At 44.0% G+C, this 72089-nt stretch overlaps 1 protein-coding gene across 1 annotated transcript; it reads right to left on the bottom strand.

The window, feature by feature from the left end:
• Nucleotides 1-18372: 18372 nt before the first annotated feature.
• On the bottom strand, nucleotides 18373-62775 carry NPL (N-acetylneuraminate pyruvate lyase). Its single transcript, XM_082265599.1, has 12 exons — nucleotides 62661-62775; nucleotides 39250-39318; nucleotides 39013-39089; nucleotides 35114-35201; nucleotides 33128-33185; nucleotides 30994-31069; nucleotides 28455-28547; nucleotides 26629-26771; nucleotides 26474-26520; nucleotides 24174-24258; nucleotides 24044-24083; nucleotides 18373-18829 (listed from the first exon to the last, which is right to left on the bottom strand). Exons 1-12 carry the CDS (start codon nucleotides 62672-62674, stop codon nucleotides 18684-18686), a joined length of 936 nt encoding a protein of 311 aa, XP_082121725.1. The 5' UTR covers nucleotides 62675-62775; the 3' UTR covers nucleotides 18373-18683.
• Nucleotides 62776-72089: the final 9314 nt, after the last annotated feature.

Raw genomic sequence — 72089 nt, 5'->3', positions numbered from 1 at the left:
GCCACACGTGCTATAAGAAACCATTAATTACACCGAGCATGCCACACTTACCAGATTACCTCAGGAAAACCGGCCTTCACCGATCACAATGCCGCCACGAACAAAATGGCCACGCTGCTCTCATGCACAGCACACTGGGAACGCTAGGATTTCGCGTTGCTACAAAGACCAATCAGAGAAGCGGGGCGTGAACCGGAAGCGGATGTTGCCCTAACAGGGAAAGTGTAAACGCCATGTTGGAATAGGGCGCTGTATTTTAGGCTTGTTTAAAACACAAAGAAAAACAGGACGGAGCTGATAAATTGTTCTAAGAATGATGTTCATTGTGTACACAGCGTAGTACTAATAAAAGTATTACACGAGGGAGCTCCAACCTGGTCCACTGGTACTCCTGTGTGCAGTAGTGGGAGTCATACATTTTAGTAACCAGTTCCGACTTTCAATGCACAGTAACCAGTGTGCCCCCTTTCAATGCAGAATGACCAGCGTGCCCCCTTTCAATGCACAGTGACCAGCGTGCCCCCTTTCAATGCAGAATGACCAGCGTGCCCCCTTTCAATGCACAGTGACAAGCGGACCCCCCTTCAATGCACAGTGACCAGCGTGCCCCCTTTCATTGCACAGTGACCAGCGTGCCCCCTTTCCATGCACAGTGACCAGCGTGCCCCCTTTCAATGCACAGTGACAAGCGGACCCCCCTTCAATGCACAGTGACCAGCGTGCCCCCCTTCAATGCACAGTGACCAGCGTGCCCCCTTTCAATGCACAGTGACCAGCGTGCCCCCTTTCAATGCACAGTGACAAGCGGACCCCCCTTCAATGCACAGTGACCAGCGTGCCCCCTTTCAATGCATAGTGACCAGCGTGCCCCCTTTCCATGCACAGTGACCAGCGTGCCCCCTTTCAATGCACAGTGACAAGCGGACCCCCCTTCAATGCACAGTGACCAGCGTGCCCCCTTTCAATGCACAGTGACCAGCGTGCCCCCTTTCAATGCACAGTGACAAGCGGACCCCCCTTCAATGCACAGTGACCAGCGTGCCCGCTTTCAATGCACAGTGACCAGCGTTCAATACACAGTGACCAGCGTGCCCCCTTTCAATGCACAGTGACCAGCGTGCCCCCTTTCAATGCACAGTGACCAGCGTGCCCCCCTTCAATGCACACTGACCAGCGTGCCCCCCTTCAATGCACAGTGACCAGCGTGCCCCCCTTCAATGCACAGTGACAAGCGTGCCCCCCTTCAATGCACAGTGACCAGCGTGCCCCCCTTCAATGCACAGTGACCAGCGTGCCCCCCTTCAATGCACAGTGACAAGCATGCACCCCTTCAATGCACAGTGACCGGCGTGCCCCCTTCAATGCACAGTGACCAGCTTGCCCCTTTTCAATGCACAGTGACCAGCGTGCCCCCTCTCAATGCAGAGAGAACAGCGTGCCCCCTTTCAATGCACAGTGACCAGCGTGCCCCCTTTCAATGCACAGTGACCAGCGTGCCCCCTTTCAATGCAGAGAGACCAGCGTGCCCCCTTTCAATGCACAGTGACCAGCGTGCCCCCCCTTTCAATGCACAGTGACCAGTGTGCCCCCTTTCAATGCACAGTGACCAGCGTGCCCCCTTTCAATGCACAGAGACCAGTGTGTCTCCTTTCAATGCAGAGATCATCGTGCTTGTGCCCCCTTTCAATGCAGAGAGACCAGCGTGCCCCCTTTCAATGCACAGTGACCAGCGTGCCCCCCTTTCAATGCACAGTGACCAGCGTACCCCCTTTCAATGCACAGTGACTAGTGTGCCCCCTTTCAATGCACAGTGACCAGCGTGCCCCCTTTCAATGCACAGTGACCAGCGTGCCCCCTTTCAATGCACAGAGACCAGCGTGTCTCCTTTCAATGCAGAGATCATCGTGCCTGTGTCCCCTTTCAATGCAGAGACCAGCGTGCGGCATGCCCCCTTCAATGCAGAGATCATCATTCGTGCCCCCTTCAATGCAGAGATCATCATTTGTGCCCCCCTCAATGCAGAGATCATCATTTATGCCCCCTTTCAATGCAGAGACCAGCGTACGGCGTGCCCCCTTCAATGCAGAGAGAGACCACCCATGCTGCGTGCCCCCTTCAATGCAAAGATCATCATTCATGTCCCTTTCAATGCAGAGACCACCATGCTGCGTGCCCCCTTTCAATGCAGAGACCAGGCCTGCGTGCGTGCCCCCTTCAATGCAGACATCATCATGCCCCCTTCAATGCAGAGTGAACAGCGTGCCAACTTGCCAAGCCCCCAGACCAGGCCAGCGTGCTGCGTGCGTGCCCCCTTCAATTCAGACATCGTTCATGCCCCCTTCAATGCAGAGTGAACAGCGTGCCAACTTGCCAAGCCCCCAGACCAGTGACTTACCAATTGTAGACTTGTAGGCAGCGGCTTCTGCTCTTCAGTCCCTGCGTCTCTTTGAGTCCTCCCGCGTCCCGCCACCTCCTGGCCAATGACATTGGCCGAGGAGGAGGAGGATCCCTGTGACAATAGCAAATTTTCATTCGCTATTGTCACACAATGGGTGGGCTCGGGGCGCACACTGCTCTGCGCCCGGGGTCCACCCTTTCCTCTCCTACTAGAGCCAATAGGCGGGGAGTCAGGGACTGTCTGGGAGGCGGCGGCCTACAGGAGAAATGGGTGATGTCACTGGTTGCTAGACGCTAAGGGGCTCTAGCCTAGCAACCAGTGACTGTGTGTGGGCTCCGGCCACCTCCCTTCAGAGAGACAGCGCTGACAGGGGAGGGAGCAGCAGAGGGGTCATCAGGAGAGTGTTTTTTTTTTTACAGATCATGGTCAAACTCAAACTCACGGTTCTGCGAACTTGGAAAAAGTTAGTAACCGGTTCTATGGAACCTGTGCGAACCGGCTGAATCCCACCATTGCCTGTGTGTACAAATCACAGTGCCCATCATTGTCTCCCTGCCTTGCTGACCACAGGCTCTAGCATTCAGCCCCCATTTACACCTGAGCGTTTTGTCACATGATTCCTGGTGCACAACAGCGCTCAAGATGAACAATCCCATTATGTACCTGTTTAAACCTCAGCGTTGTGTCACCTGTATAGTTGCCAACATTTCCCAAAAAAATGTAGGGACACTTTTTGTTAGAAAGGCAATGTAGGCAAAACAGTATGGTAATTAGGAGTGGGTTCTCCATTTTTGTGGGTGTCTCCGAGGCTCTAAATAAATTGGCAGCGCAAATGTCTGTGGTTTAAATTACGTTAAATATTGGGCGTGGCTATCTAACTTCTTTTGCTGGCCCCCTGTGCTGTTCTGCCCCCCCTAGTGATCTTCAGCTCCCCCCATGCACTCCATCCCCCTGGTTTGCCCTGACCCCCCAAGTGTTCCCTGCCCTCGTGCTCTCCAACCTCCCTGCAATGCTTTCAAAACCCCCTTAATTCTCTCCCCCCCCCCCCCCCCCAGTGCCCTTCAGTTCCTTCAGCGCTCTCTGCTTCCCCTGTGCTCTTCTATTTTCTATTATGTCTGCAGACTCTGACCATCTCTTGTATCATGTCTGACGTCTCTAACCATCTCTTGTATCATGTCTGCAGTCTCTGACCATCTCTTGTATCAAATCCACAGCCTTTGACCATCTCTTGTATCACATCCACAGTCTCTGACCATCTCCTGTATCACGTCTGCAGTCTCTGGTCATCTCTTGTATTACGTTTGCAGTCTCTGACCATCTCCTGTATCACGTCTGCAGTCTCGGACCATCTCCTGTATCACGTCTGCAGTCTCTGACCATCTCTTGTATCACGTCCGCAGTCTCTGACCATCTCTTGTATCACGTCCGCAGTCTCTGACCATCTCTTGTATTACGTCCGCAGTTTCTGACCATCTCCTGTATCACGTCTGCAGTCTCTGACCATCTCTTGTATCATGTCCTCAGTCTCTGACCATCTGCTGTATCATGTCTGCAGTCTCTGACCATCTCCTGTATCATTGTATTTGCACAGAGCAGCCCAGATCCTCCCTTCTCAGGTCCCTCTTTGCAGCTCCTGGCCCCTCCCTCCTTTTGAGTGCCCCCACAGCAAGTAGCTTGCTACGGGGGCACCCGACCTGAGCCACAGCTTTGTCTGTCCATTCAGACACGGAGCTGCCGTTCGGCTCCATTCCCTCTCGCCCCCGATTGGCTGACTGACTTTGATTGACAACTGCAGGAGCCAATGGCGCTGCTGCTGTGTCTCAGCTGAGGGACTCGTGGACATCGCTAGACAGAGATCAGGTTCAGGTGAGTATTAGGGGGTGCTGGGGAGGCTGATACAAACAGGTTTTTTATCTTAATGCATAGAATGCATTAAGACAAAAAACCTTCTGACTTTACAACTCTTTTAAGTTCCAATGGCTGGCATGCGACAAGCAGTTTGTTCCCCAGTCTGTCCACTTCTTTTCGGACTCACAGGAGGGCCCTTTAATTGTCTCATTTATTGCAATCTTTACCTAAACACACAGTTTTCCCTAAAAAATTACATGCTTTCGAAGAGTTATGTCTGGGAGAAGACCCGATTCGAAGATCTCTTTCTACTTCTTACAAATACCTTCTGGAACTTCATGCTCAGTCTAACCCCTCCTTCCTTGTTAAGTGGGAAAGGCAGCTAGGGGTAACTTTCTCTGACCCTCAAAATGAGCGTATACTCTTTTTTGCACACAAATCTTCCCTGAGCAGCAGATACAAGGAGACCACCTTCAAAGTAAAGACTCGTTGGTACAGAACTCCATTGGTCCTCGCCTAGTTGTTCCCTCAACAGAGTGATCGATGCTGGAAATGTGGCTCGTCTGAAGGCACTCTCATTCAATATTGTTTAAGATTGCCCTGAGCTTAGCACTTTCTGGCAACCTGTGATACAACCTATTCATAAATTTACTGACATTTCCTTGCAGGCCCATCTTGCTTCCCATTTCCTTCCTTGACCCAGCTGTGATCCTGCTTAATCACCCGCCACTGTCAAAAAAAGCGGTACCACAAATCTTTACTTAATCACCTGTTGAACGCAGCACGAGCTTGCATCGCTGGTGTGTGGAAACAACGATCTGCCCCAACAGTTGCACAATGGCTTGCAAGGGTGAATGATATTGAGCAATTAGAGGATCTTACCTCAGCCCTTAGGACAAAACCGAGGAACATAAGACCAGGTTTTTCTATTGGAATCTCTTTAGTTTCTCTGATGAATACCTGAAATTGATTTGATCCACGCAGTGTCTTGGTGCCTGCTCTTTATTGAGTCATGGTCCTGACTTACTTTTCTCAGGCATCCCCTAGTGGTGACCTTCTTACCACCCCCCCCCCCCCCCCCACACCTCTTTATTTTTTTTCCTTCTCTTCTTTTTGCCGCTTTCTCTCTCTTTTTTCTGTCTTCTCTTTGTATTATATTAAAATACTCTTGGATGTGCGCAGAATCATTTACACAGTCATAGCTGACTTTTATAGATTCCTACAGTGCCTTGCAAAAGTATTCACCCCCTTGACTTTTTACCTATTTTGTTACATTACAGCTGTAGCACCCTACAAGGTAGGTGCTAGGCAAAGTATAGTGGGCCCTGGCTGCCTAACAGCAGGGCCAAGAATTTCAGCTGGGCTGTCATGTCTCCCGGTTTGGCTGTTGAGACCGGGGAGTCTCCTCACTTTGCTCCTGAGAGGGCTCTCATTGGGCAGTGGAGGAAACCCAATCAGTGCCACATTCAGGCTTGTGTCTACCCCAGAAAGGCAGATTCTGCCCCACAGGATTCTGGGAGTGGGCATAGGTTTGAGGGGAGTGCATGACACAGCGTCTTTGGGGGGAAGCAGAGTCCCAGGAGGGAGAGTACGACTGTCTCTCCTCCTGTCAGAAGGATCGGGTGTCCCAGACGGCTTGCCTGAGGGGACAGAGAGCTGAGCTGCAGAGAGGATCTGGTGTGCAGAGGACCAGAGGAGTAGAGGGGGTCCAGTTTCAGGAAAGCATTCCCAGTTCGCGAGTACTGCAAACTACCCCTAGGGGTCTGCCTAGCTGAGGGGGGACCACTCCGGTGAAGGTCCAAGGGATCCAGGAGCTAGCTAGCGGTAAAGGGGGGTCCAGTGTTGACCCTGAAGTTCAGAGGGGGTGCCTAGTAAGAGGACCCTGAAGTTCAGAGGGGGTGCCTAGTGAGATGACCCTGAAGTGTAGAGGGGGTGCCTAGTGAGAGGACCCTGAAGTGTGGAGGGGGTGCCTAGTGAGAGGACCCTGAAGTGTGGAGGGGGTGCCTAGCGAGAGGACCCTGAAGTGTAAAGTGGGTGCCAGCAGTTGGGCCCTGAAGAGCTAAAGTGTACAGCGTGCAGTGTACAGTGTACAGTGTTGAGAGTTGCAGCAGCACAAGCAGTTACAGAGAGCTACCTCAGTCAGGAAGGACTGGAGGGAGCTGTATACAGAACTTTTGAGCTAACCAGAGTGTCAAGAGTCAGTTCGCAGTAAAGTCCAGGACTTATTGAGCTAACCAGAGTGTCAAAAGTTCAAGTACAGTTCAGCAAGTCAGCATTTTTCAAGCGCCAACAAGCGTTGGTCGCATTCCAGCCGGCGTCAAGACAGCGCTGAAAGTGTCCCATTTGTATCTAGTTGAGCCAGAGGAGTATCCCACTCATTCCCTTCTCCCATCCCCATTATCAAATAAACAAACCAAGGATTGCCGACCCACATCAGGCCCAATGCCTGGAAAACCTGCTACACAGCCTTAAAGTGGAGTTCCGGCCTATTTTGCAACTTTAGCGATTCCTGGAGTGCTCGCTATGCTGATCAACAATTGGGCATTTTCAATTTTTTTTGGGGGTCCCTTACCTTATTTTCAGGGCATTTTTTGATTGTACTTCCTCCTTCTCCCCCCTCTGTGGCCACGGCCACCGACATCACTTCCGCCTTTGCATTGCATCCTGGGAGCTGTTTGTCATCACTCCCAGGAGGCTGGAATCAGGAAGAACTCCCAGAACACTCCCTGGAATCAGAAAGAAGGACACAGCAGATTACACTGCGGCTTCAGATGCCCACATCCAAGATGGCCGCGCCCAGACAGCGTTTTTAAAAGTAAGATTTTGACTAAAATCCAATACTGTACACCTTGTAAGTATGAGAATAGCGGATCTGTAAAGGGCGATGGATTAGTATTATAGGGGTATTTTTAGTTAAAAAAGGTATTTGAGGCCGGAACTCCGCTTTAAGTTCAATGTTTTGTTAATCTGAATTTTATGTGATGGATCAGAACACAATAGTCTAAGTTGGTGAAGTGAAATGAAGAAAAATATATACATAAAAATATTTTTTAGAAATAGAAAACAGAAAATTGCCATGTGTGTATGTATTAATCACCGTTGTTATGAAACCCATAAAAAGCTCTGGTGCAACCAATTACCTTCAGAAGTAATTTAATGAAATATCCAGCTGTGTGCAATCTCAGTGTCACATGATCTGTTATTACATATACACACCTTTTTTGAAAGGCCCCAGAGGCTACAACACCTAAGCAAGAGGCACCACTAACCAAACACTGCCATGATGAGGGGGGGGGACATACTTTTGCAAGGCAATGTATATACTGTGCTCTGAGGTTTTTGAGGCATAGGTTCCAACTTGGTGGTCTATCCCACATTCACAGAGGCCTTCCTTTTCACTTTTACCTGAATACCTTCACCATGTTTGCCTAGAATTAATGTTGTACCCCTCTGTGGATTTTTTGGAAATGTAATTTGCAACTGTTTTGGAACAATTGTTGGATACATGTATAGTGTCATGCATTATTTTGTTATCTGCTGCAAATCCTCTAAATAAAAAACTAAAAAATAAAAAACTATCACCAATCATAAACAAAGAGGTGGAATTCACACTGACTTGCACTAAAATGCACAGAAAATGCATGTACATGTAGCACCCTCCTAGGTAGCTGCTAGGTAAAACATATATGTGACCCTGTTCTGTTTACCAGGAGGGTCTGATCTGTCAGTTAGCCTGTCACATGTTAGTTAGCCTGTCACATGTTTCCAGGTGTGTTCTGTTGAGTCTGGGGAGTCTACTTACTGTATCCAATGAGACCTTGTTGGACAGTGGAGGAAACCTAGCCAATAGCACACCAGGGTTTATGACTGTCCCAGTGGGTGGGCATTGCTGCAATGCATCCTGGGATTGGGAATAAATCCGGATGGGGCATGTGACAGGGTGTCTTTGGGCGGGAAGCCAGGTCAAAGGAGGAGGGTGACGGCTGTCTCTCCTCCTGTTGCTGAGGAAGGTGGTCCAGGCAGTCAGCCTAGGGATCAGGGGATGAGCTGTGCTGTAGAGGATCCAGTGTGTGCTGACCAAGTGGAGCTGTGGGGCAGGATTCTTCTGGAAAACAGTATCGTGAGTACCTAAGCATCTGCACAGGGGTCTGCCTAAGAGAGGGGACCACTCCAGAAAGGTCAAGGGAATCCAAGAGCCAGCTAACCTGGAGTGTTACTGTAAAAGAGGGTGCCAAGTTGTAAAGCCCTGAAGCTTAGGGGGTAAAGGGGGCACCAGGAAGGGCCCTAAATTTGCTCAGTAGTGCAGTCTACTTTTAATGACAGTTACCTCAGGAAAGGAGTGCCTTCGGAAGCTAAAGGACTCTTCCACAGTAAAAGGCAAAGTAAATTAAGCGGCCTAGCCGTGACTAGCTTAATCAGCACTTAACCAGCATTAATCAGCATTTATCAGATTGTCCATGCTTATTGTGCATAGTTTAGTTCCGTTGGAGTATCCCACTCATCCCTTCTCCTATCCAAGTTCCTAATAAAACCAAAGAAACTGGACTGGTACTTGTCTGTGGTAAAAATACTTGGAAACATGTCAGAATGTTCTACTGTTGCTAATGGTAACCCACGAGAACACACACACACAGTAGCTCCCATGGGAGTAGTGCTACATATATTTCCATGCATTTTGGGGCCCGTTCATGTGCACTGTATTTTTAAAGGATTTCCTTTGACGTTACATCCGGTGTGTAGAGGAGTGTAAGAAGGGAAGGCATAGTTGTATTTGGAGAATTTGTGTGTAGATTTTTCTCCATTTTGTATAAACGGATGTCTACCACAACAGCCATAATAATTGTGATAGCGCTAGCTATACGGAGGAGGTATGTATGCGTGGATTTAGGCAAACAAGACAACGCTATTGTGTACATCCATTGCTGTCACCTTATATCAGGATTCACAAAGAAACCCAGAAAAATTCTTTGAATATACACAGATGTCCATAGCTGGGTACTTTAAAAAAAAAAAAAAAAAACAGAACATAATACGTTTGTCGTGGGTTACTTAACCCAGTGTTTCTCAACTCCGGTCCTCAGGGCACACCTAAACCAGGTCTGTTAGTGTGCCCAGAGGCCCGGAGTTGAGAAACACTGACCTAACCGATCCGCCATCCCAGGGCATGGGCATGCGTTTCCCTGGTTTGAGGTCACGGGTTGAGCTCCCCTGATGTAAATACACACCGAATCATCAATCCACCCACCTGAGCTGCTTAAGTTCTCCAAGAGTCAGAGTCCATGCTGATTAAGAAGGAAAGGAGTCCATCTAGTGTTGGACTGCATATTGACCTTTGTTATGGGGGAGGGTGGAAAATTTGCCCATAAGGAAGTCACTGCGATGGAGGTGTTTTCTACTTGCTCATTCTTGAAACGCTTACCTGGGAGTGATATACACTCACCAACCACTTTATTAGGTACACCTGTTAAATTGCTTGGTAACACAAATTGCTAATCAGCCAATCACATGGCAGCAACTGAATGCATTTAGGCATCTAAACATGGTCAAGATGACTTGCTGAAGTTCAAACCGAGCATCAGAATGGGGAAGAATGGGAATTTAAGTGACTTTAAAACGTGGCATGGTTGTCAGTGCCAGACAACTTGGTCTGAGTATTTAAAAAAACTGCTGATCTACTGGGATGGTCCAAAAAAAAAAAAAAGAGAAAATATCCAGTGAGCAGCAGTCATGTGGACAAAAATTCATTGTTGATGTCAGAGGAGAATAGGCAGACTGGTTCGAGATGATAGAAAGGCAACAGTTAACTCAAATAACCACTCGTTACAACCAAGGTATGCAGAATACCATCTACGAACGCACAACATATCGAACTTTGAAACAGATGGGCTGCAGCAGCAGAAGACCACATCAGGTGCAACTCCTGTCAGCGAAGAACAGGAAACTGAGGCTAGAATTTGCACACCAAAATTGGACAATAGAAGATTGAAAAAACATTGCCTGGTCTGATGAGTCTCAATTTCAGCTGCGACTTTCAGATGGTAGGGTCAAAATTTGGCGTAAACAACATTAAAGCATGGATTAATTCTGTCTTGTATCATCGGTTCAGGCTAGTGGTGGTGGTGTAATGGTGTGGAGGATATTTTCTTGTCACACTTTGGGCCTCTTAGTACCAATTGAGCATCATTTCAACGCCATGGCCTGAATACCTAAGTATTGTTGTTGACCATGTCCATGCCATTATCACTTACAGTGTACCATCTGCTGATGGCTACTTCCAGCAGGATAATGCACCATGTCACACAGATTTCTTGAACAGGATAATGAGTTCACTGTACTCCAATGGCCTCCACAGTCACCAGATCTCACTCCAATAGAGCACGTTGGGGATGCAGTGGAACGAGAGATTCGCATCATGGATGTGCAGCCGACAAATCTGCAGCAACTGCGTGATGCTATCATGTAAATTTGGACCAAAATCTCTAAAGGAATGTTTCCAACACCTTGTTGAATCTATGCCATGAAGAATTAAGGCAGTTCTGAAGGTAAAAGGGTGGTCTAACCCAGTACTAGCAAGGTGTACCTGATAAAGTGGCTGGTGAGTGTATATGACAAGTTGTACGGGACTACTACAATCACGATTACATGGACTTTTGCTGTCTGTTATTGTTTATGATTAGTGGATAGTTTTTTCTGATTTGCTGAAAATACAGATGTAGCACCCTCCTAGGTTGGTGCTAGGCAGGTAAAATGTAGTTGCTCTATCTGCTTAGCAGGAGAGCCTGATCAGTAGTTAGGCCTGCTGGGTGTGTTCAATGTGCGATTCATGTGGGCTGAGGGAGTATCCCCACTGTATCCAATGAGAAGATTTGTTGGACAGTGGAGGAAACCTGGCCAATGACGCACAGGCTTTTGTATTGTCTCAGTGGGTTTGCACAGAGAGAGGAGCACATGTGGCAGGGGGTCTTTGGGCGGGATTCCAAATTCGAAGTCACAACGACCCAAGAGACAGGGGCTATGGAGTAGCAGTTGAGGAGATTCTCCCGCCAAAGACACCAGGGAAGAAACCCCCTCATGGATGGGGTTAGGAGAGGAGTTGGTCCATGTCTTTGGTCTTCCACTGCCGGAGGAAACCTGTCTGGAAGGGCCGCATTCTCCACAAAGCCTATTTTACCATGGGAGCTATGGGGACCATGGTTCGGGTTGACCTTTAAACACTGCCGGGCATGGAGATGACAGGAAGAGAGAGCGAGAAGTATCCTGTCTCAGACCACTGGAATTTTCTCCTCTGGTAGAGAGATGGTGCCTTTCTCTGTGTTGAACTGAACCCTGAGAAATACAAGGGACTGTGTGGGATCCAAATGACTCTTTTCCATGTTTAAGAACCACCCAAACTCCCGAAGAGTGGTAATGACCTGACCCAGATGCTACACAAGTTGACCCCTATCTTGAGAGAGGAGGAGAAGATCGTCTAAGTAATGATGGACCTGAATACCTTTGATTCTTATCAGAGCTATGACTACCAACAAGACTTTCGAAAACATACAAGGCGATATGGAAAGCTTAAGGGGAGACAGGTGAATTGTAGGAGAGACTGCCCGACGGCAAACCAGAGATACTGTTGGAAGTTCCTTGCAACAGGAACATGGAAATAAGCGTCTTTCAGGTCCATTGATGCTAGCCAATCTCCTGGCTGGACCGACTGCTGGATTGTTAGTAGTGTCTCCATCTTGAACCTCTCCCTATTGATAAACTCAATCACTCTGTTAAGCTATTTAAAGAATTGTCTTTGTTTAGGGGGAGAGACCACTGGATCCTCCCAGTTTAGAGCTTCTCTCACTGCCCTGACCAGGGGAGGAACCAGGCCAAAGTCGAAGCCAAGACAGGGCTCTTCTGCCTCTGAATCGCTGTCTGAGAACATGGCCGAAGTGCGGCTTGGTTGTAATGATTACAAGGTGCCTTGGCCCTGTGCCTCTTTGGACGGAGAGCATGGAGGATCCAAAGCCGGACTCTGGACATGGCTAACTCCTAATTCGCTTAGGGAATCCTTAAGGACCCGTTTCACCATGGATTCTAGCTGTTGGTTTGAGCTACCTCTTTCACCAGCAGCCTGGGAAAAACAGCAATCACACAGAGATCTCCCTTCTGGAACCAGAGAGCCGCATCCCCAGCATCCTGTCTTGTCTGGGTGACGAGAGGATCCGGGTAAGGAGGCTGGGTCCCTACTGTGGCGCCTTGAGCCAGAAGGGGACCTGCGCCTGGACCTTAAGTTAAAGTGCCAGTGTTGCGATTTGGAATGACCGTCTATGCATGTGGTTTGTGAGGGCTGACCACAGGAGGATGGTGAAGCTTCCATCTCTGCATGCTGACCTGCAAGAACTGAGGCGGACAACCAGATCAGGGAGGAGGGGCACAGCTTGAAGAAGCAAGTCTTACCTTGTTACCACCTTCCTGGAGCCTGGGGAAGTCACCGCCTGGCCCACAATCATTCCCACAGGCTGCCAGGACTGTATCCCTTTTAAAATAAGTGCCTTGGTTGACATCAGCACAACTGCGTCATTTTATAGCTACTGCGCATGCAAGCCTCGCTCCAGAGAGGGCAGCGCATGCGCAGATGGGACACACAGTGGCAGCTTAGAACGCTGAAGCAAACCAGCCGAGCACCAGGCAAGAGGAAGGAAGAGGAGGGAAATCCACAAAAAAAAAACAAAAAAAAAACATATACACAAGAAGCTGCTGCCACGGAAGGTGTGTCTTACCACTCCTGCGCTGTATTCCAGAACCAGGAAGCACACATCGGAATTTGGGGCAAATACAGCCACCCGCAGCAGCTGGGCTATTTGGCCAACAGTTTGCCTGCCAGTCAGTGACCAAGCATTTAGTACTTCTTTCATTGCCCACTCCATACTCTATAGCAAGAGCCTATAGGAGTATAGCGACCTGTCTTTTTTTTTTTAATTTTCAGTCTTTTTTTATGTAGGCCCTCTCATCATTTAGTTAGAAGTGGATTTTATAGAGAATGTATAGTTAGATGCCATCAGATGAGGACTGAGTTTTAACTGAAGAAAATCATATCATTTGTGATGACATAGCAATACTATAACAAATATCAGACTTTGGCTAGATGGAAAAAAAAAAAAAAATAAAAAATTGATGACCTGGAAATATTAACTGGTATAATTTGACACACAAAATGGCACAAACATAAAATGAAAGAGACATAATTGAAAAGTTAGAAAATGGTTTATTAGACTTTACTGTGAATCATTTTTGTGTAATGTATACAAAATCCCACCTACAGTGCTCATTACAAACTGTGTACATGTAAAATATAAATTCACGTATTAATAAAACAAATGACAAGACTTTTGCAGTACCCTAAGCTCTTTAAATAAATTCAATAAAATTGAAGAACAAGAAAACACATTTTCACTTAAAGAAAATCTTTGCCAAGACAAATATGTGGGCTCGCATTGCTCACCTTGATCGGTGTCATGTCGACTTTCAAGATTGAGTATTCATGAGTGAGGATCCAGAACAAGCTCTGCAGTGAGCGAAGTCCTAACTTTTAATCTGCACAGAGATGCAGAATGATGTGAAACAAGAAGATCAGCATGACAGCCAGGGAGAGGCCAAGAAATGGAAGGCTGGAATTCCAGGTATTGGAATTATTTGTAAAAGTGAATTTACATTTCTTTATATATGGTAATCGACAATACATGTTCTCCTACCCATTTCCCATAATGAAATTGAAATGAGAAATAGAAAATGCGATTGTCCCTTATAACTTTGCTTTCTTTGAGTATTTTTATAGGACTCAAGTTAGGCTACACCCTACCTGGCAGGTAAGGACATGGAGTTCCACTTTTTCCCCATCTGTGCATCTTTAGCCTGGAAGGTCAGTTTGAGCAGAACAGTGATATCAATACCAGGGGAAAGCTGATGTACTGATCAATGGCATCCAATATCTTTCAGTGACTAGATGTGAGATCCCTCTACCAGAGCTCCCTGTAAAACGTCAGACACCTTGCCATTTTTGCAGCAGATGGGCAGACCTGAGAAACACACCTCATATACAGAAGTCAATGGCTCCAGCAAACCAGCAAAAATTGAATGTACCAGTTTTGGGTGTATAGCCATTGGGTACATATTTCTTCTACTCTGAAATATTCATTGTTGGTCCAGGATGTCATCTTTCTCATAGCATCTTCTACAGCCAGTAAACCTGAGAATGCAACGGTTTTTGAAAGCAGCTAGCTAGTGTGTCAATTGGCAAATATGGCCCACAGACAAATAAGGGTGTTTGTGTACATTTTTGACATTAAGAAGAAAAATCTGTGTGTGTCATTTACACCTTAAAGCAGAACTCCACCCAAAAGGGGAAGTTCCACTTTAAGGCCTCCCCCCCCCCCAGGTTCTCTTTGACACTTTTTTTTGGGGGGGGGGAGCAGGTACCTCTACCACTTTCGCTCGGATTGCCTAGGAGATCTGAAACGGAAGTTCTCTTCGCGCATGGGTGAAGCCGCAAGCGGTCCCAGCCAGGTGCCCACAGTTAAGATGAAGGTGCCGAGGACCGAGCACAGTTCCCGGCGCCCCCTCAGGTGAGAGCAGCGCTTGATCCTAGTACAGGTAAATGTCTGATTATTACAAGTCAGCAGCTACAATTTTTGTAGCTGCTGCCTTTTAAATTTTCAGAAAACCAACTGGGGCTCCACTTATTTAATCTAAATGTGATTGAAAAGGTTCTAAAGACCATCACAGTAGCGCCATTTTTAAAAACAAATAGTCTTGTGATTGGGTTATGTTGTTTGGTCCATAAATCTTTTACACTTATGTAAAACTTAAGGAGGTCAGTTAGCTCTTTGTAAAAGTCAGCAAACCATTAAATGGAACCTGTCTGAGTGCAATTGACAGATGCAACTGCTGACTTGCTTTTGCAAGTACAAGCCCTAGGGCTGTGTACTTACCCCTATTCTCTTTTTGGGCCAGTGACTCCCTAAGTAGTAAAACAAGGATAAAAAGGATGAAGAAGAAAGTGCAAGCCTTCTAGATCTTTTCAGACAGGTTCCTTTTAGGAGGCAAGAAAGTATTTACTTACGTTATTAAAAGAACACTTCCTATCATTTGTAGGTGCTCAGACGACTGGGCTCCAGGGAGTCACCCAGTTCTTTAATATTTTACAAACAAAAATAAGGTTGGTAAATACCAGCTGACTGACTTTATGGAGTGTGTTTTAAATTGGAACCATAAATATTCATTAGTGCTTAAATGGATACCCATGGCCATCAAAAAGGACACTCATTTGGAATTCCTCGTGCCCACCAAGCCATCAGTTGGTTCTAAGACAGTAAAAGGCATGTTCCTTTCACATGTTTTAGCCATTTTTCAACAGAGTGTATCAACACTGACATTAAAGCTGTATTAACCCCCCCCCCCCAAAAAAAAAAATTATATTGCAGCTTATCAATCATTAGATGTGGTGGCTGAATTTTTTTTTTTAGAATCACATACCCGTTTCACCTGGTGATCTGACCAGTAACACATCTCCTGTATTAAAGAGCCCCCACTCTGGATAAAGGAGCAACAGAGATATCAAGATAACAGTAGCGTTGTCATTTTGGGGGGAAGGGTAGTGTTAGATGCACTAGCAGATTTAGATACACTAAAGAAATTGAAGCCAAACTCCAGCTTTCACTTATTAAAGCGGACCTTCAGTAAGATTTTTTTTTAATCTTTCATGCTATCAAATCTACAGCCCTTGCTGTGTTAGCTTTGGAAAGTAAAACATGTATTTAGTGTCAGTAAATACCTTCTATTTGCTACTTCTACTTTTTGTTCTTAAAATCCGCCTCGGCGAGTGACGTGTCATACAGCACTAGCGCTTAATCCCAGGATAGTCTCTAGGTATTTTTTTTTTTTTTCTCGTGGGAGTTTGCAAGCCGAGCAGGGGGGAAAAAGTAGAGGAGGGCTGAGGGAAGTCACAGGAAAGTGCGTAGGCTGTAGGGCTGGAGGGGGCCGGATGAGGGCAGAGATTGGAGTACAATGCCCCCCCGGTCACGCATGCGCAGTAAGCAGAACGCTTCTGATTCGATGTGTACAGGTTACTATAGCAGCGGCAGCAAACTGGCCCTGCTATATCAGCATGTAAACAAAGGGCTGCGCTGCTATAGTAGCCTGAACACATTGGATCAAAAGTGCTCTGCTTATTGCGCATGCGCGACCGGGAGGCAATGTACTGCGCATGCTCGAGTTTTCATGGGCCAGTGAGGAGCAACATAGCCTATTGCAGGTAAACTGCGGCCAGGGATTCAATTGTCCTCAGTAAACATGGCTGCTCACACAAGAAGTGTGAGGAATAAGAGATGAGCAGTTTGACAGGTAAAAAGTTAGGTTACAAACAATACAAATTCCTAATAACGCTTTAAAATGTTAGAATTACATACTGTTGCATTTTTTTGGATTATATGCGTTTAACTGCAGTTCCTTTTTAAGCAGTGACATCAACATTTTTTTTCCCTTTTGGGATAAAGGTTTTGCATAAATAAATACAAGCTGATCATTGTAAGCACCCCTTGTCAGTAGTAAATGGTTTGCCTCAACCCTGTAACCGCTACATCTTCAGAACAGCTTATTCTGCTGAAAAACAGATTTACTGACTAGATCACCAATTGAAAAAAAAAAGGAAAGAAAGCCTAAAAAAAGAACACCAATGCAGCCATCACATCTAAGAATTGATAAGCTGAAATATAATAAATGTTTTCTTTTGGGTTTAATACCACTTTAAGCAAGGCATTTGCTTTGTGTCACACATTATCATGCATAGATAAAATATGCCCAGCACACCAACTAGTGCAAAGCTCTTTTCATTTTGTAGGATCGCACAGAAAAGCAACGTTTCAGGACTGCACAGGAACCCTTCCTCGGACATGTGAAGCTTGCTTGCCATCCCAGAACATTGGTTTTCTGTGTGATCATACAAGAATAAAGGACTTAGCACTCTGAAAAGAGCTTGTTAGCGTGCTGCCATATTTTATCCATGTTGTAGACTTTAACCAGTGGGGAGTTGCTACAGTCCCCATTTAACCACATGGTCAGTTCCAGTACGGTGGGACAAAGAAATTCCATGCATACTATCATGTAAGACATTCATGCTGCAGTATCAGCTGTATCTGTATCTTAGTAAACCAAAAGATTAGAACATTATCCCAACTTATAGTTCTGGCTCCATTCACACCTAAGCATATCATTTGGAGGAAGGCATTGACATGTAACAAAAACGCTTGTAATCTTCCAAAAAAGAAACTCATGTACTTTTTTGAGCTTCAAGCGACAAAACGCTCATATGTGAACAGAGGCCATCGAAACTAATGGGATTTTGCTTGTTGGGCGTTTTGAGACTTCAGAGATGAGCGTTTTACGAGATGAAAACCGCTCAGGTGTGAACAGGGCCTCTATGTATGTAAATGGTGTTCTCTAGGATTAACATGTACACAACTTAGTAGGGGATTCCACCAAGGTATGTTAGTAAGAAGTGATAATTCCAGCAGTTACACGGTCAGACCAAACAAAATTTAAACAGCATTAGAAAGACACTGGTTGCTTGACTCACTTATGGCTCTTAAAGTGGAACTCCAGGCAAACTACTAAATACATGAGTAAAATACAGAATTGTTTATTAGTTTACCTGCCAAAGGATTTGTTACTTTGGTCAGACTTCTTGTGATACACACCCCTGTGCTAGTCATTAAAAAAAAAAAACAGTCTGCTATGTCCACATGCAGCATTCTGCTTCCTAGGTCTATACGTACTCACTGGGCAGAAGTGATGAGGTCTACTTATTGTCCAATAAGGAGGGCTGGAGGTTAAGAGATCATAAAAAACTTAGACGATAAACCAGAAATATGAATTGCCCAATTAGTAACTATGTGGGTCACTTATCCAGTACTGAAGTGGGCAAAAACAAGTGTAAATTATAGATCGGTTGCCCAGAATTACAAATCCTTTGGCAAGCGAAACAGTAAACATACATACTGTATTTAAATTGTGTATTTGCCTGGAGTTTCACTTTAAATTCTTTGGGAACCCCTGATTCAAACCATCTAAGATCTACAGGCCCACCAAACTCTCCTGGACATAACCTGGGGAATTCTCTTTCTTGGCGGGTAGAAGCCATATCGAGACTCTCCCAGGGATAATCGAGTGAAGATGGTTTGAAAACTAGGAGTTCCAATAGGAGCTTTCACTACTGAAATGAAGAAATCTCAGGAGCCACACAGTGATAGTACAAGAAAAATACTAGTTCTGGGTGGCTTGACCTTTAAATACCAGTGTTACATTAAGTTAAGCTCTGCACCTTTTCTGTACACTAAATGCCATAGTGATGAGAATGTGTCACTATGACATACTTTAAGTTCCCCCTTGTCCATTGCAAGAATCCTCCTCACATTAGGCCAAGTCTCTTTAGCTCTGCTTTAACGTTTTCATGGTGCTCTGGTTTCCAGTTTGTCATCAGAGGTAGTCGTGGTGGGCCCAAATCTATTCCTGATATCAGAGACATTATGTTTTTAAAATCTGGTAAACCCCAACCTGCAAAGAAATAAAAATACAATCAAACATTTTAGAATACAATTAGCACTGGTCTGACATTATCAATGAGATTTCTTATTGGTTGTTACGGTTTACTACCCTTTGCACTGTAATGTAATGAATATCAGGACTATCCATTTTGTTTGGCACTTCTTGACAAATAGGGGTAGAGTTACTAAAACTGGTGCACCCACAATCTGTGCAGCTGCGCATTATAGCCTCCAGGTTATCGCCTCCGTTCACATCGGCGCAATTTGACTTGCGATATGACAGGTCAATTTGCATGTCAAATCACAGCCTATTGCCGGCATTGGCACCACCCCAATCAGTGCGACGCTGACTTTTTCAGCGTCGCACTAATTTCCAAAAGTAGTTCCTGCACTACTTTTGGCAACTTGGGGGGGGGGGGGGGGGGGGATTCAATAGACATCTGCGCATGAACCCACACTTATGTCTTTGAAATCGCCCCTGAAGTTGGACTGAAGTGCGGCTTTGAAAGTGCGAATTCAGATGAAGTTGCATGATTTCAAAGCCGCATTCAATGTGAACGAGGGCTTATTGTCAAAAGCTTAATTGAATGAGCTGAAGTTAGAAGTTGATTGGTTACCACACACAGTTGCACCAGTTTTAGTCTCAGTCAGCAGAACCGTTGCTCATTACTCTATGTAAGCAATGATGTTGGAGTACCAATGGTTTTCATTGGCTTTACTAAGCAGCAGTGCTCATTTCGACGATGAAAATATTTTTGTCCTAGTTTTCGTCAGCTGAATGTTTTTGTTTTCAGTGATGAAAACTAAAATGAAAACTAAAATTTGAATTAGGTCAATTGATGAAAATCTATTCCAATTTTCGCCAATGAACGAAAAACGGAACGAAAATGTGAGGGAGGGAAATTTACCCACCTGATCTTCCGCTTTCCTTGGAGCTCCGCCTGTCTGCTAAAGCCCAAGTCCCCCCCCCCCCCCCCGACTCTATTGGCAAACTGTATTGGCTGAGAGACACAGGCTCCCATCAATCCTTTCTCTTTCCTATGCGGTTCCACAGATTACTCTCATTCATACTATTACAATTCTCTTTTGCACCCTTTGCTGGCCTTTTCTAAATCTGCAACACAATTCTCTCGCCCCCGTGGGTGCAGCTAAACTGAGTGCAGTCCTATGACGTTGTCTCAGAACAAGGGCTGCCTTGCTTCGCCGTCATTTGTCCATACGGCGGGCGGGAGGCGATTAAACCTGTATTGCACTACTACATAACAATAAGTAGGGGGGCATCTATTAAGCTACTTATTATTTAATTTTGGTAATATATTGAGGTATTATGTGCAATGGCATTACAGCCAACAGAGTTTACAGTTTTTTGTTTTTTTTTATATTTTAAAGTTGCACTTCTGTTTGTCAAAAGGCTATTTTTTTTGTTTATGAAACTTGATTTTATTTACAAAGACATTATATATCACAATGGCTAAATATATATGTCTGTAGTGCATGTTCAAACCTTAAGAGCCGGTTCACACTACCGCGACCAGAAAGTCGCCCCGTGACTTTGAAGAGACTTGTTTAGAGACTTGTTTAGAGACTTGTGCACTACTTTGAAGAGACAGGCGACTTTGTCTGTGGGGAATGCCTGGCTAATCTCTTTCTTCTTCCTGGAAAGTCTGATAACAAGTCTCTTCAATTAAGATAAGGAGACGACTCCCATTGAAGTATATGGGACAAGTCAGATCACAGGTCGCCTCAAAGTAGTACAGGACCCTTTTCTGAAGTTGGAGCGACTTCAGTAGTGCCAATTAAGACGGCACTGATTGATTAACATTGCTTTTGTTATGTCAAGCGACCTGGGGCGACACAAGTCGTCTCACAAGTCGTGCTAGTGTGAATGGGCTCTAATACCATAAGGCCCCATTCACACTGGGGCGATCCGACTTCCCGGGGCAACCTCACAGGTCAAGGCGCGCTGCTCGCAACGCGACCTCGGAGCGGCCGGCACGGACTTCATAACATTGAAGTCAATGCAGGTCGCTCCAGGTCGCCTCAAAGAAGCTCCGGACCCTTTTTCTAAGTCGGAGCGACTTGTGTCGCTCCTATTAGAACTAAAATGTTCTGAAGATTTTAGTCGACTAAACTACGACTAAAACAAGTCAGATGACTAAAATACACTGTTAAAAAAATTAAGGGAATGCTTTTTAATTTAGAGTATAGCACCAAGTCAATTAAACGCCTGCGATATTGATCTGGTCAGTTAAGTAGCAGAGGGGGTTGTTAACCACTTAAGCCCCGGAAGATTTTACCCCCTTCCTCTTGGTGGCGAGAGTATGCAGCCAGTTGCTGGAGGATGAAGGAATTGATACCATTGAATAGCCCCCACGCTTGCCTGACCTAACTACAATAAAACACCTCAGGAGCTCAGTGATGCCCTGGTCCGGATCTGGGAGGAAATACCCTGAAACGCCATCCGTCATCTCATTAGGAGCATGCTCAGACACTGTCACGCATGCATACAAGCACGAGGGGGCCATACAAACTACTGAGTATCATTGAGTTGCTGCAATGAAATTTCAGCAAAATGGACAAGCCTACTGCATCATTTTTTCACTTTGATTTTCAGGGTATCTTTAAATTCATAATTTGGAATGGAAATGATCATTTTAATTTCCATCAAATGATGTGGCATCCTTTCCTTTCTAACAAATTACTCATTCCATATCAGTATAAATACACTGTATCCAGCATGATATTTTTCACCATTGAGATCTGATGTGTTTTCACAGTGTTCCTTTAATTTTTTTTAAACCGTGTACATCTAAAATTAAAAATAGCATTTAGTCAAAAGATTGACTAAAACGAAATTGAAGTTTGTCGTCAAAATTAACACTGCTTAGCAGGCCACTACCTACCGCCTACGTTCACATATGTGCGGCCGCGTGTTCACAGTATGGGGTCCGATGAGTCCCTGTTCACCGGTGCAGGTGTGAATCAGGTACCCAATTTTTGCCTGAATTCTTACCTGAACCGGACTCAGACGCCAGGACTCTTTTGGAATGTGACCGCGGCCGCCTTGAGCCAGTGCAAGCCGGCTTCATTGAGAGTCGGGCGAATAGGATGCGGGGAAACCCGCATTCAGTTTGCACATGAATGAACCCGGCCTCAGAAAGCATTGCACAGGATACCTGTTGGGGGGTTGGCATACTTCACAGATGCCTATTAAACACACACAGCATTTTAACCAAAACCTGTCATGCAAGAATCATGCAGGCTGTCACTGTTGACCATGCCTTATGAAACTGCTAGTTACATAGCGGTCATGCTCATGCAATGACTTCAATACTTCCTGAATAACTAACCTGGAACAAGAAATTCTGGCACTCATTTTACAGCAAGCACGTTTTCGGTCCGACTCAAAATATTGATGACACAGCCAGGCAGCAAGCATTTTTAGTAGAACCCCCCCACACATCTTAACCACTTGCCGACCGACTATGTACGGCGGCGGTCAGCCCCTCCCTGGCAAAGTGACGTACCGGTACGTCACTAGCCTGGGAGCGAATAGGGGGTGAGCGCGCGCCGCCGGAGGCGCGCTCCCGCCCCCGCTCGTACCCGAAGAAGCCAGTGCGTGTTACCGGCGGACCCGATAACCGCCGGTCACTCGCGATCGTTGGGTAGAGAGGGAGAAAGGCAGGCGGCTAATGTAAACAAAGCCACCTGTCACTCTCCCCTGTGTAAAAGCACAGATCACTCGGTCCTGCTATGTAGGACTGTTGATCTGTGCTGTTACACAAACAGCCACATCCAATGACAGTAAGAAACACGCCCCTAGGGACACACTTAACCCCTCCCTCTCCAATAAAGTTAACCCCTTCCCTCCCAGTGTCATTTTTACAGTAACAGTGCATATGTATAGCACTGATTACTGTAGTAATGTCACTGGTACCCCCAAAAGTGTCAGTCAAGGGTCCGATCTGTCCGTCGCAGTCCCGCAAAAAAAAAAAATAAAAAATCGCAGATCGCCGCCATTACTCGTTAAAAAAAAAAAAAAAAAAAAAAGACAAAAATCTTTCCCTTAGCTAGTAAACGCAATAACTTTTGCGCAAACCAATCAAAATACGCTTTTTGCGATTTTTTTTACCAAACATATGTAACAGAAAACAAATTGGCCAAAAATTTTCAAAAAATTTTGATTTATACATTTTTTGGGGGGGAATTTCATGTTAAAAAATATTGTTATTTTTGCAAAATTGTCGCTCTTTTTTTGTTTATAGCGCATGATAAAAAAAAAAAAAAAAAAAAAAAAAAAAATCGCACAGGCGATCAAATACCACCAAAAGAAAGCTCTGTTTGTGGGAAAAAAAGGACGTAAATTTCATTTGGGTACAGCGTCGCACGACCGCGCAATTGTCCATTAAAGTCACGCAGTGCCGAATCGCAAAATAGGCCCTGGTCAGGAAGGGGGTAAAATCATCCGGGGCTTAAGTGGTTAAGGTCAATTTAAGAGGCCTGTAAGTGTGTAGACACTGCACTGCGGTGGAAAAGCTGCAGGGGCTCTTTGAACCCTCAGATTGCTGGCACCGAGAACTAGAAACTAGAGTCACTGCCATGTTCATCAGATATTTTGTTTACAAGAACTGATTTCATACACAAAACAACACAGTTACATATTACCAATTAGAATAGTCTTAGGGTCCTTTCACACGGCCTCTCCATGTGAAAGGTCTGCTGCGGGACTTTTTTTTTTTTTTCCACGGAGCGGATGACATTTGTGTCTTCCGCTCCGTGTGCCCGCATATCATCCCATCCGTTTGAGGATGATATGCGGACATAATGTAAGTATATGGCACTGCGGATGTCAGCGGATGACACCGCTGACATCCGATTTTCCTTCCTTTCCGTTTTTTACACGGAAGAAAAAATGGGATTCTGTTCCATTCGAAAAAACGGAACAGAACTGAAAGGAGGAAAATCGGATGTCAGCGGATGGTACTCCGCTGACATCCGCAGTGCCATTAACTTACATTATGTCCGCAAATCATCCGCAAACGGATGGGATGATTTGCGGACACACGGAGCGGCCATGTGAAAGGACCCTTACTTTTTTTTTGGGGGGGGGGGGGGGGGGCATTTTACTGACAAAATTTAAGGTGGCAAGCTTGTGCTTCTAAACAATCAACAGAACATTAGGTACCAGCTAAGCTATAAATGTCAAAGCCCAAAAATGACTTACCCAAGGCAAAAACAAAAGCCAAAAAGTCCTGTGTTTTACACTGTCAAAACAACAAAAGTACAGATGAGCAAGAATTTCAGAATAAGGTGCATGCTATGAGAGAGAAAAACAAACATAAAAAGTAAAGTACCTGAATTTCCCGGGCCTTTTGTAAATTGCCCTCTTCAAATGCCGCCAGCATTTTATTAGTGGTAGAACCCAAGTAGTTGTAAGTGCTGTTGAGAAATGTTTTTTTGGTTATATTATTACTAGCCAGCTTCACAAGCAACTCAAATTATTTTCTCATTCAGACAGATTACAAATCTCTAAAGGCTTGGACATGAACATCATGCACTGGGTAAAAAAAACACCAAAGCTCTATGAATAGAGGCTGGGTAGCAATAGCAAGGCGAGTCATTCTGCAGACAAAAGAATAAAAACATGAAAAGTACTAAACACAAAAAAAACTATAGAAATCACCTGCGTTATACACTGGAGTGTGACTATGATCCAGCCAGAACTCAGTGGGTCTACAATTGCAGCTTTCAAATCAACAAACTTAAAACTTTCAGCTACATAAAAAGGTAGTATACATTTTTTTTTTGGATGTGCACAAACAGCATAACTCATTGATGCACACAAATACCAGCAGTAGGTTTAAAAAACGCCATAACAATCCTACGGAAAAAGGTGAAAACCAAATCCAAACTTCACGTAATATTACTTCTGGTCCATATTGAAAGCAAGAGCGCACTGTACCGGCCGTACACGCAGCAAGTTTATTTTCTGCAACCAATTCACTCGATTCTGCCATCAACACAGTGTTGATGCAGGAATCCTTCCTGCTGAGCCATTTCCTTATCTTGGTGGTCGAAGCTGTCCATGCCGGGAGAAGACAGTGATTATTTCTAGCGGCTATAGCAGCCACTAGCGATACTCACAGGTAAAACCCAGCATGCTTCATTCAGCCTGCCCTTACATGGTTCAAATTTATTTGAAATGTGTATGGCCTGCCTTATCTAGCATTTGAGTGCCAACAGAGTGCATAAACTCTTGCGAGTAAAAGACTACTTTTTTGTGAACAGTAGTCAAAAACTAAACCTTATTTCCCCTGATACTATTTGTCCCATACCAAGCACAGCTGGGTCCAACTATTCCCAAACCAATCTGCCTCTGCACTGCATCAAGACAGAAGACAGACAGAAAAAAGCAAAGGTAGGTTGCAGGAGGACTGGAGGAAGAAGTGCTTGATACAGATGTTTATTATTAGACCAGCATTACACAGCTTTAGGCTGGCTATGCACAGATGGCTGAACAAAAACAGCAAACATTTTCCTGCATACAAACTATACAGAACCAATGGACAAGTCCCCCCCCTGCTGGGCTCTTGTACTCTGACAGCTGCTAGCAGTGGCTGACAGAATACCCAAACAGCAGCTGCAACTCACTGGAAGCAGCTGCTGTTGTTCACAAGTTTCCACCTGTTCCTCTGATTTTTGAATTGAACAACATTGAGCAGGAGGGGGCCTATGTCGCAAAATATCATAAACTGTACAAAATTCACATAGTATATGGCCAGCTTTACTCTTGCTTAGCTTAAGGTCTTATGCACACTGGATGTTTTGCTATCCCTCCTAGACCTCTTGCCTCCTGGCAGCGGTGTTTTGGGAGAAAAACACGTTTGGCGCCTGTAAATGAGTGTAATTCCTTTGGGCTCGTCAAGCACTTGGGCGTTAATTCATTTAATTGGCCAGAATAATATTTTATTCTGGCCATTGAAATTAACCAATCCTCAAGCAACGAGCCTAGCTTTACACGCGTTAAGACATATTTACAGGTGGCAAGCATTTTTTTCTGCCAAAAAACGCTGCCGCTCCTGGAGGTGCTGGCAGAAGGGTTTTTTTTTCTGCCTCTAAACGCCTATGTGTGCATGGACACATAGGCTAACAAGCATTGGCATTTAGAGGCAGGGAAAAAAAAAAAACATACAAACGCCAGATGACCCTAAGAGCAGCAGAAAAAAATTTCAATGTGCACTAAACCTAATACCTATTTCACACAGGCTTAATGTCGGGATATTACATTAAAACCGGCTGGCATTCGGCCCATGTGTGCATCAGCTGGTCCAACAGAAGCCGGCTACTTCTGCTGGACAAGCATGCTGGAAAACCAGAAGCCTACCAGCTCCTAATTAGCGCCTTCAGCCATTAGCTGAGAGCACTGATCGGAGTATTCTGGCGAGGGGGGGCGTCCCCCTGTCAGAACACAATAGCTCAGCACTGTTCTAATGTCAGATCATTAGTACATGGGCTCTGACTGGAGGAGTCATTTTACTATTAGTGTGTACCAGGCTTTAGTGAAAAATGTTTGGGTGGAGTTCTGTAACCACATAATGGTCAATAGTTATGCAAAAAGAGGTATTTTCATACCATAACAAAAAGTTTTGTTTACCTGCCAACAGCTCCACGTGCACCAAACACTAGACCTCCTAAGAGTTGCTGTACGAAAAAAAAAAACAAAAAAAAGGTTACAAAAGCTGCCATCTACATAAAAATAACACCAGAAAAAAAAAAACACACACAACAGACAACAAAACAATAACACACCTCATCTACACCATAGAAAAAATCAAGCTCCTGATACTCGTGGATACACAGGCTGAAATCCATCAGATTGACATCAGAAAATTTTACCCCTCGGAATGATGGGATCTGAAGCTGCATCTTGCCCACCAGATTTCTCATTTGATCTGTGTAGGACAAAAACAGGATAAGAATTGAAGGAAAGTGCATCTGTATGGGGCCATAGGGGCTGAAAAAATGCATCTGTCACCTATACAAAATGATCCATAAGATCGAAACAGACATGGGAACTTTTTTATCCTAAGTAGTGTGGTGCGCAAAAACAAAACACCAAAGTGTATAAAAAAAACAAAACAAAACAAAAAAGAGCATGTGAACAAACACAAAAAAAGTGCATTGGAGTGTGCCATATATTCCCTTACCAAAAGGGAGAGGACCCTTCCCTGACTCCTCGGGGGGTGCTCAAGACTCCTGATGGAGGCAAGGCACAATCCGGTCCACCTAGCCAAAAGGCCCGGCAGAGCCTTCTCATCATGGTCAAACCAACAAGTACTAAGTGGGGAGGTCTCTGTCTGTCTAAACATAATTGTCCCATGATTAGGAGGAGGTGGCTCATTACTAAACTCACTCTCCTATTTCTGCCACAGGCACAAGCAGATGTGTCATTGAGAGAGATGGCTGGTGCGACATCTTCCAATCTTCTACCATATTACCTCTGTGCTGTGACTTGCCACAGGGTTCGCCTTGGCTTTGCTGAAAGTTGAGATCACGTACCTTCAATAACAGCCTCCTTCCCTTTTCTTTCAAAGAAACAGGAACAACCGGTATGTTTTTGTGCAGAAATTTGTAGTACGTTAGAAGAAGTATGTGATAAAGAGCACCTCTGACACCTTGAAATGTTGATTAATAATCTCTACGTAACCCTTGTATTGCCTGATCCTTGCGATCAGTGCTGAAATCTGTCACACCACTACATAAATGTGCAAGGCCATCTTTTGTTTACACAAGGAAACTGCAGAGCCCTATATACTGCCCAGTCTAATTCTGCTATTCTAGCAGTAAAATGATGTGCGTTACACTATACACAAGCACTAAGACAGGAACAGGCCCATTATGCTGCAGGTCCAGCCAACATGAACACTGACTTTTAACTGGCCACTGCAGCAGAGGATGAAAATGCAATTGATTTGGGGTTGCCCTAAAAACACAGACGTTTAAAGAGCTACAAAAGCCACTTATACAAGTAGAGGGGCATTAGGCAAATTTGATAAAGTGTGGGGCAGATGGCTCTCCACCACTACTGTCTCCGATTGAAAGACTACATATTTGTACTTCCTAGTAACAACAATTGTATAGGTTTTTCCACTTGCTTTGGTATTGCTAAGGTTTAAGATGCTGAGTTGTTGGTGAGGTTTGTAGACCCTTACCTGAGGTATGGTCATCTTTATAACTTTATTTCAATTGTATCTTTCCTTATGTTATTCTTTATGTAAAGATTGGTCGGGGGGGGGGGGGGGGGGTCAGGGGACATGCATAGATGGGCTATCTATAAAAGGTTCTGCTCCAGGTAAGGATTGCACTTACTTTTCACGGGCCTATCTTCTTTTATACTGCTGCCTTCTGCTAGGGGGCAGGTATTTTCTCATTTTTAAATGGCTTAGCCTGTTAATTTAATTACATTTTTTTTTCTTTAGAATTGTTCTTTTGTATGTAATGCTGAAAATCTTCAATAAAAAACAAAAAACGTAACCAAAAAAAGAAAAAAAGAGCTACAATAAAGCTTTATGTTCCAGTCTGCAACCACTCTGAAACATCCATTCTCATTTACTGCACTTTCCTCTCATACTTACAGTTCACCCCAGATAAACTTGGAATGTGATAGTAGTAGAAGGGAATACTGGGTGCAACAGCTGCCACTTCTTTAAGGTAAAGGACTAAAGCATCTAGAAAGTAAAAATTGAAATCGCAAATCAACATACAAAGTAAATCAATTCGCGAATGAGTAATACAAATGCTAGCCACACATGCGACTTAAAATTTGAGCCATTGGTGGCCCTGTTGGTGCCACCTGGCTGATAACTGATCAAAAAATTGAGGGTTCCAGGTGGAAAATTATCAGCCAAATAGTGACTTCCTCTTATCAGACGCATTCACTGTTTGTATTTAAACAGGTACTGGAAGCAGCAGGTGCACATTCCTCCATGTACGCTGTTTAGAAATCTTGCCATGTAGGCTAGCCTTAAGCTGGCCACAGATGGATGGAAAATCAGCTGCTTCAGACAAATTCTTTCTGACCCATCTACAGCCATTTCTGCTAGAAGTCAATCTAATGATCAGCTTCTCTTGAACAGTAATGTCTGACATTTTTCATATGATTAGTGCTGCAGCGCTAATCAGTGTATTCTGACAGTGGAGGAGTCCCGCTGTCAGAATACAATAACACAGCGGGGAGGATTCCTTCATCCACCTCAAAATGTGTGGATGGGGGAATCCGTCCAGTTTTTTTTTTTTCTTCAATTTTTCAAGAATTCAATTATTACCAGCTCTGCTTCTCAAACCACTTAGGGTGGGAATAGAACTCTTGTGTAAGACAGGAGTACGGTAAGTTAGAAGGCTACATGCCTAGCCTGCATTTTATTGAAATTTACTGCCATTCAGAAGATGGATAACAACAAGTATAGGGATTTAGGTCCACTGAATACAGGAAAAAAGACTTTTAGATTAACATACACATTTTGTCTACCTATAACCTGCAATTTCATCAATGATAAACCCAGGAAGAGTGGGTCATAGCACAGAGCACCCTATGTACATGGACATACACTCAGTGTCAGTGCCTGCTTTAGAAGACAAATCTACTTTTTAATTACAAATGACTATACATGATTTATGTATTGAGCTACAGACACGATTCGGACAAGAGGTTCTTGTTTCAACAAAACAGATTGATAACCAACTGGGAGTGGAATAACAGTTGGTGGCAGATGTAGCTGTTCCAGCATCAAATAAACTGCCAACCAGGTATTTAGTCTACAGCAGGGCTTGACAAAATTTGTTTTGAATCTAGGAGCCAGCTAAAAAAGTTAGGAGCCAGTTTTTCTTAAACTAACAAATCTTACAGGTGGAACATGTAACATGTTCTCGAAGGTGAACTTCTTTAACCCTTTTGCTTCCAGAGTCGTTTTTGTGCATGTTAAAGAAAATCATTTTACGCCTGAAACCCCAATCATTATATATCTTCTGAAAGCAGACACCCTAGAGAATAAAAGAGTGGAAGTTCCAATTTTTTAGGTCACACAATATTACTGAAAATGTTTAAAAAAAAAAAAAAAAACACACACTAAAAATAACATTTTAGGGGGCATGAAATCACAATAAATTACCCAGTTTTTTGGTAAAATAGAAAAGCCAAGGTTGCACAGAGTAAATAGATACCCAACAGTACCCTATATTTTTCATAGGCGATGCTTTAAAAGCCCTCTCTAAGTCATCAGTTTAGCGTTACGAAGGAGGTCTGGTGCTAGAATTATTGCTCTCATTCCGGCATGCAGGAGATATGTAACGTGTATCGCAATATACATTTTCACGCACTTTAATTTTTAGGTGCATATAAATGTTGGGGTAGAGGGCTTGAAATTTTGTCTTTTTTGGGGGGCCGATTGTGTGTGCTTGGGTATACCTTTCATTTTTTACAATCCAAAAAATGTTTTTTTTCCCCATCACATAGGGGACAAAGTCCCCTATATGATAATTTTTTTTTTTTTTGGTGACAGGTTCCCTTTAATGAGACATTCACCCTGCATGTCTCCCCTGTGCTCCACTGAATGTATTGCAATGCACATCGTACTGCACAACATTCTTTCCCAGCCTTAATGGCCGTGGTAACTGTCATCGGGGACCCAGAAATTACTTAACACATCATTTCCAGGTAACTAGAAGGGGAGGAGAGGACATGTGTCCATTCCCCTCCTTCCCCCTCTACCTGGTGGCACCCGCTATGCTGATGCTGGGCCTGCAGATGGGCAAACGGACCCCTTAATAGCAGGGGGGGGATCATTTCCTGGCAGCCCAGGTGCCAGGTCGAAACTTCCTGCCGCAATGCCAACCTGCCGCCTGGGGTTTGTCGAGCCATGGATGGTCTTCAGAGTAATAGAGAAAGATTTTTAAAATAATTCAATAAATCATAAGTTCTAGATGTGAAAATATCTTTAATAGAGAAGATCAGAAGAGAATGAATTGTAAGATTGATTCAAGTTTACATGGGTTGCTATGTGAATCCTACAGCAACCCAAATCATTCTTTAAAACCGTACTGATGAAAGCAATATAACTTGTAAATATGGATCCAAGGAACCACGTGGCACACATACAAAGACATTACTTTATTTACCTTGGCTGGATGGCTTGATAAAAGAAGGACTCACAGAACTAATTGCATCAGCTCCACAAGAAGCCGCGTGAGCAGCCTAAACGAATGAAAAAAATGAAAGATGGCCACAATGTTAGCAACTAGAGCACTGTCCAGCTGGTCATACACTAGTATATTTTCATACGAAAATTTTCAGTACATTCACTGGCTTGATAAAGATTGTTCAAAACTATTTAACTTGCTTTAACATTCGATTTTGAAACGAAAGGGCTTTACCAAACAAAAACCACATATACTGTTAGAAATTTGCTTGATCGAGAAAAAATTCCATCCTGCTTTGAATTCTCTTGTCACTGAAGTCAAAAGCCAATGACGATTTGATCTTGTCAATTAGAAAATCCCCTCATTTCAGGCCTCGAAGTGGAGCCATGCAAATCATTCCTTTATGCCTCAACAGCCAGAATTACATCCAGAACTGCTGGTGTATAGTGCAAATATGGCAAAATATTATAGAACCATTTATTTCAAGCTGCATACAGCTGTCTGTTTTTTTTTCTGCAATCGTCAGTGCAGTTTATGGAAACTGTGGCTTTGAAGAAGCAGAGTTTGGGACCAAAAGACCATATAACCATACAGGTTATGGCTAGAACGGGCTAAGGGAATAAAAAAAAAAACCCTCCAGCCATGGAAGGAGCAATGCAATTCAATCCTTTATGCCACAACAGCTCAAATGGTATAAACCAACTACTACTGAACAGAAATTGTTTACAACTTTGGACAATGTATGTGTATGGCCAGCTCCAGCAATGACTAGTCCCTCAGTCTATGGCACATTCATTTTAAGAAAGGGAACTGCCAACCATTTAAAGACTTTGGCCCCAAGCCCTGGACCCTGTGCCCCCTCAAGCTTCTTGTCTAAAGAGAAGTCCTCTGTGGTTGATAGGCTTGTCCCTTTCCAATTTCCAAAGCAAAATACCTGAGTAAAAAGGCTCTGGAGGAAGCAGCCATGCAAATGACCTAGATAGGTACGCTAAACTGTGAGTACCATCAGAAGACAAAGATCGGGTTTAACATAGCCAGACCCAAATATAATTTGCAAGATCTAAAATGCCACATCCCTATAGGTAATCAAGTGCCTTCAAACATAGTAGTATCAAAAATTGGGACATTGGTTCTATGTTCAAAAATCTTATTTTATTAACTCATCTAAAATGATATTTTTACATAACTTACATACTTTTCAGCCAGCCAGTGTGTTTACCACCATCTATTATATATTAGGGGTGGTGGTAAAAACACTGACTGGCCGAAAAGTGATTACTGACAGATTGTTATTCTACCTAGATTGTTTGTTGTACAAATTGTGTATCAATGGCTCCTGAGGAAGTGAACTACGTCCAGAAAATGCATTGAGCCTTCAATGCTGGCCATACACGTATAGATTTTAATTAGGTAATCTTCGTTTAAAGAAAATGTTTGATTTTTTTAATCGTTGGTGGGATTAGGGACTGCAGTGAAGGGAAAATTCAAAGGAGCAGAAAGGAAAACGTTTCTTGATCTAATGAATTTTCAGGCAGTGTATGTGGTTATCACTCGGAAATTGCAGTCATTTTAAAATTAAATGTTAAAAGAAAAAAGACAAAATTTTGGAACGACATTTGTCCATTCAGCAAATGTTCAAAGTATTTTTATACGAATGTTCGTACGAACATTCTCGTCCAAAAATCTATACATGTATGGCCAGCATTAGACCATCATGTGTGGACAAGATACATCATACTGTCAATTTTGACCTTTATGGTGGTGTATAATGTTATGGAAATTATTTTATGCAAAAAATTCAATATTTTAGATTAATAAAATAAGATTTTTTCAATATACAGAACAAATGTGCCTCAAAAGTCCTATTTGTTGATACCATGTTTCAAGGCGCTAGATTAACACCGCCAGGTTTTCTTTTAGGCTAAAGAACATGTCAGCACTATATAAATATAAAGTATACTGAAGATAATTGAAGATAACAAAATACCATAATAATAATAATAACAAGTCTTGTACTGGGTGGGAGAATTTTATTCCAATACAAAATTTTTCTACTAACAGAACAGAAACCAAAAAGATTTACATCAAAGATCAAATATAAAATAAAACTCACTAAATCCTTTGCGTCTTCTAGGCTGAGACAACCAACATGTACTATCACATTATCCATTCTGGAAAAGGAAAAAAAAAATAATCTACCAATATCCTTAAAAAAAAAAAAAAAAACTGCCAATTTTGTTTAAAACAAAATAATGAAATTGTATCTGGTATATCATCACTTAACCAAAACTCATACATTTTTTCGATTGATAAAAGCAGAATTGGACAACTCATATATAATTCAGTTTCCAGTCCGCACTATCTTGACGTCTAGCACAGACCTTGTAGGCCTGGACCCTATAGGATGCATAGTGTACACCCACCACACCTTTCATTGATATAAGTGCAGTACAAAGAAAGGTAAAGCCTCTGTACACACTGCAAGTTTTTTTTTGTTCAACTAGATTGCTTTACCAACACAAAAGATATTTTGTAAAGAGATCTTTCCCGCTGTTCTATTGTATTCTAACAGGGGGATTTCAATTCCCCCCTTCCCACCAGAATACACTGCATTTTCAGCATGAACCCTCAATAAAAGCTGGCTTCTGTCGGACAGACAGCTGTACACACTGACCGAAAATTGTCTAGTTCCTGCTGAATGTAAAATCTATAATTCCCCAAGTTTATTCTAGCAGTCAGCTTGTATGTTTAACCCTGGGCAATAAAAAAATATTCCTTGCAGTCAGTGGGCTTTGCCCACACTACAAGGGTTAATTGCTTGTTTATGTGTAGGGAACAATAAAAGTTAATATTCTTACCCGATTGTTCCCCGCAGCTTCTTCACTCTTGTACCCTAGTGGTCTAGGGTCCTGATGTCAACAAGAACAGAGTTTTCCTGTGGAAGCTAAAAATCACTGTAGTAGGCACTGCTACTACAGTGACCTCCGCCAGCTTATGGGTCACATGCTGACTGGTTGTACTGATGTTTACTGGACACAGGAGTTTGCTCAGCACAGCTGCGCTTTGCATTTTATTAATCAATGCAAAATCTTACATGAATGGATGAGGTGGAGATTGTGAAGTCAGTACCCCGCCATCTCCACCCTTGTCCAGAGAATTATTTTCATTCATTGAGAAAATGCAAAGTGTTCCCTTAACTTCCCTGGCGGTATGATTCTTTAGGATTTTAGGTGCTGAAAGCGGTACCGTTATTTTGCATGTAATTCTTAAGAATGAGCAGCCCAAACCAACTATTTACATATGATTTTTTTTTACTGTGCGTTCTTCTTTATAACATCTCGGGTATGATAAAGTTTGAAACACAAAATTATAAATTATAATATAATAAAAAACTATAAATAAGTTAATGTATGTATGTATGTATGTATATACATAAAAAGTACAGTAAAACTGCAGGAAAGGGCACTGGGGGGCAAACTAACTAATGTGATTATTTTTATTTTGCATTGTATCAGTGTGTTTTACATTTGAATTTGACGCCAGTTCCACCCCCCTGCGAACGTCACGTCGCAGGAGACGGAAGCCGGGGGACGGAGAGGATCGGGAGGAAGATCTGCCGCTAGACACCGCTGGGATACATCGCTGGATCCCGGTGACAAGGTAAGTAACCCCGCTTTCAGGATCCAGCGATGCTTCTGGCGGTACCCCGAGTGTGGCTCGGGGTTACCGCTTTTGGCTCTGAAATTTAACCCCGAGCCACGCTCAGGAATACCGCTAAGAAGGTTAATGGCATCTGTGCCAAATGAATAACCTTCTGTGTTAGGGACACAGAGGTGCCTTCTATAGTGATTTCCAGATTCCACGAAACCAACCAGGTATGGCACGTACATACTAATATTGGTCAGGCTGGACCAATTTACCTATATATAATTCCCATACCTAAACTTAGATTTAAAGCCATGGAAACTGTGCTTCCATTGTCAAAGTTTACAAGATAGATTATCAGCCAACATTTATCCTGCAGATACATCAACTCCCTGGCCCCTGGATTTAGCCCTCTCATTTAATGGAAGAGATACCATTTTGATGGGGTACTTACTTGCCTCTTGCATGCTTCACCCATTCTTCAGTCAGCCTCTTCCTCTCCTGTACACTCAATGACATTCCCTCTCCGGTTGTCCCATTTACTGCATAAAAAACATGGAAACACAAATGATCATAACCTTAGTTTATAAAGCGTATTCAACAAGCACTGGTTTTCCCGTTTTCTGTTTTAAAATTGATCACGTGGTAAATCAAACAAGTTATTCATTGATAAATTAGGATAACTAAATGTTTTATAGTTCCCTAAAGTGACATGGTATTGGACACTATAATAGGTCAATCTAAGGCATTTTTTTTTTTTTAAATAGCTGAACTCTGTTAAAGGATAGGTTTACCATTTGCAACATGTTACAGGGGAGTAACATGTAACTTGTTACTGATGCAGCAGCCCCTGCAACCCCCCCCCCCCCAATCCCTTTATTGTGACAGTGGGCCAAGGATCTTCTCCCTGCACCCGCTGTCACTATTTGAAAAGACAGTTGCTGTGCGGGGCTCCGCCCTCCTGCCAACATCGTTCATTCACAGTGTTCTGTGAAGGGGAAAACTACAACTACCGTCAGCCGCTGACAGCTTGTAGTTCTCAATGAACTATCAGGGTGCGAATGAGCTCTCTAGGTATTTTAGGATGCTTCCTGCCATTTAGTAACTGCCTGCCCATACGAGGTATGGCAGACAGCTACACTTACAGTCTGCAGGAGCCTGAGATTGCACCCGTGATCTGCTGATTGTGGGTACAATGCTTTACAGGCGCCTAATAAAAAAAAAAAATAATAAAAATGCATATTTTTTAACTTTCAAAAATAGTTTTTTTTTTTTTTTTTTTTACAAAAAGGTGAACTTAACCTTTAAGCACTTCAAGACCAGATAATTTCACCCCCATCCTTACTAGGCCATTTTTCAGCTTTCAGCGCTGTCACAATTTGAATGACAGTAACTCATACAACGCTGTACCCAAAATTACATTTTTATCATTTTAGGAGATGGATAGAGCTTTCTTTTGGTGGTATTGAATCACCACTGGGCTTTAAAATATTTTGCTGTATAAAACAATAAAAAAAACCCCCAAAAAAAAACAGAACATTTAAAAAACCAAAAAACGTGTTCACAAGGTTGTCATTTTTAGGCTCCATGTACACGGGACGCTGGAAATGGCCGTTTAGGAGCAGTTGGGCGTTTTTTTCAGAAGCCCCTGAACCCATCTACATTTTATCTTATCTGTCCATGTACACCAGGTCGTTTACAGTCATTTGCAGGCAGTTGCGTTCAGGGACTGTTTTTAGAACGCAATTATTTGCGTTCGAATGTGTGTTTCCCGGCGTTTCAAACGCACAAACGCGTCTGAACGCGATGCCCCGCGTTTAGCTTTCGCGTTTTTCCATTTTAAAGGGGAACAATTTTTTTGACCTCTAGGAACGCTTCTAAACGCAAACGCCCGCAAACGCTGCTAAACGCCCGCTAAACGCGGGTACAAACGCGACTGAACGGACGTTTCAAACGTCCTAAAAATTCCAGCATTCAAAGGGACTTTTAACAACGTCCCGTGTACATGGAGCCTAACAGGTTATTTCCCACACACAGCAAATGCATACTTCAAAGTCTCAGTGTTCATTGCTTTTTGATCCATAATTATTTCAATATTATACAATTCCCCACATGAATCCGCCACTAGTTACACCAGCCTCTCACCTTGACATTTGCAATAGGTCCATAAGCAATAGGTCAGGATGTGCTTTCCCCTTTAAGGGGAGCATGCATATTGGGTGGCTTTTAACACCTTTCTACTAAAATCATATATCACTCTGTATCCTTCACACTTTCCTTGTTCTCCTTGGCCTCTAATGTTATCTCCAGGTATACCAGAACTAGTTCCTATATATGGCTTGTTACTCTTTCCTACAACAGCTGCTCGGAAGAAGAAGAAAAAAAAAAAGCAGTACTTTCTGCTTAAAATATCACTAATTGTTTTAAAATATGCACTCTTATTTCAAGGTATGATGTGATGACATTAGCTCCATCCTAACATGCTGTCACCCACATGATTTCTTCAGAGGGTACTGGGAGTAATGGCTCCCAAAACCCTTAGAGGAGATTACATTGGCATGACGCAATGTATTAGGACAAGCAAAAGATGTCATCATGTTGTACCATGAAGCAAGAGTTTCTTTTGCCTAAAGGATGAGTGCTGAGCTTTATTCTTAAGGGAGAAGTGTACATGCTTTCACCTGTAGTGCACCAGTGTTGAGGGGGGGGTGTAAGAGGGAAGATATATGTGTGTTGTATAATTTACTATCACAGTAGTAAATTATAGTGTCGTAAATGATTGTCATTGTTTACTACTGTCTTCAATCCCTTTCTGTCTCAAAAATGAGACTTCATGGGCCTATTTAAACCCCTGATATTTCAATAAAGCACCCCCTCCTCCTTATATTGCAATTAAACATTAAAAAAAAAAAAATAATAATAATAATAATAATAATAATAAAATTGTACAAAGAAAAAAAAAAAAACACTTTGTAAAAAAAAATCTGACTAAGATTTCTAATCAGATTAAAAAGCCACACCCAATGTGCAGCATAATTTAGCCACACCCACTGTGTGCTATGTGCGCCGCAGGTCATCATCGCCTTTGTAGGGGCTCCAGTGCATTACTTTGCCCAGGGGCCCATGATGCTGTTAAGGTGACACTGCCCATGAGAGGCTCTTGGTACCCTTTATTGGGTCGCAAGCTTTAAGTCTCCAGCCCCTCTGCATGTCACCGAGCTTGGTGTCCCTCCACGCAGGCCTGCCACATTAATGTTGCATCAAAAAGATGGCTGCCATCTTTAAACCTGGGGGCCCATGATCTCCTATTGCCCGGGTACCCCATGAGTTGTCAGTCCGCCCCTGGTCAGTTCACACCATGCCCACACAAAAACGCGCTGTGCATTCCTGTGCAATTTACATGTGGTTCTGTGTGGTGAGATTTCAGCCCATTCAAGTAGTGGATACACTTAAAAACGCACTGTAGCCATGCAATCCGGTACAGGCAGGTATGGGCAATCTCACTTCATTTGAGACTTGCGTTTGGGGTGTCATTAACTTTCTATTGATACCCGCTGCAGATCAGTGGGTTCCTGTGCGATTCATGTATAAGCATGGTGATAACTGGCCCTTAAAAGTATTTGTGAAGTCAAACCCCCCCCCCCCCCCCCTATTTTGAACAGAGGGGGTATGAATAATGCCAATGTCAGATTTTTGCCATCTCTTCCCCCATTGGGAAGATTTCTCTTCATTTCCTGTCCTGTAGACACACCAAGGTGGGGAGATACCCTCTTGGACAGTTGTCACCAGAACAAAATGTCCCCATAGGAAGAGTTTCCATGTACTAGTGACAACTCAAAAGGTTTTATATACATAATTTGAGGGTAATTGAACTTTGATGGTTGTTTTTTAGTAAAGCAAAAGATCAGCCTCTCAACCTTTTCAACACAGAGGAACCCTTGAACTACATTTCTTGTCTCGGGGAACCCCTGCTAAAAATGAAAAATCTACAACTCATGACACATTAGTGTGACAATCAGTGGGAAGAATGCTCCTTACTCTTGTCATCATTGGGAAGAATTGCACATTAGTGTGATGGTCAGTGGGAAGAATGCTCCTTACTCTTGTCATCATTGGGAAGAATTAACCCCTTACAGATAGCTAAAAGGAACAATGGTGTCATTGGGAGCTTATCTGAGAGACAGAAATTGCCCATTGCTCAAGGAACCCCTAGCAACCTCAGGATGAACCCTAAGGTTCCACGGAACCCTGGTTGAGAAACCCTGCAATAGATGATACTTCCAGAACTCATTAATGGCAATAATGGTAGGACAAGTATGTAACACAAAAAAAAAAGACAACAGACAGGCTCACCAAATATATTCTTAACATTTTGCTTCTTGACCAGATAATCCACATATTCCTGGATAACAGGGAGGTTGATGGCATTGCTGAAAGCAGAGAAGATAAATTATCCCAAATATTTATTTGTACAGTCATTAATAGTGGTCAGAAATTAATGTTGAGACAATCATCACTTCGACTACACAGGTCTACAGGAACTTGGCTACAAAAAAACCCAACAAATAAATGATGTGATTTCATATTCACCTGCTTGTCATTGGAGTGAAGGTCGCAGCTACAAGGCCCTTCAGCTTTTTCCCAGCTAGATCCATGACCCTGTGTATAAAAAAAAAAGCAAAAAAACAACAAATTAGCACAATCTTCTACTGGGGCTCATTCTTGAAGTAGATATATATGGTCATTTACATTCCAGCACATCTTTGGCACAAGACAAACAATGAAGGCGAAGAGTAGAACAAAACTACAGTGGGGAATCCTTGCAATTAGTGACTTCAAGAGCTAGTCTAAAAAATACACATTAAATTTTCTAAAGATTACATGAATTTTCAATGCATGGATTTAACTCAAATGAAGGAAACTATCAGAGGTTATTCTCATACACTGTATACAGTGATAAAAAAGCAAAAAAAAAAAATAAAAACAAAAAAAAAATAACTACTGTGCAAATGTCTCAGCATTTGTACAGCTGTCAAAAATAATCTCTGTAATAATGTGCACTTTAGGTGTGAAATGCCATTTTCTATTAATTTCCTATGATCGTCCGCTTCATCTAGTGGTTATGAGGTATTTTTCTGGTCGCCATATTTCAGGAAAATACCACATTATGGCCACTAGATGAGCTGGCAATCATAAGAAGTAAACAAAAAAAAATGCCACACACAGTGCCTTGAAAAAGTATTCATACGCCTTGAAATTTAAAAAAAATGGATTTTACGGTCAAAAATCCCATTTTACTGGAATTTTAGGTGATTGACCAACACAAAGTGGCACATCATTGTGAAGTGAAAGGAAAATGATAAATGGTTTTCAAATTTTTTTACAAATAAATATGTGAAAAGCGTGGTGTGCATTTGTATTCAGCCCCCTGAGTCAATACTTTGTAGAACCACCTTTCACTGCAATTACAGCTGCAAGTCTTTTTGGGTATGTCTGTACCAACTTTGCACATGTAGAGAGTGAAATGTTTGCCCATTCTTCTTTGCAAAATAGCTCAAAACTCTGCCAGATTGGATGGAGAGTGTCTGTGAACAGCAATTTTTAAATCTTGCCACAGATTCTCAATTGAATTTAGGTCTGGACTTTGACTGGGCCATTCTAACACATTAATATGCTTTGATCTAAACCATTCCATTGCAGCTCTGGCTGTATGTTTAGGGTCTATGACATGCTGGAAGGGGAACCTCTGCCCCAGTCTCGAGTCTTTTGCAGACTCAAACAGGTTTTCTTCTAAGATGGCCCTGTATTTGGCTCCACTTATCTTCCCATCATTTCTGACCAGCTTCACCGTCCTGGCTGAAGAAAAGCATCCCAACAAAAGATGCTGCCACCACCATGTTTCACGGTGGGGATGGTGTGCGGTGTTAGTTTTCAGCCACACACAGCGTTTTGCTTTTAGGCCAAAAAGTTTAATTTTGTTCTCATACAACCAGAGCATCTTCTTCCACATTTGCTGTGTCCCCCACGTTTGCTTCTCGCACACTGCAAATGGGACTTCTTATGTCTTTCTTTCAACAATGGCCTTTTTCTTGCCACTCTTCCATAAAGGCCAGATTTGTGGAGTGTGCAGCTAATAGTTGTCCTGTGGACAAATTCTCCCACCTGAGCTGTGGATCTCTGCAGCTCCTCCAGAGTTACCATGGGCCTCTTGACTGCTTCTTCTCCGATTAATGCTCTCCTTGCCCGGCCTGTCAGTTTAGGTGGACGGCCATGTCTTGCAGTTGTGCCATACTTTTTCCATTTTCGGATAATGGATTAAACAGTGCTCCGTGAGATGTGCAAAGCTTGGGATATTTGAATTTATTTATAACCTAACCCTGCTTTAAACTTCTCCACAACTTTATCAATGACCTGTTTGGTGTGTTCCTTGGCCTTTGTGATGATGTTTGTTCACGAAGGTTCTCTAAAAAAAAAAAACTCGCAGGGCTTCACAGAACAGCTGTATTTATACAGAGATTAAATTACAAACATGTGGACTCTATTTACTAATAAGGGGACTTCAGAAGGCAATTCTAAGATCTAGTGGATACAGAGTAAAGAGGGCTGAATACAAATGCACGCCACACTTTTCAGATATTCATTTGTAAAAAAACTTGAATAGTTTATCGTTTTCCTTCCACTTCACAATGATGTGCCACTTTGTGTTAGTCTATCACATAAAAACCCAATAAAATACATTTACATTTTTTGTTGTAACATGACATGTGGAAAATTTCAAGGGGTATGAATACTTTTTAGAGGCACTGTATATAGTGATATACTGTATACATTCAAGGAGTTTATTTGCAATGGCTGTGCAAATTTTGAGACATTCCACAGCCATTTTTTTAAATAAATAAATCTAGAAGGTGATACGGCTCACTAGTGCCCATCAATCATTTCTCAGTAGGATTAACCTTTATTAAATTGCTCACTAATAATTCATCAAAGGTCAGTTTGAGTAAAACAATAAGGTAATACTACCCTTCTCCTGCACTTAGAATCCAAGCTCCCCGACCACACTCCCCACGGGACTCACAGCTGGCGTCTTGGATAGCTAAGGTCTTGCTGCCCAAAAAGGACTGGGGTAGTCCAATGGTACTAAAGGCAAAAAGAAACAAAGAAAGGGCGCACCGACCTAGCGCATTATCCTCAATAATAGGCTTTATTGATGCAACATATAAAATGGCTACTCACAAACACAGGTGAAAAATGATCAAATGAGCCACTCTGAGGAAGAGGCTGAGCCTCGAAACGCGTCAGCCGTCATCTTATCGGATTATGAACTTATATATGGACTATTCCTGACACTGGAGCAACTGAGCTTGATATGATCATTTTTCACCTGTGCTTGTGAGTAGCCATTTTACATGTTGCATCAATAAAGCCTATTATTGAGGATAATGCGCTAGGTCGGTGCGCCCTTTCTTTGTTTCTTTTTGTCTTTACATAGTAAAACATTCAGATGATACTCTAGTACCAATGCCTTTTTGTAACACTATCAGCTTCCCCTACATATTGTTCCTTGCATGATACAATATTGATTTAGCAAAAATCATCTAGGCTTTTTTTTTTTTTTTTTTTTTTTTTTATAATGTGGTTGAGGAGTCATGTGATGCGGATCAAGATTTGAAAGCACAAGAACAACTCAAACTAGTATAAATACCAAAGGTAACAAGCTGTATGAAATAATCTTCCTAAAAGGTCATTGGTATCACATATCAATGAAAGCTGAAGTGTCTGTTTCCACCAATAAATTAGTGCCTGCTTTTGGCAACTTGAGCTGCCATTTCAAAACCAAACATGTTTTACAGTGAAAAACTGCACCGCATTCCTGTGCAATTCACATATGATTCAGCACGGTGCGATTTGAGCCTATTCATTCTGCATGGGCTCAAATCGCACCAAAGAGGAGTATGCACCTTTTTTGGAGCCGCACCGCAACTGGATCACATAGTTGTTTTGCACGACTGCCTGTGCTTAGGGTGTCATTACCTATGTGCTGGCACCAGCAGCGGATGGCAGCCGGCAGTGGATGGCGAGGGCTGTGCGATTGGAATGCAGTGTGGGAAAACGTGCATGGATCGCGGCATTTCCCACAAGTGTGTGAACCTAAGCTTTTTTGGCTATACTTCCCCTGTAGTTTAGTAGACTTCCCCAGGAGTTTAGTTAGTTCTGCACTCCTGTGACCCGTTATCAGCTGACAGCGGTGTAAGCCTGCTGTTGGCTGACATTGCAGAGCCGGTCCAGGCTCTAAAAAGATCCCAACCATCTAGTCAGGATCCGCCCAGAAGCCTGGACTGACAGTTTGCTCAGCCTTCCAGTGGGCTGCTGAAAGCCAGCAGCTCCCACCCCCCTCCACAGCCCACCAGCTCCCTGCCGGCTGAGGAATGAGAGCTGACTGATAAGTTTGATTGCTCAGATCTCATTCTTAGAGGCGGCAGGGGACAGCTGCGATTGGTGCTGCAGCCATATAGGGAGGTATAGAAGCTTCTGAAGACGCCCAGTGGGAGGGGCGAAACGCGTCAAGTGGGTAAAGAGATAGAGATGGCAAACGGACAGCTGATACGAATACTGGGGCAGCGATCCTTTGGTTTACATGCTCAAACATTTTTTACTGCTGTAAGTGCATTTATGCTTTTATCTTTCAATAAAGCAAACAGTATTACGCTATGGATTATCTCTCTTCAATGGAACATATTCCATCATTACGCTGAGAGCCTTGTATACTGACACAGAGGGAAGGAGCTAGATCCATCCACCCATATACTATGCTACTTTTAATAATTTTGCTGGTGAGTGGGGACTCATGGGGGGGGGGGACAAGAGTGTCATGAGAAGACATCACTAGCACTGGCACCTTATTATTGATGGACGCTTATTTGTTTGATTGCACGTTCACTTTATGTATTATTGATTGTATTGACACTTTGTGTATTATTAGTATGTGTTATTGATTTAAGGAAGCAGCGCTAAGTTTAATAACTTTCTTTGTAATCTAGGGGATTACTATTCCCACATTTCTCTTTTAAAATAAATATCTTTTTTTTTTCTGAGCCCCTTACACCTAAGGTAGAACTATGGCCTCCCATTGAGCTGCAGCACTAAAAAGGAAAATTTGCACTTAGGCTACATTCACCTGGTCATATGGATGCGGCTACTGGGGATAATCAGTAGATTCTCGCCTGCGATTCTAAACACTGCATGCCCACACTGTGTGTGACCAGCTGTAGCTGTTAGCAGCATCTGTCAGATTTGTACTCTGTACAACTCAATGGCCAGTGCCAGTACTGTTTGTATGTAACCGCTAATCTATTCAGTTACATGTGAATACAGCCTCCAACCAATTCTAGACGTAGGCAGTGTGTGTCTTGGGTTGGAGTTGCAGCGGCCTTTTCGTATCTGGCCATAGTACAGAGTGTTGCTACATTCAAAGGCGTTTAGTGCACCTGGCCACCCGTGTGAATGTAGCCTTAGTCCTGGTTCGCACTGGTGCGATGCGGGAAACCCTGCAATTCCAGTGCGGGTTCCCGCATCGCACCTGAATCGCACACTGGTTCACACTGACATCTGCAAACCGCTGGGGGTGTCAATGTAATGTTATTGACACCCCCAGATCGGTTCGCAGTGCGAACTGTCAAATGGTGCAGGAATCGGATCGCATTAGGTGTGAACACCCATGCAATCAGATTCCAGTGCGGACGAAAAAAAAGGGTCCTGCACCATTTTGGTGAAAATACGATGCAATTTCAGCCACACAGTTTGAATGGCCTTTGTTGCAGTTAATATTGTCCTCCTAAACTGTTAAAAATGTTTCCAGCGGAGACCGTGATTGTAAACTCTCGTTTTTATTTCTATTAAAATAACAAACATGTTATACTTACCTGCTCTGGAAAAAAAAAAAAAATTATCCTGTTCCGTTAAAGCATGAATAATAGCAGTGATTGTGCTGTGCAATTTGGCCCCTTGTATAATCTAAAATACCTGGCTGATCCTGCCAGGTTCTGCCCTCCCCTTGTAAAACAGACCACATTTATCATGGCTGCTTAGCCACTGATACTGTGGTCAGTTTACATGCCTAATGCCTCGTACACACGCATCGATAGTTGGCCGTGAATTTTCGGCCAAAGTCCGATCGGCCAATATTCGGCTTGTTAGTATGATGCTTTCGACAACCGACTCCGACTTTTCGGCCGAAAAAAAATCTGGTGTGCAGGCTATAAAATTTTTGTTGGCCGTCAACAGAACGACCGATTTTCCGTCAGTCAGTACAGATTTCGGCAGACAAAAATCTGATGAGCAAGACTGGGCATGCTCAGAGAAGAAAAAACACACGGAAAATAAACCATCACATGACATCACTTCTGAAGTTGATTTTTGTTGGCCGAGAAAATTTGTGTGCAGTCTAGGCACATTCCAACCAACACAACAACACTGGACAAAAGACGGCCGATCGGTCGGCCGATAATCGTTGCGTGTGTACGAGGCATTAGTCATTCGCTGCTCTCCTCTGTCCTCTCTCCCCCCTCCCTGCCTGCTAGCTAGTGACAGCGCCACTCTGCTCCCCGCCCCGTTCCCTGCCTGCTTCTAACATTATCGAACAGAGGATTGTATGATCATGACAAAGTAATGATATGTACCCCACTGTATGTGCTTTATAAAAAATATTTGCAGATTTGTACCTTATTTCAGAGCACCTCTGGGCACTCACGTGACCGCCCACTGATCTGCTCCTGGCTGACGTCAGCGGGAGTTCGCTGCCCCTCCCGCTGTAGTTGTCAATAACATTATCTAACAGAGGGGATTCTATGATCATGACAAAGTGGCTTCACAACCACTTTAAAGCATGGGTCTTGAATGAAAATGTACAGAGGTCCTGTCTGCAAAATTTCCTTCTGGCTGAGGTCCGAATCTCATGTTTGTGCTATAAAACTTAATGGTCCCCCCTGTACATCATTGTCTTCAGTCTACCCTTTACATCACTGTCCCCCCTTTAAAGCAGTCCCACCGTGTCCTCAGTTCCCCTTTACACATTGCAGTGCCCCTTTATAAACACATCAAAGTACCCCCATACCACATTACAGTGCTATTTAATACAACACAGTGCCCTTTAACAGAGCCCCTTCACAACACAATACCCCTTAAATGCAAGTCTCCCCCACACCTACCTTTGACAGGGCAGAGGCACCAATTATCTTGGGGTCTTCTCCTGAGTCTCCCACCTTGCCACCAATGTCATCCTTACAGCTGGTGGGGTCTGCAGATGTGGACGGAGGGTGGGAGTTACCCAAGTTATGTTAACAAGCAGTTGAATACCTGGCTTGTTATGAAAAGACTCCGGCAATCTTCCCTGATCTGCAGCAGCTCCCCACCCACTGTATGAATGATATTGATGGCTGGGCAGGAGATCCAGCAGAGGGCACCAAGCTGTGACAGTGGCACGGCTGAAGTCTGGACAGGTCTGTCACTCAGTCTGTTTCTAGACCGTGATAAGCAGTTTAGCAACCCATGCCCTAAAGGCCAAGCTCACCTTTTTAAAAAATATAAATGCACAATTTTTTGCAGGAAAAAAAAAAAAGTGCATCCATTATTTTATACATTAGCAACCTGTAAATTACTGCATGCGCAATCAGCATATTGCGGGTGCAAGGTCAGGCTCCTGCAGACTGTCAGTGTAGCTGTCTGCTGGAACCTCCTATAGGCAGGCAGTTACTGAACGGCAGGAAGAATCACTGAACTACCAGATCACTAACCAGCGCCCTCGTAGTTCATTGAGAACTACAAACCATCAGCTGCAATGGTTGGCAGTAGTAGTTCACTCATTTACAGATTTCTGTGAATGAGGGACGCATTCGAGGGGCAGCCGTGCTCTTTTTAAATTGTCACAGATCCTTCGCCCACGGTCACAACTGGGACTGCTGATTTAGTAACACGTTAGACCCTGAATACAGGTGTAACATGTTATGAAAGGTGAATGTATCCTTTAAGCCTAGGTAAACAGAGCTAATCTAAAGAAAAAGTTGCTGCAACTTTCATATAGATTTTACCATCCTACTTAAAAACACAGCTATAGTGCAGAGCCCCTTTACTTCCAGCTCTATACCAAATGAGCACCTGGAAGGAGAATGCTACAGGGTCCCAGGTTCCTTAGTTCTAAGCCCACCAATGGCCACAATGGAGGCAAAAGGAGTAAAGAATGTCTAAAAGGTAAACTGACCTTTAATATAACAAGAACAAAAAAGTTCCAGCATTGGAATAGTTGGCCAAAAACACCCCAAGAAGAAGGGTTTGCTTTAACCATCCATATCCCTTACCACCCCTTACTTACCGAGTGTAGCAGAGCAGAGCCTGGACAATGTGCAGCTGACCTCTAACAGACAAAGAAAATACTTACCAAACTGGAGTTTGTAACATGTAAATCCAGCTAGGGAACTAGACGGAAACGATTCACTACAAAAAGGTCACATGAACAGGAGACTGTTTTGCTGTGGTTGCACATTTGCATCCTATTTTACAAAATCAGCAGACACTGCTACATGTGCTCCAAAACCTGCAAACGTGGAAATCATGGGGACTACTGCTTTGCAATCTCTATCCTCAGTGCTTTAAAGTAACACTAAAAGGTTTTTGAAGCACTGTGCAAACTGTTGACGCTTATAAATCCTGTATAATAATACTCAGTGCCATCTTAAGAACATTATAGGCCCCCGGGCAATGCAGTGCACTGGGGCCCCGCCTACACAATCACCCACAAGAATAAAAATGCAAATTATGGATAAGGCGATATTTATTGTTACAGCAGTGCCAGGCTAATGACAGCCTCTAAGTTTGGCAGCTGGGTCTTCAAAAAATAAGTGAACTCTTAACCACTTAAGCCCCGGAAGATTTTACCCCCTTCCTGACCAGGGTTTTTTTTGCGATTTTTTTACTGCGTGACTTTAACGGACAATTGCGCGTTCGTGCGACGCTGTACCTAAAGAATTTCACGTCCTTTTTTTCCCACAAACAGAGCTTTCTTTTGGTGGTATTTGATCACCTGTGCGATTTTTTGATCATGCGCTATAAACAAAAAAAAGCGTAAATTTTGCAAAAATAATATTTTTCACTTTTTTTTTTATATGAAATTCCCCCCCAAAAAAATTTAAAAATAAAAATTTTTTAACATTTTCGGCCAATTTGTTTTATGCTACATATGTTTGGTAAAAAAAAAAAAAAAAAAAAAAAAAAAAAAAAAAAAAAAAAAAAAAAAAAAAAAAAAAAATCGCAAAAAGCGTATTTTGATTGGTTTGCGCAAAAGTTATCACATTTACTAACAAAGGGAAAGATTTTTGTCATTTTTGGTGTTTTTTTTTTAACGAGTAATGGCGGCGATCTGCGATTTTGTTTGCGGTACTGCGACATTGCGGCGGACATATCGGACCCTTGACTGACATTTTTGACACTTTTGGGGGTACCAGTGACATTACTGCAGTAATCAGTGCTATACATATGCACTATTACTGTAAAAATGACACTGGCAGGGAAGGGGTTAACTGTATTGGACAGGGAGGGGTTAAGTGTGTCCTAGGGGCGTGCTTCTAACTGTAGTGGGACATGGCTACTAGTGTAAAAACAGAGATCAACGGTTCTACATAGTAGAACTGTCTGATCTCCATTTTTACACAGGGGAGAATGACAGGCGGCTTGTTTACATAAGCCGCTCCGCCTTTCTCCCGCTCTACCGACGATCGTAGTGTGACCGGCGGACATCGGGTCCGCCGGTCACACGCCCGCACTCCTCCGTGAACGAGCCGAAGCGGGCGCACGCTTGCCCTCTATTGGCTCAAAACCCGGTGACAGGCTAGCGACGTAGATCTACGTCACTCTGCCTGGCCGGGGCTGACTGCCGCAGAAAATATACTGTGCGCAGTCGGCAACCGGTTAAAGGAGAAGTACAGCCAAAGCTTCACAGGAGTGCAGTTCGTTCTGACTCAGCTTCCCTTTCCCTGCTGAAGAGAAGCACCCCTACAACATGATGCTGCCACCACCATGTTTCAGGGTGGCGATGGTGTGTAAAGGGTGATGTGCAGTAGTGTTAGTTTTACTCCACACATTGCATTTACTTTTAGACCAAAAAACTGGATTTTTGTCTTACCGTAAAGTCCTTTTCACTGATGTTCATTGACAGACACAGCTCCATATTTTATTTGACCCTTGGGTTATGCTGTTCTCCATAGAAGTAGGAATAGGTGGAAACAATTTGACAACACCACTACGGCAGTCCTAGGAGGTATACTTCCCACTTCCTGCTATAGGACTTCAGTTTGTAACAAGCAGTGTCAGAAGAATACCTCACCCTACTCAAACAGAGGGGTTGGTGCTGTGTCTGTCAATGAACATCAGAGAAAAAGATTTTACGGTAAGACAAAAATCCAGTTTTTCGCTTTTGATCATTGACAGACACAGCTCCAGATCTTCTTTGACCCTTGGGACGTCCCAAACCAGTGTCAATCTGAGGGGTGGGAAAACAGCAGTAAACATAATTCCCAAAAAAGGCTAAACATAGCCAACCAGGTAAACAAGGAGCTCAACCAGGAAGGTCACCATCAGGAAAAAAATACACCCTCAAGAGGCCAGAGCCTCTTGCAAAACTTAGCGGCCAAAACGCATCCGCAGATGCGAGTACATCCACCTTGTAAAATCTTGTAAATGTATGCACAGAAGACCATGTGGCCATCTTGCACACCTGGACCACTGACGCCTGATGACAGAAGGTCCAGGAGGCACTACGCGCCCTTGTAGAATGCGTCTTAACAGGGAAAGGAGGAACACTGACTCCTGATGGAATAAGTCTGCACCAGTCTGCCTTATCCATCTGGAAATGGTCGCAGCAGATGTGGCCTGCCCCTTATGAGATTCATCTGTAAAAGGACAAAGAATCAGATTTCCGAATTGACCTAGTCGCCGCCAGGTACACCCCGATTGCCCAAACCACAACCTGGGAATGTAAAGCAATTTCTTTAGGATGTTTATGCTTAGGGCACGAGGAAGGCAACACAATGTCTTCATTCAAGTGGAAACCCGAGACAACCTTAGAAACGAACGACTGACAGGGACGGAGCACCACTTTGTCCCTGTGAACCACCAGGTAAGGTGGCCGACAGGACAACACAGCCAGCAACCATAAAGCAGGATGGAAGATTGGTCCTTAAGACAAAAGATCTTCTATGAGAGGGAGTCTCCAAAGAGCAACAGCTCCCAGCCTTACTAGGCTCACATACCAAGACCGACAAGGCCAGTCTGGAGCCACCAGAATGACTGGAATCCCTTCGGCCTTGATTCTGCGCAGAAGTCTCGGAAGAAGTTGTAGTGGAGAAAAAGCATAAATCAGATGATACAGACCCCAAGGGGCCACCAGAGCGTCTGCAGAATCGGCCAAAGGATCCTGAGACCTTGCCACAAACCTCCGAAACCTTCCGGTTGAAACGAGAGGCTAACAGGTCCACATCAGGGGTCCCCCCACCTGAGATAGTTGTTGAAACGCTTCCGGGTGAAGAGACCATTCGCCCAGCTCCAACACCTGTCGACTGAGGTATTCCGCCTGCCAATTTTCCACCCCTGCAATGTGCACAGCAGAGAGGGCTGGAACATATAGTTCTGCCCACCTTAGGATGCCGGCTACGTCCTGGGCCGCTAGGGCACTTTTGCGCCTCCTTGATGATTGCCATATGCCACAGCCGTGGTATTGTCCGACTGAACCCTTACCGGGCACCCCTGCAAACGATTCGTCCACAGGGACAGATAAAGCCTGTTCGCCTGAATCTCCAGGATGTTGATTGGCAGACTGGACTTCTCCCGAGTCCAAACTTCTTGAGCAGAGTCTGTGCCCAAGACACCTCCCCACCCAGACAGGCTGGCATCCATGGAAACCACTGTCCAATAAAGGGGGGAGAAAGGACTTCCCTTGCCGAAGCGCCGGGAAACGGAGCCACCAAATCAGGGATCCCCTCACACCTCGGCTCAACAGGATCAGGTTGTCCAAGGATTGAGGATTCTTATCCCACTTGGCAAGAATCTTCTTTTGCAGAGGTCTGGTATGGAACTGAGAAAACAGAACTGCCTCGAAGGTGGAGACCATCAAGCCCTGCACCTGCATGCAAGTCCTGAGAGTCGACCGACGGTTGGACAACAGGAGTCGAATCGCATGATGCAACTTCAGTAGTTTTGCCTCCAGAAGAAACACCCTGACTGAGGCTGAATCCAAAGTCAGACCCAGGTAGTCCAGGTTGTTGGACGAAGTCAGAGCCGATTTCTGAAAATATAGTTTCCAGCCAAACTCTTGCAGAGTTCGCACAGGGATGTCCAGATCATCTCTTAAGACAGACAGGGACTCTACTCGCAGAAGGAGACCTTCTAGGTACCCCAGTACCACGATCCCCCTCTACCTGAGCAAGGCTAACACTGGGGCCAACACTTTTGTGAACACGCGAGGAGCTGAAGCGAGACCAAAGGGAAACACCACAAACGGATGATGCTCCTCTCCCACGGCAAAGCAAAGAAAACGCTGGTGCCCGACATATATTGGAATATGAAGGTAAGCGTCCTTGACATCGATGGAGGCCAGAAAATCCCCTTGATGAAGGGAAGCCACCACTGTGTGAATGGACTCGAGCCGAAATTTCTCAACCTGTACAAAGCGATTCAGGTCCTTGAGGTCCTAGATTAGATGGACCTTGCCTTCCTTCCTTTAAAAAAATCCCTGAAAATGTTCCAACTCTAGAACGGGCACAATAACTCCCTGTGATAGTAGATCCTGCACCTCCCCGTGAAGGCCCTGCAGCCGACCTGGGGACAGGCGCAAGTTGGAAGGGAAGAACCTTGCCGGAGACAAGGACCGAGACTCGATCTTGTACCAGGCCAAATCAACTTGTGGACCCACTTGTCTTGAATGTAGAGATATGCTGGTTTTCGGTAATGCGATATATCGTGGTATCGCATATACACGGTATTGTCATCGTCATCATTTTTAAAATACTGTATATTTCTGTTCTGCAAGTCTGCCAGGCTACCCCCGCGTCTCCCCACTGTATCAGACCCCCGACTCTTTACTAGAACGGAGCCTCTACTTCCTGTATAGGTCCAGCTCACAGGCGGAGTGATATCAGATGCACTCTGCCTGTGACAGGAGGAGCCATACACAGGAAGCAGCAGCTTTTCTCTATACTGCAGTCACATGCTTCCTCCCGGGCTCAGCTAGACAGACACAGTACCTACTACAAGAAAATCTCTGGAAGTACCTAACCACTACTATTACCATATACTGTCACTGTGTATGTGTGCGCACACACACACACACACACCGTTTGCAGTGCCAAACCTGCAAAAGTGAACATATTGCGGGCCACAGCCTCAACTTTTCTCTCAGCGGGATCCTTAAAGGCTGGTGATTCCTCAACCGAAACCACGGTCACCTTATTCAACCTGGAAACGGGGGGTCCACTTTTCAAGGAGAAACTCCTCACAGGGGTACCTCATCGCAAAGCGTTTAGGAACCACAAAGGGATGTTTTGGACGCTCCCACTCTTTTGCGACAAATCTGACAAAATATGAGGGAAAAGGAAAAACACGTTCACCACTCTAGATGGCTTATAAGTGCCAAAGGGGACCGGCACCTCTGCCACAGCTTCAGCTGCATCCTCCATTTTTAAAGTTTCACGCACAGACACAATCCATCCATGCGTCCACCAGCACCTTTTCGTGCGTAGCTACAGGGGTGGAGGAATCATCCTCACTATCAGAAAAGTCAGGGTGCGTGGCCGTAGACCACGTAGGGTGGGCCACGTCCGCGGCAGCCGAGTCAGATTCAGGATCTGAGGAGATAGATGACGCAGGGGAAGGCGGGCGCTTTTTGCTAGCTCACCGCCCGAAAGCCACCTCCACCCGGGACACAAAAAGAACCCAGACCGCCGTCAGTGCATCAATGGATGGTTGGGACTCCAAGGGCCCCCCAGCCTCTGAGAGGGGGTCAGGTGGGGAACACCAAAAAACATGTCTAACACTGCCAAGGGACACCCCCCACCATGCTGGTAGCACCACCCGGTTGCCAGCAACAGAGCACCCCACAATCCTGCAGCAGAGAGAGGGAGGACCCCACCAGACTCCCCCACCCCACCAGAAAGGCACCAGCTGCACCAGGAGAACACTTGTTCCACGTGCGGCGTCCAGGGAAAGGAAAGACCAAGGAGTCAGCACCAGGGGAAAAGGAGGGGCACCTACAGCCGAAATCGCCGCCCATAGGCTCCTCTGTAATGGCCGCCGCTCTTTAGTATGCCGAACCAATGAAAAATGGCTGCCGGACTATGCAAACATGGCTGCGGGCCACAGACTAAAACAGACTACAACAGGAGGAACGCTGAGACCCGGTCCTATGCGATCTCGCGCAGCATTTAACTCACAGGCCAGTGGGGCTTATGTTGCAGCTGACCTTTAGCGGAGCTGTGGTCTGCGTGCTCTCACTGGCCAGACTGTGGTGACCACTGGATCTAGATTATCCAGCCCGTCGCCCAGTCCAACAGTTGATTGAAGATCTGCCAAGAAAAAAACAAGGTCAAAAAAGCCATTTGAAAAAGAGAAAAAAATAGCCAGGACCAGAGATTCCAGCAAGGAACTAGGTCCTTACTCCTGCCTAGGCAGAAAAAACTGCATACCTATAGCAGAGAGGGGGAGTATACCTCCTGGGACTGCCCATAGGTGTAGTCAAAGTTATTTTTTCTGCCTAGTTTCCTACTCCTGTAGGGGGCAGTATAACCCATAGGTCAAGAATCCTAAAGAGCCGTGTCTGTCAATGAGTGAAAAAGAAAATACATTTACGTTTTTGGTTGTAACATGACAAAATGTGGAAGATTTCAAGGGGTATGAATACTTTTTCAAGGTGCTGTATTCCTCTCTGTGTATTATTTCCAAAATTGATTTAATCTCATTCAACTCGCACACCCATTCTGACCTAGAGAGCATATGATTGTCAAATGCCTAATGGCGTAAATTCACAAAAGGAACTTTCACAAATCAGAAACCTGACTCGGTCACACCCAGTGAAAGTTGTATAAAGAATGGTACAGTGATAAAAATAGAATACTCCTACCTCTACCAAAAAAATTCTAAATAATAAATCCAAGTCGCCTTAAGTGCCGGTTCACACTATTGCGATGATAGACATCGCATGTGATTTGGAGCGCACTGCTCCTAAAATCACATGCGATGTCTGTGCGGTGTGAATTCAGCCATACAGTTTGTATGGCTAAATTCGCACTGCAATCGCACTAAACACGCACATGACCCTTTTTTTGGTCCGCAACAGAATCGAATCGCATGGTGGTACACACCAGTGCGATTCGATTCATGTGCGAACTGTCAGATCGCACTGCGATATGCGATCTGATCTGGGGGTGTCGTTAACTTTGAATTGACACCCCCAGCATATCGCATATGGCAGTGTGAACTGCCTGTGCTGCGGATGCGATGCGGGAACACGCAGTAGATTCGCAGTGTTCCCGCATCGCAATAGTGTGAACCGGCACTAACGATTTGTAATCCTTATGCTGCTAGCATTAGTAAATAGATAGGAAGATATAGAATTGTTTTTGAACGTCTCTTCAGTTGCTTCCTGGCCTAGGCCAAAATGATGTCATACATTCCAGGAGTCTTCATAGAAATGTTTTTCTTTCATCTGGAGGAGGGGCTGTTCAACTAAGCACACCGTCCTGCCTTTATGCCTGAGCTAAGGGCAGATAGATTCCAGGAAGTAAATGCTGCATGAATCATCTGCCCTTACTCAACAAATTAAAGCATGGAGACATGGATGGATGGGGGAGTTTGAATACTACAAATGAATTAAATAGCCTTTTCAGTTTGTGAGGCAAAGATACAGTGTAGTTACATTAACCCTTTAACCACTGCCCAGGCTTAACCACTTAAGCCCCAGAAGATTTTACCCCCTTCCTGACCAGGGGGTATTTTGCGATTCGGCACTGCGTGACTTTAACGGACAATTGCCTGGTCGTGCGACACTGTATCTAAACGAATTTGGCATCTTTTTCCCACAAACAGAGCTTTCTTTTGGTGGTATTTGATCACCTGTGCGATTTTTTTGATCATGCGCTATAAACAAAAAAAGAGAGTCAATTTTGCAAAAATAATATTTTTCACATTTTTTTTATATGAAATTCCCCCCAAAAAAATGTAAAAATCGAAATTTTTTAACATTTTCGGCCAATTTGTTTTATCCTACCTATGTTTGGTAAAAAAAAAAAAAAAAAAAAAAAAAAAAAAAAATCGCAAAAAGCGTATTTTGATTGGTTTGCGCAAAAGTTATCGCGTTTACTAACAAAGGGAAAGATTTTTGTCATTTTTGTTGTTTTTTTTTTTTAACGCGTAATGGCGGCGATCTGCGATTTTTTTTGCGGTACTGCGACATTGCGGCAGACAGATCGGACCCTTGACTGACATTTTTGCCACTTTTGGGGTTACCAGTGACATTACTACAGTAATCAGTGCTATACATATGCACGGTTACTGTAAAAATACACTGGCAGGGAAGGGGTTAACTTTTTTTGAAAGGGAGGGGCTATGTGTGTCCCTAGGGGCGTGCTTTCTACTGTGATTGGCTGTGGCTTCAGATGTATGAAGAGTGATCAACGGTTCTACATAGTAGAACCGTATGATCATCCTTCATACACAGGGGAGAATGACAGGCAGCTTGTTTACACAAGCCGCCTGACTTTCTCCCTCTCCCCCGCCGATCGCAGAGTGACCGGCGGACATCGGGTCCGCCGGTCAAACGTGCGCGGGGGGGTCCGTGACCACGAAAGCGGGAGCGCGTGCTCGCTCCCTAGACCCTCACAAGCAAGCGACGTAGCCCTACGTCACTTTGCCTGTGAGGGGCTGACCGCCGACGTAGATAGTCGTGCGGCGGTCGGCAAGTGGTTAAACTCAGAGGACTGTGTGAGAAATGCCACATGGAGCCCCAGTCCTGCCTTACTCATTAGGTCATACCGACTTCATCAGAGGCAAAATCTGGGGGCCCCACTGCCAGGAAGTTTTTTTCCCCAGGCTGGAGCTCCGCTTTAAAAACCACAAGCAGTGTATATTCAAGGTAATAATAATTTTAGAGCCGGTTCAAACTTGTGCGGGTGCGGATGCGCTGATCGCATGTAATTCGGAGTGCACTGCTCCATTACATGCGATCTCCTGTGCGGATGCGAGTTCAGCCATACACTTTGTATGGCTAAATTTGCAGCGCATCCGCAGCAAACTCGCACATGAGGCATTTTTTGAGCCGCCTCAGAATCGGATCGCACAGTGGTTCACACTTGTGCGATCCGATTCTGTGCGAACTTGCAGATCGCACTGCGATATGCGATTGCAACTGGGGGTGTCGTTAACTTTTAATTGACACCCCCTGCGTATCGCATATGGCAGTGTGAACTGCCAGATGTGCGGATGCGATGCGGGAACACGCTGTATATTCGCAGCGTTCCCGCATCGCACAAGTGTGAACCAAGCCTTAAACTGTTGTTTTATAAGACTAATTTGGAATCGCAGTTGAAAAGTGGTGGGGAGTGGGAGGCGTTAACAAACCAGGCAGTTGAGCCGTATTTTTACTGACGTAACACCTCTTCCCACCTGTCAAACACCTATAAAAAGCAATACAGAGAAAGGTCAAAAGACCTAAAAGATTAATTTTTGCTGTCTGTGAAGAAGAATTCCCCTCACTTGGGGTAAGAGATAAGAGATCTCATCAAAGTGGGGGAACTCCATTTTTGGGCCGAGGAGTGCATGTGTTCAAACCTGAGGACATTAAGAAACCTTAAAGGCTGTATACATTTTCAAATGTTTTTATCGTTTTAACTGGGCATTAACCCCTTTGCGCCAGCCTTTGAAGGGGTTTGGCATTCCGGGAGGTGGGCGGGGCTTGTGACCGCTGTAATTGGCGGTCACATGATCAGAAAACTCCCCTTTGTAAGAAGCAATTAGGAGTTTTTTTTAAACCGCGGGTCACTGTGCCAGGAGGGCGCAGGGAGCACGCTCTCGGCACAAATCCATCTGTACTAATGCATGGCAAGGCCCGGCTGCCGAGAGGCCGCATATTTGCGTGCAGTCAGCGCCTAGGGGTCAATGTAGTGTTATATTCACTGTGCCGCTTGTCTGCCTTACCATGTAATGATGGGCTCACATGTTGCCGCCGCAGGTTGGCGTGTCATGGCTGATCAATTCCTCTATGTCCATGCATTTATTCACCTAGCCTGTTAATATTCACTAAAGCGCAACATTCTGGTCTGGATCATGCAGCGTCTAATCCATGCCCTGCCATTACCTCTGCGATACGCTACAAATGTGAACAAGATGAAACATCTCTTTCTTTTATTACCCTGCCTGCTTGTGTCAGATTACTTAAAGTGGTTTTAAACTCAAAACGTTTTTTTTTTTTACCTTTAATAAATTCCCTGCATTAAAGTAAAAAACACCCCACTGTCTTACCCCCCCCCCCCAACCCCATCTCTAAACATTTACCCGACTCCTCTCTCTGCTCCAGTGCCTCCCCAGCTACAGCACAGCTCTCCTCTCTTCCTAGTCTCGCAGAAGACAATGAAAGCAGTGGGAACCATATGCTCTTGCTGCTGTCAGTCAAACCCCTGTGAAGAGGGAGCGGGGGCATTGTTAGCCATTAATATCACTTTAGCCCCCGTTCACACTGGAGCGACTTGTCATGAGATTTGACAGGTCAAACCGCATGACAAATCGCATCCTATTGTCGGCAATGGCAGTGTTCAAATTGGTGTTACGTCAACTTTGTGGTGCCGCGTCGATTTGAAAATGTAGTTCCTGCACTTCTTTTAGCGATTTTGGGTGCAACTTGCATAGACATCTGTGCTTGAAGCTGCACAGAGGTCTCTCAAGTTGCGCTGACATGCGACTTTGAAATTGTGCGATTTCAGGTGAGGTCGCACGATTTCAAAGCCACATTTAATGTGAAAGAGGGCTTAAAGCAGTTTTTACCCCAACACTTCAGATTCCTGATATGTGCCTGCTGTACCATGTACTTGTATGAGAAAGTATCCTGTGCTCTTTGTATTTCTTCCTTTATGTGTAATCCCTGGTGTTGCTGCCAGTCCCTCTACTTTTCTATTAAAAACTGACCACACTAAGCAGGAGAGCACATCGTGGTCAGTTCGCTAGCTGTGCTGGGAGCTTAGCCACCTCTCCTCCAATGATCAGATTTGTCCTGACATGCCCCCCCCCCCCCCCCTGCACAGCCATTTACTGGGAAGCTCAGTGAGCTGCTGTTTCTCCTCCCCCAAGCTCTTATGCAACTGAGAACAGATGGAATGTGATTACTTATAAGGGGAAAATGTTATTTATACATACACACACACAAAAAAAAAATTATATATATCTATACAAAAATGTTTTGCCTTTTTATTTCTATTTTAAATTGAATGGGTTGTTTTACAGTTCTGACAGATTGCTGGCCCTTTTTGCGGGTATAGTTTAAGACATTGAAAAGAAAGTATTTATAATGTTTAAAAACCAGTCAGTCATCATCTCATCCTGCGCTGCACAGCCACAGTTGTCTTATTTTCAGCACTGTGCAGAGAATCAGAGTAATGAGGGAGTCACTAGAGCCTGGTCTGCTGAAAGCCTAAAGAGCATATAAAATGCGGCTGATGGGGACATGGGGTCGAGGAAGAAACAGGAATGAGACAGACCGAGGAAGGACAGATTACAGAAGGAAAAGAAATGCAGAAGAGGTGGCAGGACAAATTCTGCTGCCAGGGAGACACAAAATCAAAGAATTCAACTTACAAATGTGTCTTACCTGTCCTCCCTGCTGGTGAATCTGAGCACAGTGCAGCTACGGCAACCTCTCCCACTTGCTCAGCCAGGACATACAAGTAAAGAAGTATAGACAAAGCTATGGATCACAGGAGTGCAGTTATTCCTGCACTCCTGTTACCAGTTTTCAGCTGACAGAGGGTTAAAGCCCACTGGTCAGCTGACGTTGCTCAGCAAGTCCAGGCTCGGGAAAGATCCAGACTTTACAGTCGGGATCCACCCATATGCCTGGACTGGCAGCTGGCTCAGCAGTGTTTGATTGCTCAGTTCCCGACCTTAGAGGTGGTGGTAGACAGCCATCTAGGTGAGCGTGATTTATTATTATTTTTAAGGCTGGCACTGCACCCATTTTTAATTTCCAGATGTGGCATATAGGGATGCAGGGATTGTGGGATATATAGTTTCTTCATAGGAAGTGTCAGTTCTTAGTCTACACACGGAGGACATGCATTAACCTGTGCAGTGCCATGCCACACATCTCATGTTTGAACACAAACTGAAACATTTGGCACAGGAACGTGAAGATTTACTATACTAAAGACTACACAACATCCCTGATCGCTTCCAAGCACATCTAGTACATTCGCCTACACTCCCCTCCCACCACGTGCTTCTGCCAGGTTTCCTGAGCTCCTCTCTTACATTGGTGGACACAGGACCAGCATGGCAGGTTCCACCATATAGAAAGGACTAAAACCAGTGAATTTTCTGTTCACCGATTACCCCCTCCCACCAAGAACCTGGAAGTGATATGTAAAAAGTCACTTCCAGGTCCTATCATTAATTTCCCTGCCCGCTCTGGCTGGAAAAGAAGCTAATGCAGTAAGAGCTGCACTCTATTAGCTTCAATGGCAGGCAGCTAAGACAATATGAGTCTAGTAGACCCCCGATGTCTCATTAAAGAGAACCTGTCACAAAAAAAAAAAAAATATATCACAGAGGTCTTTTGTTCCTATGCGATACATTAAACTTTGTTAAAAGAAGTGCAAAAAAAAAAAAATTTAGCACCTCTAATAATTTTGAGCCCCCCACCCCCCTAAACACATGAGTTGCAGGATCCCATGCATGAAAACACTGATTCGCAGTTGGTTGTCGGAAGCATCATACTGGAGGCCCGTACACACGTACCGATTGTCGGCCGTAAATATTCGGCCAACGTCCGATCAGCCAATTGTCGGCTTGTTAGTATGATGCTTCCGACAACCTAATGCGACTTTTCGGCCGAACAAAATCTGGTGTGCAGGCTATAAAATTTTTGTAGGCCAACAAAGAATGGCGGATTGTTCGTCAGTCAGTACAGATTTCGGCCGACAAAAAGCAGATGAGCAAGACTGGGCATGCTCAGAGAAGAAAAAACACACGGAAAATTAACCATCACATGACATCACTTCTGCAGTCGGTTGTTGTTGGCCGACAAAATTCGTGTGCAGTCTTTAGCACTTTTCAACAGACACGACAGCCCTGGACAAAAGACGGCCGAACGGTCGACCGACAATCGGTACGTGTGTACGGGGCTTAACAAGCCTACAATCGGCAGATCGGACGTTGGCCAACAATTTACGGCCAACAATCTGTGCGTGTGTACGGGGCTTTACCCTTCAGCTTCATTGGAGGGCAGGTGATACAGACATCAAGGGTCTTTTAGACCCGTGGTGTATCACTAAAGGTCGCCTGTCACAAAAGAAAAAAAAAAAAAAAATTATAATAAAAAAAAGGTTTACATAAAGGGACTTTTTGTCTCCTATGTGATGAAAGAAAATAAATAAATGTGGGCCCCCCCAACCCCAAACATGAATGTAAATGCACACACTGGGGGCTCCTACGCATGAAAGGGCTGATTGATTCAGTTTCACTCAGCTCCAGGCCATATACTTTATCCCAATAAAAAAAAGAAAGGGCTGATTGCACTACATATGTTACATATTACAGTGCACTTCAGAGTGAGAACAATATTTCTAGGCCCATTATTCACAGTGAACTCTAATCTGATGACCTGTAGGGGGGTTTTAAAGTGGTAGTAAAGGCCCTCTGTTTACTTATACCTAGAGGTGAGCTTACTATCAGGCTTACCTGTAGGTGCAATGAATTTCTCCTAAACGGCGTACACCGTTTAGGAGGTATTCACATCAGCCATAGCCGATGACGTCACCTGAACGTGCACAGTGACGCTCTGCATTCCACGGCATACATTCTGCTGTGGCATGCAGAGCGCCGTGCCAGAGATCCAGCGCAAATGTGCGGGAGTGACGTAATCGGGGGCCAGAGCCCACGAACCCAGAAGGAAGACCGGGCAAAGATGGAAGCGCTGGGAAAGCCGTGAAAAAGCACTGCGCTGGATGGCTCTATTTGCAGTTAAGCCTATGATAATGTGCTAGTATGCGGTGCATACTAGCACATTATGGCAAAACGCCGCAGAGGGCCAAATTTTTTCTTTTTTGGGGGGTGTTTTACTACCGCTTTAAAACATCACCTATGGAAAATGTAGGCTACTGAAGTTTGTCACCGTTTCACAGGCACGTGGCAATTTCAAGGTTTGACATCTTGGGTATCTATGTACTCAGTGCAACCTTATCTTTAATCTTTTACCAAAAAATGGGTAATGTATTGTATTTTTGTGCCCTAAAATTAACTTCAGAATGTTTTTAATGAAATTTTGCATTTCCTAAACTGTTGTTGCTAATATCGTGTGACATAAAAAAATTAGAAGTACCACTATTTTATTCTCTAGTTGACTGCTTTCAGAAAAAAAATAAAAATATTTTGGGGGTTTTATGTAACCTTTAGGCCTAAAATGATTTTTTTATCCACTTGCCGTTAAATCACCTGTACGTCATTTTTGTACCGGGGAGGCATTACCCTGGTACCGTTTTTTTAGAGCCAACTTTTGGCTCTCTTGTAAGAACAACCGATGCGGCTAAGCAGCGGCTCTGCTGTTATTACAAGCAGTGGAAGGGGACATCTTCCCCCATTCACCCAGGCTCTTCTGTCCCACCTGGAGACCAGAGCGACCAGCCGCCATGTCCACAGACCCGAACAAAGACCGATTTGGCTTTGATCGGGTCTCTGAGGTAGTAGCCTGGAAGCAACGTCATGACATCACTTCTGGTTTACTCAAGAGCCAACGGCGCCACTTTTCAGATATCGAAAGTACTCAAAAACGCAGATCTTGGTATTTTGAATGCTTTCAAGTGCAGAGGGGAAATGGGTTTGGGGTCCTATAGACCCCAGATCCCTCCATTAAGATGACGTGTCACTGCCTATTACTGTCACAAGCGATGTTTAAATAAAAGGGACAGTGAAAAAAAAAAAAGTATAGCGCCCCATTCCTCCGTGCTCGCGAACAGAAGCGAATGTATATGTAAGTGGCACCCACAAATGTAAACAGTGTTCAAACCACACATGTGAAGTATTGCGGCGATCGTTAGAGCAAGCGAGAGCAATAATTCTAGAACAAGACTTTCTCTGTAGCTCTAAAGATGTAACCGTTAAAGTGTCGCCTATGGAGATTTCTTTTTTAAAGGTACTGTAGTTCGTTGCCCTTCCGTGAGCGTGCGCCGTTTTAAAGCATGACATGTTATGTATCAATTTACTCGGTGTTACTATTTTTTTTTTTTTTAAATTCATTAAAGTGTATTTTATTTCCCAAAAAATTGCATGTAAAAGACCACTGCACAAATACAGTGTGGCATAAAATAATGCAATGACTGTCATTCTATTCTCCAGGGTATCTGCTAAAAAAAAAAAAAAAATATTTATATATATATATATATATAAAAAAAAAAAAAAAAAAAAAAAAAAATAGAATAATAATAAATATATATATATATATATATATATATATATATATATATATATATATATATATATATATATATATATAAAAAGTGTGTGTGTGTGTGTGTGTGTAATTTTCTAGCAAAGAATACTGATTTTTAGCTTGTAAGCAGAAAACGAAAAAATGTCTCTGTCAATGAAAGGGTTAAAGGACTGGGGTTAGGTTCTGGGTTTGACCCCCCACCCTCAGTACTTGGCACCCAGAACCAGTCCTGGCCCAATTTAGACAACCTGCCTGCCCGAGATCCGTACTGTACCTTGCACTCAGCATCCACCAATCACAGTCTCCTGCACTCAGCCTCTCTCCACCAATAGCAGTGTCACTCCTCTGTCTCTGAAGCCTCTTTATATGCTACGATCACGTGACCGGCGGGGAAAAGGCTTCCGCTCTCTGCTTCCCTTCTAGTAATATTTTTTTCTCGGTTTCGCAATATGAGCTCAGTATCATGGGATGCGATTCCCAGTATGCTCCGCGGCACACCCGCACTGCGCTATGAGCCAATGTACTCTCAGTCCTGTCATGTATTGTAAGGCGATAGCGGCCTAGAAATCCCCTCCATAGGCCGGAAGTCTACATCCTCCTTCACTCATCTACTGCTCCGTACAGGTGTTCCGTGAGAATTACCTACCCCTCTTCACTTCCGGCGCACGGCACTGTATGTAATGCAGCGGGTACATTAAAACTTACACCGGTCTACATACACATCACCATCTAGCGGCAAAAAACCATACTGCACCTAACACTGTAGCATTGGCACTCCTCACTGACCCCTTTTAGGGCTCATGTACACACAGCGGAGGGGGTTTGCTTTTCTCCTCTAAAAACCCTCCTCCCTGGCAGCAGAAAAGTTGCTTAAAGCTCAGTTCCACCCAAAAGTGGAACTTCTGCTTTAAGCACTCCTCACCCACTTACATGCCACTTTTGGCATGTCATTTTTTGGGGTGGGGGAGCGGGTATCTCATTTTGACAGGTACCTGCTTCTGCGGGCCACTAAAGGCAACTTGAGCGGAAGTTCTCCTCTCCCCCTCCCTCCCTGTAATCTGGGACACGTCATGAGGAAGCGCAGCGCGACTCACGCATGCGCAGTGTGCCCACACTTGTGATGCCAGCATCGGGGAGAGCTGAGAGAGAGAGGAGCGAAGCTTCGGGCGGCCGCATCGCTGGATCGTGGGACAGGTGATTGTGTGTTTATTAAATATCAGCTACACTTTTTGTAGGTGCTGACTTTTAATAAACACAGAAAGGACTGGAACTCCGCTTTAACCACTTGACCTCCAGGAGATTTACCCCCCTTCATGACCAGGCCATTTTCTGCTTTTTGGCACTGCATTACTTTAACTGACAATTGCGCGGTCATAAAACGCTGTACCCAAATACAATTTATATCATTTCCCCTCTGCAAAAAGTGATCTTTTGGTGGTATTTGATCACCACTGGCTTTTTTATTTTGTGCACTAATAACCACTTTACGACCGCCCACTGCAGATATACTGCAACAGGCAGCCGATCCTGGGCAAAGGGACGTAGGTGTACGTCGCTCGCTCTCAGGAGGCCAGGGGGTGAGCGCGCGCCGCCGGCAGTGCGCTCCCGCCCCCACTCATCAGCGGGGAAGCAGATGCGTGTGTCAGGCGGCTCCGAATGCCGTCTGACACTCGTGATCGTTCCCCGCTGAGAGAGAGAAGGACGGTCGGCTGTTGTAAACACGGCTGACCGTTCTTCTCCCTGCAATGATCATAGAGCCCATGTGATCCTTCTATATAGGATCACATGTCTCTATGGTCATTTCAGAAGCCCCGCCCCCCCACAGTTAGAATCACTCCCCTAGGCTCACATTTAACCCCTTGATCACCCATAATGTTAACCCCTTCCCTGCCAGTGTCATTAGTACAGTAACAGTGCATATGTATAGCACTGATTACTGTAGTAATGTCACTGGTCCCCCCAAAAGTGTCAAAAATGTCAGTCAGTGGTCCAATCTGTCCGCTGCAATGTCGCAGTCCCACAAAAAATCGCAGATTGACGCCATTACTAGTAAAAATCTTTCCTATAGTTAGTAGACGCGATAACTTTTGTGCAAACCAATCAAAATAAGCTTCTTACGATTTTTCTTATACCAAAAATATGTAGCAGAAAACAAATTGGCCTAAAATGTTAAAAAATTTTGATTTTTAAATTTTTTTTTGAGAATGTCATATAGCAGAATGTGAAAAATATTGTTTTTTTTTTCAAAATTGTTGCTCTTTTTTTGTTGATGGCGCAAAAAATAAAAAATCGCACAGGTGATCAAATACCACCAAAAGAAAGCTCTATTTGTGGGAAAAAAAGGACATCAATTTTATTTGGGTACAGCGTCACACGACCACGCAATTTTCCGTTAAAGTAACACAGCGCCAAATTGCTAAATAGGGCCTGGTCATTAAGGGGGGCAAATCCTTCCGGTCTTAAAGTGGTTAATGAAAAAAGATTGAAAATTTTGAAAAAAAAAAAAAAACCCAATATTTTTTACTTTTTGCTATAAAACATATCCAGTAAAAAAAAAAAAAAAAAAAAATTAACAAATCAAATTTCTTCATAAAATAAGGCTAATATGTATTCTGCTACATATTTTTAGTAAACAAAATCCCAATAAGTGGATATTGATTAGTTTATGTTATGGCGTCTACAAACTATGAGATATACTGTATACTGGAATTTTTTTTTCTTTATACTAGTAATGGTGGCGATCAGCGACTTATAGCGGGACTGCGATAGTATGACGGGCAGTCTTACACTAACTGACACTTTGTGGGAACCACTAACACTAATACAGTGACCAGTGCTGTACTAATGACACTGGCTGGGAAGGGGTTAACATCTAGGGCGATCAAAGGGTTAAATGTGTGCCTAACCAGTGTTTATATGTGTACTGGGAGCAGGGCCACTGATAAGGCGGTACAGCCAGCCCTCCTGTACTGGGCCCGGACCTCATCACCTCAAAAGGGGGGCCCGGGCACCTGCTGAGCAGGAGGGCCAGCTGAACTGCCTTTTTGCTGACACTTGTGCAGTGCTGCCAGCTTCTACTTTTCTTTTCTTTCTCCAGCTGCACTGCAGGGAGATCAGTTCTAGTATCTGTGCCACGATCCCCCTGCTGTCTGGGACCCCTGTGTGCCCCTTTCCCCCGCAGTGCTGCCGTATTCCCTCTGCTGCTCTCCCACCGGCAGCTGCTGAGAGCACACTGGCAGGATATTTCAGGATGGTGGGGGGGGGGGGGGGGGGCTGGATGAACACAGTGAGTGATCGGTGTTGATTGCTCACTGTGGGGTGCAGATATTACCTTTGTGCTGCTATTTACTTGAAAGGGTCTTCATTGGGGGTATAATCTCTGCCACCGCTGCAAAGCATAGCGTCATGGGTGTTGCATTATAGCAAAAATATAATTTCGTATTTTCAGACGAGGAGGGCCCTGTCAGGTAGGCGGTACGGGGCCCCGTGATTTCCATCAGCAGCCCTGACTGTGAGGTGCTTTTTTACTAAGGAATGTGACTGTTTTTATTCCCTGCTTTGCAGGGAAACAAAAACCGCCACATCTCCACTGACACGACAGGGCTCTGTGTTGTTTACATATAGAGAGCTCTATCCTGTCTTCCTCCTTGCCGATCAGCGGGTGATGGCGGTCATCTATTGGCCGGTACCCGCTGATCGGCTTGTGCTGTGACTAATCACAGCATAGCCAGCGGGCTGATCCCACATATTATACCCTTATGATCTTCATTAGCTGCTAACTACATACAGTGGCCCATTGTATCACCCTCAGTTGGGTAGATCTTACATCACGGTCCAAACAGTATTGGCCACACGGGGGGCGACATTACCCACATGTGGTTTGTATCTTCAAAAATATCCAGAAGAAGGTCTCTTGATGGACTTTGTACAACACTCGATTTTTAAGTAACTCTAATATATAGTTTACCATAGATTTCCTTTCTAAGGAATTTTTGGTAACATTCAGTCAGGAGCTAATATTAGTTATCATCCTACAATCGGAGGAGGCATTTGTACACTATTATCGTTTTTGTTGACACATATTGTACCCCCCTTTGGGGCATATCCATTCTTTATATATGTGCTAATGTATCCTTATATTTTTGTTTTTCTCCCCTTTTTTCTTTCGGGAGAGGAGGTTGTTTACACAACTTCCCCGCAGCTGCCATGGTTGTGTGTATTTTTAATACTTGGCCAGTTATGTTTTTATGAGATAGATAGTGGGTTTTGTATTGTCTAGATAGTTGTGTTTAATAAAGTGGATTTCTACATTTCTATACATATATAGTACAGTCAGATCACTGGCTCCTGTTATACCTATCGAAGGATACAACATATAGAGTGTACAGTCAGATCACTGGGTTCTGTTATACCTATCGATGGATACAACATATAGAGTGTACAGTCAGATCACTGGGTCCTGTTATACCTATCGATGGATGCAACGTATAGAGTGTACAGTCAGATCACTGGTTCCTGTTATACCTATCTATGGATACAACATATAGAGTGTACAGTCAGATCACTGGGTCCTGTTATTCCTATCAATGGATACAACATATAGAGTGTGCAGTCAGATCACTGGGTCCTGTTATACCTATCGATGGATACAATATATAGAGTGTACAGTCAGATCACTGGGTCCTGTTATACCTATCTATGGATACAACATATAGAGTGTACAGTCAGATCACTGGGTTCTGTTATACCTATCGATGGATGCAACGTATAGAGTGTACAGTCAGATCACTGGGTCCTGTTATACCTATCGATGGATACAACATATGGAGTGTAAAGTCAGATCACTGGTTCCTGTTATTCCTATCGATGGATACAACCAGGGCAGCCATCAGAAATTTTGGGGCCCCTTACACAGCTTTAGGCCTGGGCCCCCCGGGCCTGACCACCAAGTTACATCCTCCTCCTCTGCCTGGGCCTGTGAATGCATTTGATTGAATGCAAGGACACCAGGGGGTCCTAGCAACCAATAATTTTGACAGCGGCGGCCAGGGGGAGGCTGGGAGTCAGGAGCCAGTGCAACGGGTGGCACCAGCGAGAGTAGGGACTAGTTGCCAGTGTAGGGGAGGAAAAGAAAAATGGGGAGGCATCAACTTGGAGCCTGGGCATCCCTCGGGACTGGGCCCCTCGGGACGCCTGGGCCCCCTACATCTGTATGGGCTATACTACCCCCCTGATGGCAGCCCTGGATACAACATATAGAGTGTACAGTCAGATCACTGGGTCCTGTTATACCTATCGATGGATACAACATATAGAGTGTAAAGTCAGATCACTGGGTTCTGTTATACCTATCGATGGATACAACATATAGAGTGTACAATCAGATCACTGGGTCCTGTCATACCTATCGATGGATACAACATATAGAGTGTACAGTCAGATCACTGGGTCCTGTTATACCTATCGATGGATACAACATATAGAGTGTAAAGTCAGATCACTGGGTCCTGTCATACCTATCGATGGATACAACATATACTGTAGAGTGTACAGTCAGATCACTGGGTCCTGTTATACCTATCAATGGATACAACATATAGAGTGTACAGTCAGATCACTGGGTCCTGTTATACCTATCGCTGGATACAAATAGAGTGTAAAAATCCCCATCCCCATGGAAAATCCCCATCCCTCTGCCTGGAGAGGCTGTATGGTATTAGAACACCTTTTCAGTTTTTCTGTAAAATTACTTTAAGCATGAGTGCCCACCCAGCTACCCTTTACTTCAAAAAGCATCCCATCCATGGATCCCTGATTAAACCGATACCCTCTTAGACCTCATGCACACTGGACGTTTCTAGCTTCAGCTGCATTTTGTAGTGTTTTTGCCTTAGGCTACGTTCACAAGTTGGCTTAGCGGATCACGAGCAGAATCACTGCGATTCTGCCCGCGAGCTGGATATCATTACAAATCGCGGGACGCCTGTGCGTTACCGTTGATTTGCAATGGCACCCCAAACACTGTGCGATGTTGCCGCGATTACGCGGTAACATCGCGCAAACAAAAGGTACAAGAGCTTCTTTGGGGCGTCATGCGTCCCGCGATTTTGTTTGCGCAATGTTACCGTGGTTCGGCAGGCAACATCGCACAGTGTTTGGGGTGCCATTGCAAATCAACGGCAACGCACAGGCGTCCCGTGATTTGCAATGATTTCCGGATCGCGGACAGAATTGCGGGGATTCTGCCCGCGATCCGCTATGCCAACATGTGAACGTAGCCTAGTGATTTTTAGTGTTTGCATTATTTAGCATTTTATTGCAAAAGTATACCCCCACAAAAGCTTATGGTTGAAAAACACTCATAAATGCTGAATAGCCGTTTTTCAGAGTTAGAAGGTTTTCACAGCTGAAAAACTGCACTTCAAACCCACTAGTTCTGGGGGTTTTCCAGCCAGAAAATGCCCCTGCCAAAAAACACTAACAGCCTATGTGTGCACGGACAGATAGAACCCTGAAACCAAAAACAGCTGCTGTAAAAACATCCAGTATGCATGAGGCCTAAAAGGGATTCTAATCATTTTGGCTTAAGTTGGTCATACAATAATCACTTTTTTTTCAATCAACCAGGGGGAAATCACAGTTGTGCTATTATGTTCTGACGGTGGGGGGATTTGCCCGCTATCAGAACACACTGATCAGTGTTGCTGGCTGTTGCTGGCTATAGCTGGCGGCACTGATCATTCAAGAAAAATCATCCTGTCTTGACCCACAATGAACCAGTCCTCAATGACATGCCATGGATCCCTATCACCTCTTATAATAACATCTTAATAGTCCAGAAAAAATAATATTGATGCAAGAACTATATAAGCAACACCTGGAGCACTATTAATACAAGACAGAGATTACACATTCTGCTTGGCTATCCATCAGATTTACACCAGAATTGTCTACATCTTCATACAACAAGGAGCTCTTCCTCTACTGACTGTGGCAAGTATGGCACTGAAAACCTAATGAATCACCCATTCAGGAACCCACATACAAAAACCTAATACAAAAAGATCTAAAACTTTTTTTTTTTGTGTCAACTTTATCCCGGCCACTACCCAAACTTTTGGAAGTTTATTCAGGTTGCATTGGGTTTGGTGAAAGTATGTGAAAACAGCTAAATGCCTTGTGCTTCAACCCATCACAATTAAAAAGGACACATCAGAAACCTTTACAATATATAACAAACCATTATCCTTCCTGGAAACAAATAAATCCCAAAATTACATACATGGCCTACACACCAACCAAGGCAATCACAAGATAGCTGCTTACGCAGCCTTCCTCATCTTTTTTTATAAATCTGAATTCTATATTTAAACCTAAAAGGGGAAGAAAAAACTGTGTTTCATATATCTAGAGGGATTCCATTTGACAAAATAATCTTAAAAAATTCCCTACGCTCCAATATTTTTTTTACTTTAGTCATCCCCAGAATTTTAAACCCCTGGGGTCCTTACCATGATATTGTTTAAAATGGTTAAATACACTTGTATCCATCTGCATCTATCTGCATTTTCTTGTCCCCTCTTGGATATTGTATATGTGTCCTCTAACCCTTACTGCAAGTGTTCATGTTGTTCTTCCAACCTAGTAAAGACAACACGGGCACTCCAGTATATACATGACCCCCCCTTGGGTGGAACAAGAGAAAAAATCTTTAATGTCATATTTTTTCTGGTTGCTATTGCCCTAAACTCCATTTTACTTCTCATATTACCTTCCACCTCTCTACATGCTTAACATCTACAACATGAAAAATGCCTGGTAAATTAGAAAACATATGTACTGGTTCAGAGGGGGGATCTATGACATTTTTTACATTTTTGTCCCTTAATGTAGGGTCCCTTTTGTATATAAATTTTGGAGAATGGGACCCAAATGTCTTTCATTTTTTATCACGTGCCAATGTTTTCTTACTATTTTCTCAAACTTTCTATATTGGTGATTCAAAACTATAGCCAAAGAAAAGTTTAGATTACCACTGCCCCTTCTTCCAGAGTCTTCCAAAAGAGTAACCCTATCCATGGACCTCACATTTTCAATCTCCTTACTAATAAACTCTGCTTTATATCTTTCTTAAGAAACCCGTCAGCTACCATCTTAGCTTGTTCTATATACGTATCTTCACTTGTGCAGGTCCTCCTGAGTCTCATCATCTGTCCTTTGGATATGCTGGATGACTAAACCAAGTGATGACAACTTCCCACAGGTATGTATCCATTTCTATCGGTCAGTGTGTGGCTATAATACCGTGACAAGTATGTGTTTGTGAGTAGAAATAAAGGTTTTAATTTGAATGTATACCGCTTGGATTGGGTTTTTCTTTTTTGCATTGTTATATGAGGATATAAGGGGTTTGGTATACCTACATGGAGGAATGCAGATGGAAGCCTTGTATGCAAGAAAAATCTTCTGGCTCTGATTGCATGTGACCTCGTTATGTATATGAGGTCTCATCTCCTGGTGAGTAGTCTTTCTGCACTTTGTGTGTAAGTGCACAGGGTGGGTTGCAAAGTTTGGAGAAATATAATTTATTGGACATTTATTGGAATTTATTGGGATTAATATCCCCATTGTTCCTTGGTGGGTTTTCAAACTAAGTTTTAGTCCAATGGCCAAAATGATTAAGCAGAACCTAGAAAGAGTGATGCATTTACCTGGTTTTCCTGCAACAGCATCACTAAAGCCCCGTACACACGTACCGATTGTCGGCCGAACGATCGGCCGTCTTTTGTCCGGTGCTGTCCTGTAGGTTGAAAAGTGCTAAAGACTGCACACAAACAAATTTTGTCGGCCAACAACAGCCGACTGCAGAAGTGATGTCATGTGATGGTTAACTTTCCGTGTTTTTTTTCTTCTCTGAGCATGCCCAGTCTTGCTCATCTGCTGTTTGTCGGCTGAATTCTGTACTGACTGAGGAACAATCGGCCGTTCTGGTGTTGGCCAACAAAAATTTTAAAGCCTGCACACCAGATTCTGTTGGGCCGAAAAGTCGCAGTCGGTTGTCGGAAGCATCATACTAACAAGCCGACAATCGGCCGATCGGACGTTGGCCGAATATTTACGGCCGACAATCGGTACGTGTGTACGGGCCTTTAGATGAACATTTTGCAATGCTTATTATATATGCTTCAGGCTCCCCAGTAGGACTTCTAGCAGGGTTTCTAACAGAATTGAGAACTAAGTTCCTGAAGTTTGTTTGGGTTGGCAATAAATATTTTGTCTCAGATTTTAAAGGGAGGATGGGATTCCCCAACCTGATAAAATACCTTGAAGAAAATCATCTGACCAGACTGGTTGACTGGTGCACACAAGATGACTGTAAACCATGAGTCAAACTACAATAAGCATTGATTGAGCTTCCACTAGCTGGTCCCCCATGACTTCCCAATCCACCAGACCCTTCAATTATTTACCAGCACCCACTTGTGGAGGCAACATTACAGATAAATCAGAAGGTGTTTTGGACTATGTCCCTTTCACAGTCACCTAGTTCCTTTGCTACCCACACTAGGCTCAGGAGAGTTCAGACATAGCCATTCAGACCCCTACAGGATTATTAAACCCCAAACCAAAGATATATTATATTGCAGCTTACCAATCATTAGATGTGGTAGCTGCATCAGTTTTCTTTTATTTGTCTTGACCT

The sequence above is a fragment of the Pelophylax lessonae genome (assembly GCF_965119305.1).
Source record: "Pelophylax lessonae genome assembly, chromosome: 8".
In the NCBI taxonomy this organism is placed as follows: Eukaryota; Metazoa; Chordata; class Amphibia; order Anura; family Ranidae; genus Pelophylax; species Pelophylax lessonae.
The sequence above is the reverse complement of the archived record's forward strand: the minus strand, read 5'-3'. Positions and strand labels throughout refer to the sequence as shown.

Bases quoted from the DNA above. Each gene is read 5' to 3' on its own strand.
- NPL (XM_082265599.1), bottom strand. The intron at 31,070-33,127 runs GTGAGTTTTATT...TCATTCGTTTAG, and splicing joins TAGAAGACGCAAAGGATTTA to GCTGCTCACGCGGCTTCTTG. The intron at 18,830-24,043 runs GTAAGTCATTTT...ATTTCTTTGCAG, and splicing joins GGCTTTTGTTTTTGCCTTGG to GTTGGGGTTTACCAGATTTT.